This window comes from Capsicum annuum, chromosome 6 (genome assembly GCF_002878395.1).
Source record: "Capsicum annuum cultivar UCD-10X-F1 chromosome 6, UCD10Xv1.1, whole genome shotgun sequence".
Taxonomy (NCBI): Eukaryota; Viridiplantae; Streptophyta; class Magnoliopsida; order Solanales; family Solanaceae; genus Capsicum; species Capsicum annuum.
Window position 1 is genome coordinate 130,147,872 of NC_061116.1, and position 72,089 is coordinate 130,219,960.

The window sequence follows — 72,089 nt, forward strand, 5'->3', positions numbered from 1 at the left end:
TATTTTGATCGACAAAATTCTTCATATAGCTCTGCAAGTTCTAATTTTCCTGTTTTACAACAAGGGAATAGAACTTTGATCAATTCAAAAATTCATGGTGATGTATCATCCTCATCAAAAGCTCTGAATATTGGTTCTTCTGTCCATTTAGAAGACATTCCTGAAAATCATCCATTATACAAACAACTGCAATCTTATTTATCAGATCAACAAAAAACTGCAGATTTTTTTGCGTCCATAGTTCAAGAAAATTCTGAAGATAAGCCTTCATATGAAAAACTGGATGCTAGAGAGCTTATATTATATATTGAAAATTAGCATATTTCCGGGCAAGAAACTTCTGAAGAAGCATGGAGAATACTCAAAAATTACCTTTCTGCCAATGTATATTTTACTGGCAAATCATACAAAACTCGTACTTATTATGAACACATATTAGTGCAAACTTTCAGTGCAACCTTTGATCACAGTCCCATAGGAGAAACTACCCCAGGAGTTCATGGATACTCCAAAATGGTAATTAAAAAACTTATTCCTATTGAAGAATGGGGAATTTCATCAATGACTCAGCGCTCTATGCCAATGGGGCCGATGGGCGAAACCCTTGCCAATTTTACTTACTGGGATTATATTAAAGTCTTTTCTCAAGTCTTATATTATAATAATTATAAGCACAAACACACTTGGTTTATAAAAATTTGTGCTAAAGTATTTGAAAAACCTATCCCAAACTGGTTTATTCAATGGTGGTCTCAGCATGGACCTACGGTCAAAATATTACCTCCAGAATATTCTTCTTTATATTCCTCATGGAAAAAGTCTTCTCCTTTCTTAACCGAATTATATCTTTCAGATCATATTTGTAAAATCGATACTATCGATCAGATATATTTCTATATAGAATTCTCTATCCCTTAGATCCATCGTTGGTACATAGAAATAGGCTATGATACTCAGCAAATTCCTGCCTTATACCGAACATTTTATTGTAATTTTTGGGACAAATTGCTTCGGAAAGATCCAGAGACTAAACTCCCCTATGGTCATGACCAACAGGAGGAAATAGTCAAGAAAATTGCTGAATATGAAAAAACTCCCAAAAAATCAATTTTGGTCGAAGAAAAAAGTCTTAACTATGTTTCCCGAAGAATATCTGCACATGGCGACAATAAAATGCAAATGATCGAAGAATATTTATCAGAGGTCAGGGATAAATTACTGCAAATTGTTGAGCAAAATTCAGACGTATCAATGAATAGTACCGAAATAAATACTGAAGATATTACTGATGCACAACCTCCAAAAATTCTACTAGAAGAAGAAGAACTTGAAAAAGCTGAAGCATTTATCAAGAAATGGAAAGGCAAAGACAACATATGACTGGTGGATACGATATAATTGTAATAAATTCCTCTCTGTAATAGTAAAAACACTGTGCACAGGGACCCATCTATTACTGTGCAAGATTTTTTTTTTTTATTATTATTTATAGGTGCCTCATTCTTGAGAAGAGGCAAGAGTGCAGAACTACTCTCCTTTATTTTTCCCAAACTCTCTCTCTCTCTTTGTAATATATTCAAGAATTAAATAAAGAAGAAGCTACTTGTTTACTATTTCAGTTGAGTTCTCGGCTAATCAGGTACATATCTTTTTACTTATTATAGTTATTCAAATAAAACTTCTACCATAATCTGGCCATGACTATGTCCGGCTGAACAGTATCTTATATCTATGCTGAAGATCTAACTTTGCTGACATGTTAACTATGAAAGCTCCAGACTCTATCAAAATATGAAAGAATCTTTTTAATTTCTTGACTTGGTTCCAAAATGGAGGTACAGTCGAGTTCAATAGACTTATGTTAACCTTGTCTCTGTGACGCCGTCTAGTAAGTTGTGCCTCTCTAGCCCGTATTGATGAAGAAAAGGGCGAATTTCCGCACAATTAGAACTTCTAGACATACCGGTTCAACATAAGGTTATTAAATCTCTGACAGGCCCCATGTTTGGGTAAAAGAATCGTCCATACAGTCATAAAATTACTTAAGATTCTTTTCTATTTCGGTTGGTGCTTTGGTTCGGTCTTCCGACTTTGGCTTAATCCGATATTTTTATATGGTCTGATAGGCTGAGTGGCATACCCCAGCCTAAGAGATCCTGTATTATTATTATTATTATTATTATTATTATTATTATTATTATTATTATTATGATCATCATCATCATCATCCTACACATACATACTGCTACTACTACAGCTTCCACGACTAATCTTAATTATTATTATTATTTTAATATTTTTTTGTCATTTCCTAATATGTAAATAAACTATATTTAAATATATCTTATAACCTTTAAATTTTAAAGAGATAAGTTTGAAATTGTATATGTCTATTTTAACTCTTTAATTATAAGTTTTTATTTTAAAAATAATGAAAATCTTTTTTTTTTTTTAAGATAATGTACTTCTAATTCAAATACTTAATCTTTCAATTCAAATTTTTTATTACATTATCTTTTAACTTTGTCCTAAACTTATCACATGGCTTCTCAATAGCTTGTCACGTGACTTCTTGTCCTACTTTTAGTTTTGCTTTTATCTATAATATATTAAAAGTGTGAAGACCCTTAGAAAATGAAATCGAACTTTTTGCCCTTCATTAAAAGACTTTTCTTTAAATTAAATCGTCTTTTCACTATTTTTCTTAATTTATTATTTAGTTATTTTTATTATATTAATTAGACTCCTAAAATACATGGGACTCCTAAAATATATGGAAGGAGAAATCAATATATTTATTTTCCTCAAATGAAAAAATAATCCTAAAATAGGAGAATCAGAAAAGGACTTTATTAGGAAAATATTCTTATAAATACAAAGATGACGTTTTATTAAACTGGAGAAACAGGTTTATCTATTGGCTTGATTCGGTTGCTTGTCTATAACTTATAAACAATCCATCTAGATTGATGGATTTCTAACCCTCAACTTCTTCAGTGCTTTTGTCTACATAAATCTATCTTGCCACTTATATGGTTAATGTTCATCTAACTTGATTCAGTTGCATGTCTATAACTTATAAACAATCCATCTAGATTGATGGATTTCTAACCCCAACTTCTTCAGTATTTTTATCTACATAAATCTATTTTGCCATCTATGTTCATATGTTCTATATGATTTGTTTATTATTAGTTTATAGATGGTCTTACGATAACAATGAGAAATTAATTAGTTATTAAATATTTCATCATTTGTTTGATGTAAAAACTTCTGATTTTTTATATGCATATATTTTTAATTAGCGTAATACACACATGCAGGCGATATGAAGGTGGTGAGCTATTTAATTGGATCGTTGCACGGGGGCATTATACCGAAAGACAGCAACTGTTGTGACTCATACAATTATTGAAGTCATTCGGGTGAAGATTTTTTTTTTCCTTGATTTTAATGTCGTGTTCTTTCTTAATTATTTAATGATCTACTCTTAACAGTGTTATTTAGATTTGAAATTTCTAATAGTAACGTAGAAAAGTAGAATTGTCATAGCAGCTTAACAAATTTCATTGATATGCTTTAAGATACTTTTGATATAAGAATGTGTTTAATTATTTACAAATATAATGGCTTAGTAGATTTAATGTCGTAGTAATTTCACTAAGCTACAATACCATTGGTATTGAATGATTTATGTTGTTCAATGTAATTAGTAAGGTTGAAGGTGCTTGGAGCAAGTTTAATCAATGGAGATATGATCAACATATATATGCAGTTTAGCTGTAAAGACCCTTCACCTCCAATTACAGTTGGGTTTTCGAGTCATCAATGGAGTGAAGTAAAAGAAATCATTGTTAGTTTGAAAATAGTTTCTTTTGGCTGACCTCTTGTAGAAAACATAATTGGGAGATTCCTGAAATAATGATAGAATATAATAAATGAGTGGTTTTAAGTTGTCTCTTTTGATGTGATAGTGTTTCTAATCTTCTCACCAGGTAAGTTTTTTAATATTCAGATGGTCACTATCTTCAATTGAGGAATTGGCTTGGAAGTGGATTTGGTTCATTTTGATATTGTGAGGTCAAACTTCTTGCCACAAGTAGAAGTGAAAGTCCTTAAGGGTTAAGCTAATAAAAGGATGTAGACCCAACTGAATGTCATGTTATTCCTTTAAACTTTTGTTGTGCAATATTTTAAGAGAGTTAAAGTTTTATAGTTTGGAGTATGAGATTTTGATTTTAAGGAGGTTAGATGGTGTTTGAACGAGAGAACGGAGTTATTTGGATACTGATCAACACTCTTACCTTCAATCCTAATATAATTAAAAAAAAAGGCTACTTTTAGAAGCCAACAGATTTCAGATTTGATTTGTATCTCCAACAATGCTAAACAAACAAATACAATATATGTCCGAATATAAGTAAGCTCATATTAAATTACTATTATTTCGGGTATTAGGAGAATTAATAATTAAAGAGTTTGAAAATATTTTGTAAGGAAACAATATATGGTTAGGATTAGAATTCATTGTGTAATTACTCTTGTACGAAAGAAGAATATTGTATTACCATAGTTAAGGATAGTTTTTTAGGCATTATTAAATAAATTTTACATCATCCTAAAATTATGATTAGAAAAGAATATAATATATGTATTAGAAAACTTGAGTTTCCAATAAGCAATACCTAAATGACTTATAATGATAAAATAAATACATACTATACTTTCGTCTCAAATTCACCGCCCCCCCCCCTCCCCCCCTCAATATAAACCCTTATTGTCTGCAAAGTTAGCCTTTTTTCTTGAGTATTACTTGAGATTAAACTATTTAGAAAGTCCAAACATTTAATTCTTTAAAATCAATTATAATTTTGTACACTCATAACAATTCTTTCTTTATTAAAATAACTAATTATCCATCACAACTTTTAAGTTCATGACGGTTATAGTATGAGTTCAATGATCAATAGGTTTGTTTTAGTCGAAGAGAAATCGATAAAGAGGGAAATCTCCTATACTATAGTTAAAGAATTTGAGTTGTTACCGTCTTGGTGGAGCTATATTTTTTCTATTTTTTGTTTAATATTAATAGTACGACTTTGATATGGCGTGCGATTTTTGACTTAATATTTTTCATTAAAACTAGGCTCAAAATATAAATAACGGTGCAAATGTATTGTATTTGTGCCGATCTCACAAAATAATAGTGATAACGAATTGAATTTCAAAAATAATTTTATTTTCCTGATTTAAAATATGTAAATATGAAATTCCTATATGGACGTTTGATTATAAAGATCTCTAATACATATAATGGAGAACCTCAATTTTCTTTGAGGAATTATTCAATGACAAGTCATACTCCCTTCATTCCACTTTGATTGTCAATTATCATAAACCTGAATTTGCAAAAAACAACAGAAAATCAATTGAAGATTGTAAGAAAAATCAAATAAGCAAGAAGATAATTTCTTGTAGAAGTGGAAGATGAAGATCTTATCAAGTTCTTCTGTATTGTAGAAGAGGAAGATTTCATCAGAAGTCTCACACCTCGTCAACAATTTCATCAAATTGTTCTTTTAATATACCTCTTAGTCAATTAACCTCAAAAAAAAAAAAAAATCTATTTAAAGTCAATTGCAATTCTTTAATTTTTCTTTTTTTTATACATTTTATAGTAATTAACGACACGTATGCTAAACTAGTATATATATAGAGATTAGAATTATGTGTTAATTTATATTTTGAAAAAATTAGCAAATTTTAAATATAGTATTAATTTAGTAGTCCTCCTAGTTGACGAAAGAACAGAGGGACAAATGGCAAGTTTGGTTTGACGTCCGACATTTCAAAACCAGGAAACTGTCAAGAACCTCATTGAAGATTCAGAACTCCAATTAGTAAATTTCCAAAATGACGTCCACCGTTGCTCCAACTCTGTCCAACTCGGATTCCGACTCCTCCCATTGCCACCATCACTCCGACCTGTCTTCGACCATCTTCAAGTCGTACCTTGAACTTTCGGGTGAGCAGCAAAACGAAAAACATGATCTTATAAAAATCCAAGCTTTTCTTACTTCTTCTCGTTCGGGTGCCCTCTCATGCCTCATTTGCCTTGAAAGAATCCGTCCTTCTGATCCCACATGGTCCTGTTCCTCTCTCTGTTTCGCCGTCTTTCATCTCCACTGCATTCAATCGTGGGCCGTACAATCCTCCAATTTGGCTGCCGCCCGTGCCGCCACGCGCGCTGCCACTCCAAATGAAAGCTCCCTTCTATGGCACTGCCCTAAATGCCGCATTGAGTATCCTAAATCCCAGATCCCTAAAACATACTACTGTTTCTGTGGAAAACTTCCAGATCCACCTCATGATCCTTGGGTTTTACCTCATTCTTGCGGTGAAATTTGTGGGAGGCCGTTGAAGTACAATTGTGGACACCATTGCTTATTGTTGTGCCACCCTGGACCGTGTCCCTCTTGTCCTAAATTGGTGAAATCCAAGTGTTTTTGTGGGGCTTTGGAAGATGTCAAACGATGTGGCTTTAAGAATTTCTCGTGCAATGGTATTTGTAAAAACTTGTTGGATTGCAACACTCATAGGTGCAGTGAAATTTGCCATGAGGGTGATTGCCCTCCTTGTAAAGCTAAAGGCATGTTTAAGTGTCAGTGCGGGAAGGTGGAGATGAAAAGAGAGTGTTTTGATAGGGTCTTTAGGTGTGAAAATCCATGTGACAAGTTACTTGGGTGTGGGCGGCATAAGTGTGAGAAAGGTTGTCATGAGGGTGACTGTGGAGATTGTCCACTTCAAGGGAAGAGGACTTGCCCTTGTGGGAAGAGAGTTTATGAAGGGATTGCCTGTGACGTTGCAGTTTTAGTATGTGGAGCAACATGTGGTAAAATGCTGAGCTGTGGATTTCATAGGTGCCCTGAAAGGTGCCACAGAGGTCCCTGCATTGAAACTTGTAGGGTGGTCGTTACCAAATCATGTAGGTGCGGGAGTTTTATGAAACTGGTAAGATTTAATTGTATTTCTTTTGAATAAATTGACTTTAACTTTCATAATTATCTTTCGCTTCAAAGTTTGTCAACATTAAATTGAACTTAGAATAGGTTCCTTGCTACCAAGACATGACATGTGAAAGGAAGTGTCAGAAAATGCGGGACTGTGGAAGACATGCCTGTAAACGCCGCTGCTGTGATGGGGATTGCCCACCTTGTTCTGAGGTCTGTTCATATTTTGATAATTTTGTAAATTATTATTATTCCTAATTTGTACTTAATCTGTCAAGTGACAGATGTGTGACAGGAAGCTTCGTTGTAGGAACCACAAGTGTCCAGCTCCATGCCACAGGTCTGATATATTTCTTTATGTCTTTCTGAGTTGCAATTTACCGACATTAAATGGAAGATAATTTCTATGCTATTCCTCTTAAAGAAAAAATATTATCTTATTGATATACTCACTTATTTGGTAGGTTTCGTACATTAAAGAGTCTCTACCGTTTTGTGAAGCTCTATCCTCATATATACATGTATCAGATATGTGTACTTGCATTGTCACTGTTGCATATTTCTGTATATTAGGAACAAAATTCGTTACAAATTTTAAAATGAGAAGGACGAATACGGTAAATATGAGAAACCATTCACATGTATTTATTGGAGGATAAGCTCTAGCTGTTTTGAAGTTTAGGATACTTGTGTGATGTATCGCCAAAGCTGTGGCCTAGTTGTTAGTGAAGTTGGAGGAGAACCATGGTTTCATGTTCAAATTCCCGTAGAGGTGAAAAATACTAGGTGATTTCTTCCCCAGACCTTTGGTGGACATAGTTAATACAATACCTTTGCTGGTGGAACCCAATGGAATAGTCGAGCTGTGCACAAGTTGGATTAAGGGGTTGAGTATTGGCAGAAAAAATGGTAACAATGTGATGTCTCATATTTTATATGCGGACGACACTCTTTTATTCTGTGAGGCAGAGAAAGAACAATTTCTTTATCGTAGAGGAATCCTATTGAGTTTTGAAGCTGTTTCTGGATTGAAAGTAAATCTGACAAAGAGAAATATATTTAGTATATATGTTGATGATTGTATAGGAGAATTAACAGACATTTTGGGGTGCCAGGTGGAACATTTTCCTATAGTTTACCTTGGATTTCCATCGGGAGTGAGAGGGAATGACCAAAATATTTGGCAAGGTGTTTTGGACAGGTGTGCCAACAAATTGGCTCCCTGGAAGAAGCAACATTTGTCATTTGGAGGAAGACTCACATTGATTCACAGTGTTTTAGCTAGCATGCCTTCCTATCTAATGTTACTATTTGTTATGCCTTATGCAGTTGAAGAAAAGATGGTCTCTATGAGGAATAAATTTTTATGGGAAGGAAGCAGTTGCAACAAAAAATTTCACTTAGTTAGATGGCAAGTGGTCACTAAAAGAAAGAAAGGGGTTTGATTAGGAATTACAAACTTGAGATTGCATAATAAAAGCATGTTGTTTAAGTGGTTTTGGAGATTTAGTAGGGATAAAAGAGTAGTTTGGATTAAAATAATTGAAGCAATTTATGGTAGTAGGCAAGGCTGGAATCCCCCTTCAAATATTTTATATATTAGATGGGGAGTTAGGAATGGGATTTGCAAATTATGGGCCGAATTTAAACAGTTCACCAAGTTGGAGGTTGGGAATGGAGCAAAAATTAGATTTTGGTCTGATTTATGGATTGACGATGAATGCTTGGAACAAAAATTTCCTCTTTTATTCAGTTGTTGCAATAACAAAGATTGAGTTGTAGCTGATTTTTATTCCGACACTGGATGGCAAATGAATTTTTGAAGAAATCTAAATGATTGGGAAATTGAAGATTTTTGTCAATTACTCCTTCAGTTGGATAATTCTCACATTGATTAGAGTAAGGGGATTCTTTAGTATGGATAGATAGTAAAGATGGGTCATTTTCAGTAAAAAAGTGTTACAGTCTTCTAATGAAGCAATCAGGATTCTGGGATACTAGTTGGCCATGGAAAGGGATCTGGAGAACTAAAGATCCTTCAAAGGTAGCTTGTTTTAGTTGGATAGCAGCATGCTCTGCATGCCTAACTCAGGATAATCTACAGAAAAGGGGCTTTACAGTAAGTAATAGATGTTACTTATGTGAAGAAGAGGTGGAGTCACCTTCTTATGCACTGCAAAATAGCCGGACAGTGTTGGGAATTTTTTTTCAGTATATGTGGAATTTGTTGGATCATGCCTCGGAGTGTGAAGGAATTGTTGGAGAGTTGGCAGCAGAGAATGCATAAAGCTTTGAAGCAAATATAGAGAACTATACCTTTGTGCATATTCTGGACTATTTGGTTAGACAGAAACAAGGCTTGTTTTGGAGGGCAAAAAGTTCATATTTCTAGAGTTAAAAGCAAGTGTTTACACAGTTTTTTTTGTTGGTGTAAAAGTAGTTCATATATAGTAGATCAATATATGGACTTTTTGGAGTTGCTAGGGAGATGCTGTAGTTGACTGTATGGATATACCCAACAGTCTTTTGTAACCTTTAATTTTGGTACCTTCTTGGTACTTGTATAAACCTTTACCTTATCAAAATAAAAAGTTGGCCCACCACCATCGTCATTTTAAAAGAAAGATACTTGGGGTGAGTTAATAATTTATCTTGCTACAATGAATTTTGGCACCTATGGTTTGTTGATACTGCTGCCTGCTGAACTGAACACCTCAGGATATTTAGGAAAAGTGAACAGTTCATATATGTAGGTCACTTGTAATTTAAAGTAGTGATACTTTAGTTGTGATCTGCAAACAAAAAACTCCTATGAGCTTAATACTCCAGTTCTGATATTCGGATGACTGTGTGACAGTCCTTGATCTTGTATGCCTGCATCCATATTTGAATAAAACATGACAAATTTCCTTTGGTTACTGCAGAGGCTCTTGTGCACCATGCCCAGTAATGGTCCCAATTTCATGTTTGTGCGGGGAGACACATTTTGAGGTAGGACTTCAGCTACTATGTGTACATTAATAAATTTCTTTAGGGGTCGTTTGGTAGTGTATTGGAAAACTAATGCATGCATTAGTTTAATGTGTATTACTAATACCCTGTTTGGTATATTTTTGCACCCTATGTATAGCTAATGCTTGCACTAGTTATACACTCTATTGTGTATTGAGGTGTGTATTAATAATACCTCAAAATCCATGGTATTAGCAATGCAATGGATCCAATACATGCATTAACATGATTAAAGACACTATTATCCCTCAAAAAAAATTTCACATCCTTTTCAACATATATATGAAGGATATTTTTCTAAAATTTTTTTTTTTATTTTAGAAATTATTTAATTCATGTTATTTTTAATACATCAAACCAAACACTGCATAAGAAAAATACAAGTATAACTAATGCAAGCATAACTAACACAAGCATTACTACTAACACACCATATTTTACATTATTCTTATACACTCTACCAAATGACCCCTTAGGGGTCGTTTGGTAGAGTGTATTGAAATGTTAATGCATGCATTAGTTTAATGTGTATTAGTAGTACCTTGTTTGGTATACCTTTTTATCCTATGTATAACTAATGCAAACATTAGTTATACACTCTATTGTGTATTGAGGTGTGTATTAATAATACCTCAAAATCCATGGCATTAGTAATGCAATGGATCTAATGCATGCATTAACATGCTTAAAGACCCTATCACCCCTCAAAAAAATTTCCGCATCCTTTCCAACATATATATTGAGGGTATTATGTAAAGAATTTTTTTTTTTTTAAGAAATTATGTAATTCATGTTTTTTTGAATACATCGAACCAAACACTGCATAAGAAAAATACAAACATAACTAATGCAAGCATAACAAACACAAGCATTACTAATACACCATATTTTGCATTATTCTTGTACACTCTACCAAACGATCCCTTAGAGTTTTATATTTGTTATAATGGAAGAGATGGTTGTGTCTACTCTATCTCTGTTTCCTGTTCTACCGGTTAACCAAATAGAAGTGAGAGAGTTTTGTCCGTTCCTTAGGAATTTCACTCTGTGTGCTGAACGTTGTTTTATACTGGGTGGCCTCACCAGTATTTTATGATGAGTCAACGACATCATTGAGCTTTTTACTCTGAAATCCTTATGCTTGGAACATCTGAATCATCTAGCTTGGCAGATGAAGAAAGAGCCTACGAATGAACATTTATGATTTATCTATTTATAGGTTGCAACTCATGGTGCTTACTTATATTTTTCTTTACCTACACTTGTTTATATTCCTCTCGCTAGTTGGATAAGTTGTGGTCTCAACTCTCAATCACATATGATATAACATGATGCACCTAGTGACTTATGGTGAACAGGTGCTTATTATTGGATGTTCTACGGCATGCACCAAAAGCAATCACCAATACTTAAAGCATGACAAGTTACCTATGTAGAAATGAGACCTCCATCAGCCTCCTATTCTATCCGCTTTCATCTTGTCAGATGATTTGACAGCGAGGAAGTTATCTTCATGTCCATACTTGCTCCATTAAAACATGTCAACTTGTAAATTCTCTATCTGATGGCACTATCACTCTTCTCATTTTGCTTCTCACTACTGCCAATTTCTGTTTTTTGAATTCTCTTGGAATTCTTTTACAGTAGTTGAACACCCATACTCTTCTTTACCATCCTTCAAAGTTTTAACAGCACAATCTACAAAGCATTTTAGAACTTTATTTTTGCTTTGACTTCTTTCTTGTGCCTAGTGATTCTGAATTTGTCTATTCATATTGGCTGATGGGTGATTACTAGGTCCACGTAGTTTGTAATTCTGGATAAGTAAAAAGTATTTTGATATTTCATGTCATTACGGGTGTGCTCAGTATGGAGGAAAATGTTTTCCATTGAGAATATTTTCCAAGAAAACATATGGTCGCTTACTTATTTTCTTATGTTCGGTACGCAAGTCAAAAATATGATCCTAAAATAATTTGTATACGTCTAGCACAAAACAATGAGAATGCGTAGAAGGTAGGATGATGGGTGGGGGTGGTTGGAGTGGTGGGTTGGGCGTGGTGTGACATTTGGTGGTGGGGTGGATGGTTGTGAGAGTAGGAGGAAATAATACCACTTGTTTTCCCTACTTTTTTCAAGGAAGTCATTGTCCGTATCTTCAAGAAGTTTTAACCAAACGAACATGAGAAAATAAGAAAACATTTTCGGAAAAATGTTTTCCTTTGTACCGAATACAACCTACATGTCAGATATTTTCATTTATTCCTTGAGCGACTGGTCTTTGATCATTTGGATAGATTTCAATGAAATGGTAGACAAATGGTGGAACTCTTACGCGATCCAGAGCAGGCCAGACTCAATACTTCCAAGAAGCTGAAACTCCTCAAGAACGACGTAAAATGGTACCAAGGAGGTCGAAGAACTGGATCATTCTTCAGTAGATGAAGTGCAATGTGATTAGGTAAAGAGCCCCTTCTCAGGAGACCGGAGGAAGTTGCTTGAACGGAGGAGAAATCATGGAGACAAGAGTTTAAATGCTTTTGGATAGAAGATGGCGATGAGAATACTAAGTGTTTTCACAAAATGTCCAATGCTCATAAAAGATATAATAACATTGACAAATTTAAAGTGAATGGTAGTCAATAGAAGATGCAAACCAGATTAAGGAACATTTATTGAGCATCTATGAAAAACTATTTCACTAGAGATGAAGAAAGGGGACCACAATGGAGAGGATACAAGTTGGTGGTGCCGACAGAATTTCAAAGAAACTGAATGCAAACGCCGTCCCGAGGATGATGTTTTAGTTTCTTTAAAGCAATTCCATGGTGACAAAGCTCCTATCCGAGATTGCTTAAACATGCTGTTCTTCCAAAACTTTTGGGCCCACTGTCAGAAATGATTTACTGAAGACACTTGTCACTATTATCATTAAGCTTCCTTTTAGAAAAGTTTCAATCTTAATTTCTTAAATGCTAGGAGTTCCTGTCTAGATCAAATAAAGAAAGATTTAATAGCTAAAACTTTTAGTTAAACCAAAATCCAAAATAATAGGAATGCCTCTGGGAGCCGAATCTAAATCTGAGGAAATTTGGTACTCAATAATTGAGGAGTGTGAAAAGTAAGAGTAATTAAGGAGAGTCAATGCAGAGTACTTAGGAATATTTTGGTTCTGTCTGAGGGCATGTCGGGGCTACACATCAACAGGAGAAAGAGTCATTTTTATCCTATTAACACGGTGCCTAATATGGAACTTTTGACTCTGGTCTTGGGAGGAGATGTAGGTACACTACCAACTTTATATTTAGGGATGTCTCTGGGAGCCAAATCTAAATCTAAGGAAATTTGGGACTAGTAATTGAGAAGTGTGAAAAAAACAGACAGGGTGAAAGCTCAATACTTATCTTTGGGGGGCAAGGTCACTCTCATTAATTCAGTGCTTGATGCACTGCAAGTATATATGATGTCTTTATTCCCCATTCCAGATGGGGTTATCTAGAGGATTGATGATATTAAGAGGGATTTTTTGTGGAGTGGAAACAAGGAGGAAAAGGGGTTCCATTAGTTAAACTGTGCAAGGTGATGCATGCGAAGAAACAAGTTGGGCTAACCATCAAGGATAGTACTCAAATTGAAATGGTTGTGGGGATATTCTCAGGAACCTCAAGTTTACTGGGTGGACATAATAAGAGCTATATATGGTGAGATAACATGTGGATGAAAAAGGAAGTAAATTCCCCTTATGGAGTGAGCTTATGGAGATCCATAAGAACACTTTGGCCTCTAATCAATGCTCACACCTCTCTTAGGATAGTTAATGGTTGCAAAACATCTTTCTGGAAGGATAACTGGCTTGCCAATCCTTGCCTGAAAGATCTCTTTCCAAACATATACGGCCTGGATCTAAGCAACAGAAAACATTAGATGGAGCTTGGTGAAGAAACCTCAGTGCTTGGGAAGTGGATACATTAGTACAGTTGTTCAGAACTCTGGAAGAATTCAAAGGCACAAAGGAAGGTCCTGGTTGGCTTTGGTGGAAAGTAGACAGTAGAGGATGCTTCAGAGTTAGAAAGTAGACAGTAGAGGATGCTTCAGAGTTAGTTTTAACTTATAAGCTATTCAATAGAGACCTTCAACAGATGGACAATGGGCCATGGAAGAACATTTGGGAAGTTAAAATACCCTACTAGGTAGCATGTTTTAACTGGTTGATAGCCTGGGAAGCGGTGCCGAGACATGACATCCTTAGCTAGAGGAAAATCAACTTCTGCTCAAAGTGCTACATGTTTGGTGAAGAAGCTGAGAGAGTCGGCCATTTATTCCTAAACTGTAGGATCACAAACATGCTATGGACGATCTTCATTAGTCTCAGAGGTACTGTTTGGACAATGCCAAGAAAGATTATTGAGGTCTTGCTCAGCGGGGAAGAAGCAGGTACAGGATTGACACACAGATAGTTGGAAGATTGCCTCAACCTGCATTTGGTGGACAATCTGGAAAGAGAAATTCCAGATGTTTCAAAGGCATTAACAATTGAGTTCAGAGGACAAGTTGAACTGCTTTGGACTTTTCTGGTTTTGGACTAACAAGAGATGCATAAAAGATATTGCTTCAATGATAGACACCCTTGTTTTTGGTTACGTTTATGGGGCATGTTTTCTTTTCTTATTTCACTTGTAAATATGTGGTGTTGTATTCATAAATATATACAAATTGTTACCTTCTCAAAAGAAGGGTACGAAGTAATTAAAATTTAATTGCCGATACCTTTCACTTGTAATTACATAAACCTTATTTTTTTAAAAGTGGCATTAACTTTGAAAATATATGTGTAATGATTGGCAAAAAATTGACTACGAACAATTAAAAAAAAAATTTATCACTAATAATAAATATATAATTTTGGAAATTTTATATATATAATAGGTATAATTTTGGGGATTTAATATATTTGGGGCCTAAAGCCACTAAATTAGTGGCTTTATGCTTCAGCCCACCCTGATTCTACCATCACTAATTGCTTGCGTATTCCCATAAGTAGGCGAATTAGATTCTGAGTTTTCTTCCCTTTCTTTTAGCAATCATCATGCTCTTTCATGCCACGACTTAGATGATCAGATGACACGGAGTCTTACAGTCTTAGGAGCATCGAAGTGGACTAAATTAGTCTGGAAGAAAGCATGCAAGGCATTTGGGGTTAATGTGAATGGGTTTGAACATGAAATTATGGATATGAATATTAGGAATAGAATAAAGAAGACAACTTCAACTCAAAACGAAGGAACAAAAATCAAATGAAGGGGTGAAAAACAAAAACGGGACGAGATACATAAAGAAGAAGAGGGGAAGAAGGATAAAAAAGGTAAGGGGAAGGAAATACTACCTTTTTAGGATGAGAGTTATAATAATCAATGGAAAATTAAGGGGTTGAACGACATTCCAAAACGTAGTATTATCAAATATCAACTCACTAATCAATAAATGGAAACAAGACATTGTGCCTGTGTAAAGAAATGAATTTTGGGCCTAACTTAACCCCAAAAGCTAGATCATGAGGAGTGGATTGTCCAAGTCCATATAAGGAGACTACTTGTCTATCCCATAAGAAATGGATCTTGGGCCTAGCTTAACCTCAAAAGTTAGATCATAAGGGGAGAATTGTCCAAGTCCATATAAGGAGACCACTTGTCTATCCCTTTTTCAATGTGGGATTCTTAACACTCCTCTGCACGTCCAGATTTTGTAAACTGGAGCGTGAACAACATAATATGGGGGCCCAACATCGGTGAAGAAAGAATTGGGATGGGTGTGACTCTGATACCATGTAAAGGAATGGATCTTGAGCCTAACTCAACCCAAAAAGCTAGCTAATGAGGGGCGGATTTTCCAAGTCCATATAAGGAGACAAATTGCCTGTCCCTTTTTCGATGTGGGGCTCTTAACACTCCCCGCACACCCATGCCTCGTTAACTGGAGTGTGGACAATATAATATGGGGTCCCAACATCGGTGAACAAAGAATTGGGATGGGTCTGACTCTAACACCTTGAAATGAAATGGATCTTGGGCTTAACTCAACGCCAAAAGCTAGCTCATGAGGGGAGGATTGTCCAAGTCCATACAAGGAGACCAATTGCCCATCCCTTTTTCGATGTGGGACTCTTAAGAACCTACAAGAAACTAATTGAAGTATGGAATTAACAAATCTCAACATAAATTTTGCAGATCTCAAGGCCATTGGTATTAGGGGCAGGGTGAATAATAATTTTGTGAGATATATATAGACAATGGAATTGCATTGAAATACAACAGGGGACACATTCCATTTCAAGTATGTTGGGAACATTACGGAGAAATTCAATTGGGGCTCTGCTGGGGATATGGTCCACACACTAACCCGGAAAAGGAATAATTTTGGCATGAACAGGGGGTTGTCAAAGGAAACTGGGCTGATCAGATGGTGATAGGTGGGACTTTAATGTATGCAGATTTGAAAGTGAAGGACTGAATTGTGTGAGAAGATCCAGGGCAATGAGGGGATTCTCAGGTCTGATCCAAGATCTTCTAGTAGATCTATCACCGGAGGGGACTCATTTCACATGGACAGGGGGGAGAAGAGAAATTGACAGATTTTTGATCTCATCAGAGGGGAATGATACTTTCAGGAAGATAAAGCAGTTAGTTATCTCTAAAGTCTCATCGGATCATATTACTAATATGCTAGAGGATAAGAATTCTAATCCTTCAACAACAACAACAACAACCACATACCCAGTATATTCCCACCAAGTGGGGTTTGGGGAAGGTAAGTGTATGAAAATATGTGACTGAATATAGATGGATTTATCAAGAGGATTAAGGCATGGTGGCAAAATTATGAAGTTAATGGCAATCCTGATTTCATCCTATTGCAAAAGCTAAATCTATTATAAAAAGACCTTACAACCTGAAATGAGGGAAAAATGGGAAAGTTAGGATCAAAGAAGTTAGTATTGGAGGACTTACTATATCACTGCAGCAATCCAAGACAAGTAGACCACAATCCCTTGAAGCAAAACAAAAACCAAAGGAGGTCCAACAGATTGCTAAAACAGAAGTGTCTTTTTGACAATAAGTCAAGGTGCCTATGGCTTAAAGGAGATAGAAATGCTTAACTTTTTTAGAGGATTGCTAACTCAAACAGGAGATCAAGTTGTATTCATAGACTAAAAATGGGAGATGATATAACTGAAGATGAGGATCTCACAAGGAGAGATATTCTAAGTTCCTACTGACAACTGTATACAGAAAATGAGACCTGGAGACCAATGACGTCATTTGAGAATGTTGCATCAATCATAGATGAAGTTAGCAATCCAAAAAAAAATGATGAAATATTGGCTGCACAGACCTTTTGAGGAGGTTGAAATTTTAGGAGCCATCAAATAAGTGTTCCTGACAAAGCTCCAGGTCAGATGCGCAATGATATTTTTTTTCAAAATGCATAAGGTGATATAGCAAAAACATAATGGGAGCTCTTCAGCACTTTCATCAAACAGGTCATATTGTCAGGTCTTGTAATGCTACATTTATAGCTCTTAACGCACAAAGAAATCAGTGGTAGTACTGAGGGACTATAAACCAATTAGTTTGATTGGTAATGTTTATAAAATTGCTTCCAAGACCCTAGCTGAATGACTAAAGGGTGTGATAGGAAAGCTAATCACCAAAATGCGTTTAACAAATCAAGGCAGATTATAAATGTTTCATTGCTTTGGAACTTGAAATTTGGACACTCCGGTCTTTTATTCAACATAGATAAAGCATTTGACCAGCTAAACTGGTCATATCAGATCATAGTTCTCAAAAAGCTTGTCAATAAACACTATTTTCCCTGATAATGCAGTCCATGAACCGGAAGATTTGGCTGAGATAATGAGTTGCAATATGGGGTCATTTCTCAAAACTTACCTAGGTTTCCCTTTGGGTGCAAGACGCAAATCACAAGGAATGGAGTAATTGAGAAGTTCGAGTTAGCGTGCAAAAGAGCCAGGACCAGATCAGGAGAGCATTCTTATGGGAAGACAATAATCGAAGTCATAAATCCCACCTGGTTAAATGGCCAAGCATAATACTTCCAAAGGAAGATGGGGGATTGGGCATAAAAGACTTGGCACTACATAACAAGAGTATGCTACTGGAATGACACCGGGGTTATAACCTGGATAATCCTGGGCTGTGGAAAGCAGTATTTAAAGAAAAAATATGGTGAATTGAGCAAATGGTGCACCAGTGATCGGTATTGATGGCAGGGGACATGAAAGCACATCTCTAAACTTTCTTTGGAATCCCATGTCAACTCTACTCTCAAGTTCGAAAATAAAGCATGCAGATTACTTTGAAAGGACAAATGTTAGGAACAGTGGCATCGAAAGATAAATTTCCAAACATATGTCAACTAATTAAAACTGCAATATTCAACAGAGCTGGCAACACAATACATGGGACTTGCAACTCAGAAGAAACATTCAAGACCGAGGGTTGAATGAGCTAATGGAACTACTTGACAAACTAGCAACTAGTGACGTTAATCCTCAAATGAGAGATAAGTTGCGACGGTGGGACTTAAAAGGCGGACATCCATTGTGAAGAAGGGGTACTCACAACTCTGATCCAACAAGCAGTTGATAGACACTGGGCCATGGACATTCACTATAGTGACTTGTTTCAGCTGGATGGCCTTATATGAAGCTTGCCTAACTCAAGATAACCTTAGTAGAAGGATCATTCAGATAGAGAACAGGTGTTGCATGTTTCAGCTGGAGTCTGAAAGTTTGACACACCTTTTCCGACATGTACAGTAGCAAGAGATATGTAGAGTGTTTTTTTCTAATTTATTACTAGCTCAGGTCATGCCTAACCGTATCAAGGAAGCATATGAAAGCTGGTGTTCATCCAAGGTTGGTATTTCATGAAAAAACGTGGTTAATGATGCATGCTACAATTTTTGGTGCATTTGGAATGAAAGAAATCAGAAATATTTTGATGGGGTCTCAACTCCAATTCATGCACTCACAATTAATTTATTTAGTTCGCTCAATCAGGCAATGTATCTAGCTGTGATCACCTTTTGGATTGTGTTTTCCCTTTAGTGGTAAACTAGTTTTTGTATGAGAGCAGACACTCTCTCTCTCTTTCTTGATGCCTTTTTCATGAAGTCTCTCTTCATTAAAAAAAACTAAAAAATATCCCATAGATGAATTTTGTTCAGTTCAGGATAGTATCTAGTTCCTTTTATCTTTTTGGTGCACCGTAAGATTCCTATGTATATTATATTGAGTATTGTTCGTAGAAACCAATCTCTTTTTGTAGGATTACTATTTTTTGGTGTACTTGTATGGACATGTTTTTTTCCCAAACATTTCATAAAATTTATTACTTTATCAAAAGAAAAGAGAAGTGAAATTGCCTATTATATGAAAGAATGAAAAATTACTTTCTTTGCTGGAATTTATCCCAAAAGAAATATAGTAAAATAATACAAAGAAATGTATATTTTATCCCAAAAGAAATTGCTTACTTATAGTGCATATCTTAAGATGCTTACCGTATCTACTAGTCAAAAAAGAAAACAAAAGAAAGAAGGCCTTAGAGTACCAACTAGAAAATGTTAGTTCAGTATTTATAGGTATGGTTCTAATATCATGAATCCTTTTGTGAAGAATCTTGCTAAATTGTTTCTGCTAATATTGTTCGCTTTTGTCAGGTTCCTTGTGGTGCAGAAGCTGAACAAAAACCTCCAAAATGTCGTAAATCATGTCGTGTGGGTCGTTTATGCAGGCATGCTTCTAATTGCAAGGTTGTATTTGTTGCATGTTCTACATACCATGTAGTGGGTTATAATATGAACATCTTTAGTTGTCCTTATATGAATATTATTAGCAGGGACATCACTTGATGCCTCAATCTTAATCCAACTTGCATGAAATAAAATACTGTTTAACGTGGAGCCTAACATATGCACTAATTTCTCTAGTCACATAGGTGTCACTATGGAGCTTGCCCACCATGCCGTTTACTTTGTGATGAAGGATATCCTTGTGGGCACAAGTGTGAATTGAGGTTTACCTTTATAACATTTCGGGGTATCTACTAACGTATACTGATTCATTCACTGAATCTTTGTTGTTCGTTTATTGTAAGCAGGTGCCATGGCCCTACACCTCCTCCACTTCCAGAGTTCACATTGAAACCAAAGAAAAGGAGACTGAACAATCAAATTGAGCCTACTCCTGGTTCATCATGTCCCCCATGCCCACAACTTGTTTGGAGGTCTTGTTTGGGTAATCATGTTGGAGCAGAAAGAATGGTGGGAATTATATTATCCTCAACTCATCACATATTTACTTGCCAACAAGAATTCATATGAGCTCTTTCTCATTTCAGATGGTCTGCTCAGACAAGGCAATATTTTCCTGTGACAATTTGTGTGGAAATCTTCTTGCTTGTGGAAATCACTACTGCACAAAAGTTTGCCATACCTTGGTTACTAGTACTTCAAAATCAGATAGGAGTAGAAGAGCCGAGACCTGTGAAAAGTGCACTCTTCCTTGCCAACAGGTATAAATAGTTTTTCTGTCCATCTCATTTGTTAGTCTTACGAGGTTTTTCTTTGGGGCCTAATTCAACAATCAATACTTTCCATGACATATATGCTGGCTCTATCATTTTGATGGTGCACTCCTTTATAAGTTGGCACTTTATAGTTTGTAAATTCAGGTATTTACTTTATACTTTTATTGATCCTTATTAAGGAGCAGGAACCTGCTTGTCCTCATCCGTGTCCCCTGCCTTGTCATCCTGGAGCATGTCCCCCTTGCAAAGCACTGATAAAGCGTTCTTGTCACTGTGGTTCCATGGTTCATGTCTTTGAGTGCATATACTACAACAGCCTGTCAGCAAAAGAGCAGCTGACTGTTCGTTCATGTGGAGGACCATGCCATAGGTAGTTCATAAACTTACTTGCTTTTCCTTCTAATCTAGGATATGCAAAAGCTATTATTTCAATGTCTTGATAGGTAGACTATATTTCTTCGTATATGATCAAAAGCAGAAGAGGTATACACCTTGATAGCTATAGAGGTGATTAGGCCTATCAACTTCTTTGCGCAACCCCCTTCCCCTTTAGGCTTGAAAAAAAACTGACTTATGTGCATTTGCAATGCATCTGAAACTCCCTAACTGACCTTGGTGAACCCTTTTTTGTTTGGATGCCAAATGTGCAGAAGATTACGTAATTGTACGCACCTCTGCCCTGAAACATGTCATTCTGGTGAATGTCCATCTCCTGATCAATGTTCCAAGAAGGTAATCGGTTGATGTAGTCTCGCTGCGTGGTTTATTGACATACTATCTTGGTCAGTTATACTTATTAATCCGAATTACCAAGAGCTTATGTTCTTAGCTTCTTGTTTTTTTTCTTTTAAAAAGGGCAGCCCGATGCACTAAAGCTCCCGCTATGCGCAGGGTTCCGGGAAGGGCCCCACCACAAGGGTGTATTGTGCGTAGCCTTACCTTGCATTTCTGCCAGAGGCCGTTTCCAAGGCTTGAACCTGTGGGCCGTGACCTCATGGTCACATGGCAACAACTTTACCAGTTACTCCAAGGCTCCCCTTCAGCATCTTGTTTTAAATCAAACATAATCATTCCGAAAGCCATATTTATTGTTCAAGGAGGAAGTCATACTTCTCCCCCACCAAAGTGAATATCCTTTCGATCTTTTTCACTTATAGTTGCCAAGTAGCAGGAGAGGGCAATTTACTATTTCAGGGAGGTACATACAGTCTTATATGCATTCACTTCTAGACTGTGAGAAATATAGGAGAAAAATATTATTGAATTGTTGTATCTAAATTATTACATTGAGACCCTATTTATAGAAGCTACATTACAATCCTTTTTCAAGTAGGATTTTGTATACTATTCCTATTCATATTGTAACACCCCTTACTATTCCTATTCCTATTCCTATTCCTACTCATATTGTAACACTTCCCTTCAAGCTGGTGCATACAAGTCATATGTAATTAATACGAGGACTAGTGAGTGACTTGGTGAAGATATCTGCAAGTTGATCACTTGACTTCATAAATTCTGTAATATCATCTCCGGAGAATATCTTCTCTGACAAAGTGATAATCGGTCTCTATGTGCTCAGTCCTCATGATACACTGGATTAGATGCAATATGACGGGCTGCTTGATTATCACATGCAAATTTCCTCTTATCGGTTTCTTCAAATTTTAGTTCTCTTAGCAACTGTTTGATCCAAACTAGCTCACAAGTTGCTGCAACCATTGCGCGATATTTTGCTTCTGCACTAGATCGAGCAACCACAGTCTGTTTCTTACTATTCCAGGACACCAAATTACCTCCTACTAAAACGCAATATCTGGATATAGAACGTCTATCAGAAAGTGATCCTGCCCAGTTAGCATCTGTATATCCAATGATATACTCATGACCTCGATCCTTGAAGAGTAGTCCGTTACTTGGAGATGACTTTATATATCGCAGATACGAACAACTATGTCCCAATGATTATCACAGGGGGAAGTCAACAATTGACTTACAATGCTCGCAGGAAAAGAGATGTCAGCTCTAGCAACTGTGATAATTCAATGTTCCAACCAACTGCCTATACCTTCCAGGATCACTGAGTGGCTCCCCTGTCATTAGTAGAAGTGTAGCATTTGGATGCATAGGAGTGTCAATGGGTCTACATCCCATCACTTCTGTCTCCTCAAGAATGTCTTAAGACATACTTGCATTTAGAAATAACAATACCTGATCTGGACTGAGCAACCTCGACACCTAGAAATATTTTAGTCTGCCGAGGTATTTAGTTTGAAAATGCTGAAAGAGATGTTGCTTCAAATTAGTGTTACCATCTTGATCATTGCCGTTGATAATGATATCGTCAACGTAAACGATAAATACACATATTTGGTTCAGAATGGCGATAAAATACTGAACGATCAACTTCACTATGAATCATGCCAAACTCCTGAATTACTGTGCTAAACTTCTCGAACCAAGCTCGATGGGACTGTTTTAATCCATAGAGTGACCTGCGCAATGGACATACAAGGCTACTAGGCTCCCCTGAGCTACAAACTAGGTGGTTGCTCCATATAGACTCCTTCCTCAAGATCACCATACAGAAAAATATTCTTGATGTCCAACTGATAAAGAGGCCAATGACGAACGATTGCCATAGATAGAAAAGACCGGCAAATGCTATTTTAGCCACTGGAGAGAAAGTGTCACTATAGTCAAGCCCAAATATCTGTGTATATCCTTTAGCAACAAGGCGGGACTTAAGCCGATCAATCTGACTATCTGGATCAACTTTGACTGCATAAATCCAACGACAACCAAAAGTAAATTTAGAAACAAGCTCCCAAGTACTACTCGTATATAAAACAGACATCTCATCAATCATAGCCTGTTTCCATTCTGAATGGGAAAGTGCTTCATCTGGGGTGGAATAAACGATGATAACTCAAGAAAGTATAATGTGGGTTAACATTACAAATGGATCTTATACCTTTTTGAAGTGCAACTGATTGGCTAGGATGAGGCAAGTCCGCAGTAGGGGAAGCTTCAGGCTCATGGCATGAATCATTGGGGTGATAAGTCAAAAGTGGTGGCACTGCAGCTGGAGATGTAGAAGTAACTGTAGATTCCTCAAAGGTTGATGTGGGTAAGACTGTAGGTAGGGGTGGCAAAATAGATAAATTATATGGTTATCCGCCCATTTTATCCATGTTAAATGAGTTGGGTATCCAACCCATTTAATAGTGGGTCAAAGATGGGTCAACCTATATTATCCATTCTAAAATATGGATAACCCGTGGGTATCCACTAATTATACTCTCAAGTATAACATGTGTGGAGATGTAGCAATGTTTAAAGTATACTTATTAAGGGTTGTATGGAATGAATAAATTTTTTTTCAAAAACTTTTTTTTACAGAAAATAGAAAATATTTTTCATTTTTTCAATTTTTATTTTCATAACTTTTTAAATTTTTTTTTGAACTTCTTTTTTTTTTAAAATTAAAGTATGACGTGTGGAGATGTAGTAATGTCTACCATATACTTATTAAGGGTGTGTTTGGAATGAAGAGATTTTTTTTCAAAAATATTTTTTTTTTAAAAAATAGAAAATATTTTTCATTTTTAAAATTTTTATTTTCATAACTTTTTTTAAAAAAATTTGAACTTCTTTTTTTTATAAATTGACTTTTTTCATTTAAATTATTTGAACCACCCTTTTCTCTCTCTCTTTTTTTTTTTTTTTTCTATTTTTTTTCTTTTTCCTTTTTCGTTTCTTTCTTTTCGTTTTTTTTTCTCTCTTTTATCGTTAATTTCTATTTCTCTTTTTTCTTATTTTCTCCTTTTTTAATTTTTCTTTTTATATTTTTTCTTTTTCTCCCCTTTTTTTTTTTTTTTTAATTTGTTTTTTTTTCTATTTTTATTTTTGTTTGTTTCTTTTTTTTTCTAATTTGATTTTTTTTCTATTTTTATTTTTGTTTCTTTCTTTCACTTTTTTCCCTCTCTCTTCTATATCTAGCTTCTATTCCTCTTTATTCTTTTTTTTTTGTATTTTTTTCTTTCTTCTTTTTCTTTTTTAATTTTTTTGTACTTTTGAAAAATATTACTTACGTCGAACAAAAAATACCACAATCGCTTATTGTATTTTTATGTGCACCATCATTTATATTTTTATATTCATTGATACAATTGTGTTTGTATTTTATAGTGTGCACTTGTATGAGTATTTTTATTTTATAGTTCACGCTACTATTTATATTTTTATATTTATTGATATAATTGCATTTGTATTTTTATTTTATAGTCATGCTATCATTTATATTTTTTATTTTTATTGATATAATTGTATCAAATATAATACATGTTTATACTACTTGAACTATACAAATACAAATGGTACTTGTTTATATACCAATACAAATGATAAATTTGACATACAAATACTAACGATACATTTGTATAAATGATGCATGCATATTTGTATATTTTAGACTTAAACAAATACAATAAATTCATACACTTGTTTGTGTACAAATACAAATAATAAATTATAAATATTTACATTTAAACTATTCAAATACAAATAATAAATTTATTTGAAGTATATAGTATGATACAAATAAATATAAAATACACCAAAAAAATAAGAGAAAATACAAAAAAATGACAAAAAAGAATAAATGAACAAAGCAAAATGAAAAAGAAAATACAAAAAAAGTTACAAAATGACAAAAAATAAAGAAAAAACAAAAAATGGAAAAGAAAAAATGAGAACAAAAAAGAAAAAATGAAAAAAAAAAGGAAAAGGAAAAAAAAAAAGAAAAATTGCTGGAAAAGTAAAAAAAAAAAGAAAGAGAAAAAGAGAAAGTTAAGGGAGAAGTAAAAGAGAGGTTATGGAGTGTATTTAATTAGCAAGAGAGCCTATGGATTGTAATTAATCAAAACTTAGGCTAAATTAAATAATTAAAAATTTATGTTTGCTAAGTCATGTAGTTTTTCTTGTAATATAAGAATACTTTTGTCTTTACATAATAAGAAGTAACGGATAATATAGATATCCATATTATCCATTGGGTTTATCCATTTTATCCATAATCAAATATGGGTTGGGTTCCATTTTCACATGACCCACTTTTAACCCGCCCATATCCGACTCAACCCACTCGTTTGCCACCCCTAACTGTAGGTATAGACCAGTCTAGCAGTCAGATTGACAAGTTCCTATGATTTTTCATCTTTCCATCTTGTCATACTATCCAGAGTCTCATGAATATGTTTATTCCAAGAGGTAATTTTGTTTGCATCCATGTAATTTGCAAATTCAGCTCAGTTCATGCATCATGCATGTTCATGCATCATGCATCAGTCCTCAAATATATCAAGATGATCAGAAGATGTATAGTAAGGTTGTGATTCAAAGAATGTGACATCGGCGGACATAAGGTAGCAACCCAGATCAGACGAATAACATCAATACCCTTTTTGAACTCGAGAGTAACCTAGAAAGACACATTTGAGAGCACGATTTATCTTTTCCTGGGGCTAAGTTATGAACAAAACACGTGCTCCCAAAAACACGAGGGGGATAAAGTAGAGATGTGACTGAGGAAATAGTATGGAATGGGGAATCTGATTCTGAATCGAAGATGATGGCATTTTATTAATGAGCTAGCAAGATGCGAGGTTTGCATCGCCCCCAAAACGCAGTGGAAGTAAGGAGAGTGCAAGCAGTCTCAGTGAGATGCCTATTTTTTCTTTCTGCTATATCGTTCTGCTGAGGAGTGTATGGACATGATGTCTGGTGAAAAATTCCTTGGTGAGTCATAAACTCCTGAAACTAGGAGGGATAAGTATTCTAAGGCATTATCACTACAGAAAGTACGAATAGAAACACCAAATTGATTTTGTATTTCAGCACAAAAACTTTTGAATATAGAATGATCTTTCATGAGGAAAACCCAAGTGCATCGTGAAAAATCATCAATTAAATTAACAAAGTAACGAGGAAAACCCAAGTGCATCGTGAAAAATCATCAATTAAACTAACAAAGTAATGAAATCCTAAGAGTGAACTGACTCTAGTAGGGCCCCAAATATCAGAATGAACTAATGAGAAAATAGATTCTGAACGACTCAATTCTATGTGAAAATGTAGCACGAGTGTGTTTCCCAAATTGACACGACTCACAATCTTATGTGGATAAATTAGACAAACTAGACACCATCTTCTGTAGCTTGGACAGACTTGGATGTCCCAAACGTTTGTGAATAAGTTCTGAAGGGTTTGTAATAGGGTATGGTGTGAAGGAATTTGAAGAGGTAAGATGGTAAAAGCCTTGTGATTCATGTCCTGTGCCAATCGTTTGTCCTATACTACGGTCGTGCATTTGAAAAAAATAAAAAAGTTATACTACAATGAAAGGCACGTGCCAAACGACTAACAAATGCAAGATTAAAAGGACAACCAGGGACATAAAGAATAGAGTCTAGAGTGACAAAAGAAAGGGGTTTGGCTTGTTCAACTCCTTCTGGTTTTGTTTGAATCCCATTGGCTAAAGTAATAGCATGAAGAGATTTTGAATAAACTGTGAGAAATATAAGAGAAGAATATTATTGAATCGTTTTATCGACATTATTATAATGAGAGCCTATTTATAGACACTATGTTCCAATTCCTTTTCAAGTAGGACACTACATTATAATTCTTTTTCAAGTAGAATTCAATATGCTATTCCTTCTCCTACTCATATTCTAACACTCCCCTCACGCTGGTGCATCCAACTTGACTCTAATACCACTTGTTGGGTTCAAAATCGAGAGGGCAATGCACAAGATTAAAGTTTGCAAACCATAAAGGTGATAATTCAAATGACAAAAAATATACTAAAAAATATATTATTAATATGATTTGGTCAAACAACCTACATATGAAAAACTAATATTGAAAACTATAAAACCTATTGGGAGATAATCTCCCCCTAAACAAAACTATTTAATGATTACATTGTGCATGCTATTGTGATCTTGTATGAGGAGAGGGGTCTTCTATTTATAGAGTTTCAAAACCTTTCTTCCAAGAAGGAGGTTAGCCAAATATGGAGGAGTTTTATATTTTTATTTTAGGAAAAGTAAAAGTAATTATGATATTAGTTTTATTTTCCTTTTATGAAAAGTAAAACTTAAATTTAATAAGAAAATCAAGACAAAACCCTAACAAATCTTTCCTTTTAGGATTGATTTTCTTCACTTATCCTCCTTCTTCATATGCATGAACTTCACATAATCTTCATCATTGTTGCTTGCCATGATTAAAAATAAGATTAAAATATTATGGTTAAAAGTGGGTTAAAAATTAATATTTTATTTTATTTTTAAAGATGTAGGCAACAGGAATGTTGAAATATGCTTAAAACTTCTTCTCCACATGTAGCTAGACAAAATCATCATTATTGTCAAACTGGTTGGAACTTGATTTGAAATCGCTTTAAACTCATCTTTAATCTCGTCTCATCAAATCATTGGACCTTTAAATCGTAGGCTCTGATATCATGAGAGAAATATAGGAGAAAAATATTATTGAATTGTTGTAACTATATTATTACATTGAGGCCCTATTTATAGACACTTTATTCCAATTATTTTCTTAATAGGACATTACATTACAATCCCTTTCCAGTAGGATTCTAGATGTTATTCCTGTTTCTACTCGTATTCTAACATTTTCTCTCAAGCTGGTGCATAAAATACATATGTACCAAACTTGTTATAAATGTAATTAATAAGAGGATCAGTGAGGGACTTGGTGAAGATATCTGTAAGAAAACTGATAAGGATTGCTTTGGATGTCTGGGAGACCTCAACTGAAATGGAACAAACAGAAAAAGTAATCTGAAAAGTAGTAAACATTGCCAGAAAGTCGTGTCACTGTAAAATTGTCGAAAACTGGTGTAAAATATATGGGTCATCTCGAAATCAAGAGATAAGTAGATCTTGAACAAGATAGTCATCGAAGAACTGGTCGAAACATACTCACGCACCAGATTATTAGATTTGATGGCTGAAAAGTGGTCACTATTTGAGAAAAAATTATATGGGTACAGTCAAAATTATGACACCATCTTACTGAGAAAAGAATTATATGGGTAGGTCAGAATGACGACATGATCTTACTGAGAAATAAAAATTATATGGGTAGAGTCGGAATGACGACACAACCCTACTGAAAAAGAGAAATTATAAGGGTAGGATTAGAATATCGACATGACCCTACTGAAAAAGAGAATATATCGGTAGGTTTGGAATGATGGCATGACCCTGCTGAAAAAAAAACTTATATGGGTAAGGTCGGAATGATGGCATGACCCTACTCAAATCAGATCTGAGGAGTCATCATAAAGATGCATGAAACTATGCAAATTAGATCGAATGAGTCACCGGAAAGACGCATAATGCTATGCAACTCAGATATGAGAAAGTCGTTCGAAAAGATGCACGGTACTACGCAAATTAAAATTTGAGTAGTCCGGAGAGATGCACGGTGCTACGCAAATCTGATATGAGAAAGTAGTCACCAGAAAGATGCATGGTGCTACACAAATTAGATATGAGAAAGTAGGGGACTTTTGCGAACATGATCATTGGCTGGACGAGTGACATATATGGGTTATAGCCGCCTGCCGGCAGTGGAAGCTCTTCGATTCTCTATCAAGATTGTAGAGGCTCTGATACCATGTGAAAAATATAAGAGAAGAATATTATTGAATCGTTTTATCCACATTATTACAATGAGAGCTTATTTATAGATACTACATTCCATTCCTTTTCAAGTAGGACACTACATTATAATCCTTTTTCAAGTGGGATTCAATATATTATTCCTTCTCCTACTTATATTCTAATATAAACAATATCAGAAAAAAGTGACTTGTTACCCGAAATATGATCAGAAGCACTTGGGTCCACAACCGATGATCCAAAGGTAGGAGATTGTGCAGTTGATACTATTGGTGGAGATGTATGCTTACTTACTCGATACGGAAGATACTCATGATATTCTTTGTCAGATAAATACACTCGTTGATCACCTGTGGTGTTAGACTGAGCAACATGGGCATTTTTAGGTGGTAGACCATGCAAGGAATAACATATTCCACGAGTATATTCAAGCCTATTACAATAACTACACTTAGGTCGAGAATAACATATATCACGAGTATGTCCAAGCCTTTTACAACAAGTACACTAGGTCGAGATCTTCCAAATCGACCTTCCCCTCGTCGATTCTTCATGGACTGTGACGTTTGATTTTCTGATCTCCTCATTAAGGGTTTAGATTTAAGCATAGGATTAAATTGAGCAAACAAGTTGGGTCACCGTAAAAAATTGAATTTGATTGTCGGAGATTTGCTGGAATCAAGAATTAGTTGAAGGGACAGCCTTAGAATGAAAGGGCGACTTCATTGAAAAAGAAATCTGTCCGGAACACGCGCCGACGCGTGACCTGCAGATCTGAGACTCCCGACAGCGCGTGACGACTCGTGGATCGCCAAAACTGAGATCCGATCTGGGGTTTGCTTGCCTGAGTATTTCGCACCTCGTGGAAGTGTTGATTGTCGCACACAACACTTATAAAACAGACGATGGCTCAAATTAGACTTGACAATTGCCGGAATTTGAAGCACAACTGTCTTAGCTGGAATCAAGAATTAGCTGAAGGGACAACCTTAGAATGAAGGGGCGACTTCATTGAAAAAGAAATCTGCCCGGAACACGCACCGACGCGTGACCTGCAGATCTGAGACTCCCGACAGCGCGTGACGACTCGTGGTTCGCCAAAACTGAGATCCGATCTGGGGTTTGCTCGCCTGAATATTTCGCACCTTGTGGAAGTGTTGATTGTCGCACACAACACTTATAAAACAGACGAGGGCTCAAATTAGACTTGACAATCGCCGGAAATTGAAGCACAACTGTCTTATTGAGTTTTTTCCCAATAAGTTTCTCACCAAATCTGCTCTGATATCATGTGAGAAATATAGGAGAAAATATTATTGAATCGTTGTGTATAAATTATTACATTGAGGCTCTATTTATAGACACTACATTACAATCCTTTTTCAAGTAGGATTTTGTATATTATTCCTATTCCTACTCATATTCTAACATAGACCAAGACCTCTAATGAGCAGATGAAAAAGAGTGAGAGGAAACATCCTTTGACAATTGGGTCAGAAGAGTAGAAGAGTAGCAAATAAGTATAGCTTAGGGTGATCAAAGTGTTATATATACATCCTCACACACACACAGTGATACATACACATGTGAAAGGCCAAATATACCCCTCTACTATCAAAAATAGTTTAAATATACCCCATGTTAATATTTCCGGTCCAAATACACCCCTCCCATTATACACTTTTATACTGATTTACCATTATTTTTAACAGACAAAAACATGGCGAGCATTGAAACCAATAACTCATGCCAATTTAGTATCCAATTTATTTTATAACTCCACACATTTAGTTCATCCCAACCCATTCACTTTACAAACCCACTGAGTCAGCGCTAGACGAAAGATGAAAAGATGTTTCATTCTTCCATCTTGTAGTGCCCACACCCGCTTGTACTAAAGTTTTCTTAAACGTAAATGCTCTAATCCACGCTGAATTTCTGCTAAAGTCGAAGGTAAATACAAAACAATTTGATAGTAACAAAGGTATGAATGGCCAAAAGCATATGCATATGAATATAGCTAAGCACATCACTAGGAGTAGTTATTAAGGTTGCACCACACTTACAATAAGACAAGGTTTATGTATGCGACACTAGAATACATTCTTACACCTAGCAAATAGGAATTAATAAGAGCCGCAAAGCATCGAACCAAAGACAGATGAGATCTTAAATGTCCTGTAATTGAAGTTTCTACTATCATCCATTCTGCCAAAACATATATATTGCTTATTTCCTGGGATTTAAGTTAGATATGCTAGTATAGGATATATTTAAACTATTTTTGATAATAGAGGGGTATATTTGGGCCTTTTCCGGAAAAAAAACAAGAAATGTCTCTTCCTGTTTTATCTGTAAAGGGTGTAATTTCCATGATGCCTCCAAACAAAGAAACATCATTTGTCTTTTCATTTTTCTTTTACTCGCTTTTCTAGCCCAAGATAGGATTTAACTTCAATATTGCCTTCAATATTGCCCATATGTTACATTTTTCACTCCACTACTTTCTTTGCTGTGCTATCCTATCAAAGAATCACATATTTTGGATTCGATGGGCTTCACTTGATGCCATTAAACAATCCATTAACTGGTGTTTACTAGGAAAATCATCTTTATGAAGCTGCATGAAAGCAAGTTGTCTGGATATACCATTGCTTTCCATCAGCTATTTTTTTTATTTGTGTCAATTATGTATTGAAATTAAGGACCACAAAAGGAAGAAAGTTCCATTCTGATTGTCAGTGAAAAAGGAAAAATATTGGTGGATAGAAGAAAAGAAAAGAGAGATTTTCTGTGAGAAATAGTTACTAATATTTCAGAAAGATAAAAAAAGTGACTTGACTTCTGTGAGCTCATCTGAAATACAACTGAACTCCATCCCAGAAATTCAAATGGGAAGTTTTCTCCTAAGCCAGTTAATTCTTTTTATCAGCGTTCTAACCCAGATAACTAGTTAGGGCAAAATGTAAAATTGATTCCTTTTTTCCTGATTGATGGCATATATTTTGAAGGGGAGCCTTGGAGTAACTGGTAAAGTTTCTGCCACGTGACCAGGAGGTCACGGGTTCAAGCCTTGGAAATAGCCTTTGACAGAAATGCAAGGTAAGACTGCGTACAATACACCCTTGTGGTGGGGCCTTTCCCCGGACCCTGCGCATAGCGGAAGCTTTAGTGCACCAGGTTGCCGATGGCATATGGTTTGAGTTCTTAGTCGATGAGCCAGAAAAGTCGACCTTATATCCCAGAAATAGTTTCAGTTATTTTGTTTACCGAGCACTTTTTCCAATCCTTTTTCCATCTCTCTCTCTCTATATACACACACACACACACACTATCCATTATTTTCTGATGACGGATTTCTATCTATCGTAAATTTTTAATGATTCCTTCATTAGGTTACAGTTCGCTGCGGATGCCGAATTTTGAAAAAAGAGTTGCTTTGTAAGGAGGTTCAAATAGCCTATCGAAGTAGTGGTACTGACGCCAAAGATGTACCTAGAAACCAATATGGACTTGGCCTTCTCCCTTGCAATTCAGATTGCAGGAGCAAAGTGAAAGCTTCTGGGACACAGTTGCAACGTCGTAAATCAAAAGCTCCCGAGGTAAACCTTTATAATTTTCTTAAATGCATGTTGCATCTGCTGTACAGTGTATTCTGGAGTTCACGGTGGCGTATGAGATGCAAAATAAAATTTTTCGTTCACCAACATGAGGTTTAGTTTGTTTGCCTTTGTGTTGAATAGTTTATTGACCCAAAATATCCCAATAATTAGTTGAAATTGAACTCAAATTTTCTCTTGCTCAGGAAAAGGAAACAAAAGATAATGCGACGAAGCGAAGACGGAGACGAGGACGGGTGCTCGAAGACAAGAAAACTTCGACACTGCAGGTTTGTCTTAGATTTAGTGATGCATCCGTTCTCCTTTCAAAGATTCAAATGCTTAACTGCTGTTACTTTTAACTTGACAGATTTTTTTTTTTAATTAAAAAAACTTGGCAGAGAATTGTTGCTGGCATCAGGAGATTTCTTCTATTTGTTATCATCATGATAGCTCTGATTGCTTCAGTATATTTGGGTTATAAAGGCCTACTATGGCTGTCCGAACGGATGAATGAGGCCGAAATCCAACGACAAAGAAGATACACACGAACATAGTTTGTCAGAATCAACTTCAGCATACAGAACTGTTACAGTATTGGCTGATTTACTAGACGAGGCATTCTTTGTTCATTTTGGATTTAGTGGGTTTTGACTTACGTTCACATATGTAAACTTGCAGACAGACGTGCCGGAGAGAATCTTGGAGTGCTCTTACATTTTCTTTTTGAGGAAAGTTCACAAATAGCAAAGGGAAAAGACATACAATCACCCTTAAAACTTCTTGACATAACTCACTCGAGGCGAACCCAGGATTTCATGACGATGGGTGCACTACTAGAGGAGTGCATTAGTACAGTGATGTCGTGCTGTGTTTTAATGCTTTTGTCAAAAAAAAGTTAAGTGTTAAATTAGTGTGAAGCCAAACTTATCCAAATAAATATTAGTTAAACGGAAATATGACATAAGTTATTGTGTGGTTAGATGTTTTTAATTCTTGTGTGTACATTTTGGGATTGAGGTTGCAAGTTCGAATATAACTTGAGTGTTTATTGAGCATTTATTTTGAAAAAATAACAACAAAAAGCATCAAATGGGAATCAAACCTGGGACTTCTCTCACTCTCAAAGAGGCACGAGGTTAAGTTAATGGGAATCAAACCTGGGACGCCTCTCACTCGCAAAGAGGCACCAGGTTAAGTTAATTTGGACCAATGAGCCAAAGCAGTAGAAGAAATCACATGGGAAGTAGCTTCAGTAAAAGTACTTTGGAGGATCCCACAAGTAGAAGAAATCACATGGGAAGCCGAATAAGCAATGAAGTCAAAGTACCCTCATTTATTCGAATCCAAAGATAAGGTCAAAGGATGCTGATTTGGGGCATTAACAAGTAAGTATAAATATGTAACTACTATATGGATAACAGAGATTTTAAACTTAGTCTTACATTTATTTAGGCAATCTAGTTATGCTAGCATTCAAGGACGAACGTTTCTAAGGGGGGAGGATGTAACACCCTATATTTTGCATGTACTAGTTCTACTTATATGTCACTTGATATAGACTTACGGGATAGGTAATAGGCTCAAAATTCCCACATATATTGAAGTGTAGTACGATCAAGTTAACCATCGACAAGAGTATTTAAACATAGGCCCATAAGTAAGTATTTGAGTTTAAAGGATGAAGTGACCCACTGTACATAAGTTTTAAGTTTAACTAAAAGTATTTTGATCTTAAAAGGGAATAAAATATTAAGGTGCTTGCTTAGCATATTTAAGCTAGTAGGTGAGTCGCCTTCTTGAGCTATGTGGATCAAGTTACCAATGGACAAGATTTAGGGCCTACATTAATGGGCTAATGTAAGGTTCCAAACTAAGTAAAATAATTGTTAAATAGAATGAGCAGCCCAATACCAAATCTGTCCCAAAAGCCAATACATTAAAGGCCTATTTTAGACTTGAATAAAGTAAGTAGGTGCATCACCTACTTTGACATTTTGACCAACCTAAGAATTAAGTAGGTGCATCACCTATTGAGGATCCCTTGACAAGCTTATTGGGCCAAATACACTACCACCTACTTAAATTAATTTAGGCCTAAATTAAAGAAGAGAAAAAGAGGAGAATGGGCAGCCAATGCCCAATAGTTTTACATCCACAAAGGCCCAATATGATGGGAAAGTAAGTGATCACATATTTGAAAAGTTATGGCTCAAAAATAGACAAGAAAGTTAGCCAAGAGCAGCTCTTTTTAATGAAATTAAAACCAACTTCTTTAGCTCATTTTAACTTAAACAGAAAAACAGCTTTCTAGGTTTTCTCTTTTGTTCTCTTTTAGCTATACAACATCCCTATAATTCCACTAGGGTTCTTGGGATTTATCTTTCTTTGAAGCTAAAGGAATCAATATATTGAACAGGTATACATTAGAGAAAACTACCACAGAAATTAAGGTATGGCTATTATCCATATTTTTCTTTTCCTATATACGCTAGTTGGTAGAAGATTGTATATATATTGTTGTTAAAAACACAAGGTATGGTGAGTTCAATTTGTTATTTCCATATTAAGGGATATTTGGGGCGGTTTTTGATCTATTTTATGTATATAGGTTAGGGGATGCTTGGTTGATGTTGGGGGAAAGGTGTAAATAGTTTTCATTGAAAGGTATAAGAAGGGTATAGTGGTACACCACCGAATTGAATGTCGAGTAAGTTTATTGGCCACACCACTTGATATACTATTTTGAGAGTACAATAAAGACAAAACTATTAAGGGGGATGTTATAAGAAGTTACGTTGCATACGAATGTAATTGTAGAATAACAAGGTTGAAAGAACACCCTTGGATTAGTTAATTGTGGGTTACTACCCGGTTACTGTTTTGGAAAGTTTAAATGGCATGAATGTGTTAATTAGATACTAATACTAGTTTTATGCTATTGTAGATTAGTTATGAAAAAGGAAGGATGTTAAGTAAGAGTTTGATCACTTGTGCAGAAAGGTATGGATGGTTTATCGATCCTATACTCTTTGGCATTAATATAATCCCTTGTTACAAACTAAGCTACCTATGCATTCTTCCTTTCAAATTATACTTAAATGCAGCGTATAATCTCTATGGTAGTTAACAACCGTATTCTAACTTGTTAGGTTTTTAAAACTCCTGAATATGTGTTTGTTACTAGATTTGTCCATTTTCCCTTCTAAATACTTGTATGATATTGGTGTTTTTAGCAATAAGCTTTATAAGTTATTCTCTTAGTTAACGTGACCTATGGTGTTAGTTAAGCTCCCATGTGTTATATTCCTATTACGGTTGTATTCTACCTCATTGCTACTATATCTAGTGCGTATTTGTATACATTTTGTTACTGGTTCGAAGTTCCACTTCTAATTCATGATCACCAAAACAACAACTTTAAAGATGAAAAGAATAATCAAAAAGAATAATCAACAGTGATTCTATATATTCTTGGGTGGTATCCTAGGGGCGGAAGAAACACCTTGCATAGGTCAGTCCCAACATTACGGGTGGTATCCCAGGGGTGAAAGGAAATCCTAGCATGGGTCTATCCCAATTTGTGCACTTGTGAGGACCATAACCCAGGGGTTAAAATGCCTAGCATAGGTCATCCTCTTTTACCACTGATCAGCTGGTCATTTGCATCATGCTTTACAATCTTATAAAGTAAAGAGGAATAAAATTAACTAAAGGATGTAATGTACAGGATCCCATAAGTACAAGGAAATTTGGTATTCTATCCTTATCTTTATAGTTATATAATGATAATTGATTTTGTTGAGTTCTTTTCTTATTTGTAGTAATTTCATGCCGTACATACACAGTAAACTCCTTGTATTGACATCCCTCATAGTGGAATACTATGTTTTATGCCACAGGTATAGGTACTCTAGCTAGTAGGCTACCCCGGTAGGAGCATAGTACATCCAGCGGCTATTGGTGAGCTCCAAGTTGATTCAGAGCTTTTCGAGTTTATTATATGTATTTTGGTATAGTATAATAGTTATGAGAAAGGCGGGGGTTTGTCCCGACCTTAACTAAGTCCATATATCTTTTAGAGGCTTTCCAGACTAATGTAAAGTTAAGTGTGGCAACATTGTGTTCGCCCCAACGACCAAGTTTCGTATATGTAGGTTTGACGTACTTATGTGGTTTATTTTTTATCAATGCATTGTATCCATACTAGTAGGACCTTTGATTGTCATAGTTACATGCATGAAAAGTATAGGGTTACGAGTTGGTTCTCCCAAGTCGCTACGACAACAAGTGACTATCTATCCCAATAGGATTTGGGGCTTGACAAAAGGCTTCCTAATAGGGAATTGTCTCTAAAAAACAAAGGAATAGTTTGGTAACCAAACTGTGGTTATAGTAAGCAATAAATTACTTAGGGAAGTTGTTGGAAAGCTCTAAATAGTGGAAATGAGTGAAAATATATAAAAGAACCTAAAATGCCATTATAATATCCTCTACTGAAATAACTTTCATCCATGAAATTAAAGGATTTTGATGTACCTGAAGCCTTGAATAGGTGAGGATATTAGGTCAATATCTCTCTCTAGATCTCCCAAGTTGCCTCCTTTACTGGTTGGTGCCTCCACTGAACTTTAACTATAGGAATCTCCCTAGTGCGCAACCTCGTTATATCAATGAGCACAAACTCCTTCACAAAGGTCAACCACTCTTTCAACTGGAATGAGTCCCATCTAAGCACATGACATCGATCAAGAATGTATCATCGTAGAATAGAAACATGGAAAACTTAATGGACAGTAGCAAAATCTAGGTTTAAGGCTAACTCATAATCTACCTCACTAACTATGTGATGAATATCGAAGGGCCCAATATATCTGGGATGAGCATGTCTTTCCTTCTTAACCACATCACGCCCTTCATAGAGATACATTGAGAAATACCTAATCACCAACTTCAAATCTTAAGGCACAAAGTCTATGATATGCATAAGCCTTCTACAAACTCTGAGATGCCCTCAAACTATCCCGAATCACCCAAAATCTATCCAGCAACTCCTGAAGCTAGTCCATACCACTAGGTCTAACCTAAAAATTCCAAAACCATCAAATCAGGGAATGAAATCTCCTACCATATAAAGCCTCAAAAGGCACCATCTCAACACTAAAATAGTAACTATTATTAAACATGAACTCTACCAAGGGTAAGTTCTTCTCTCACTGGCTTCCAAAATCCATAACATAGGCTTGGAGAATATCCTTAAGAACTTGAATAGTCTACTCTGATTACCCGTCGGTCTGAGAATAGAAGGTTGTACTTAGATCTACCTAAGTACAAAACTCCTCCACCTGAGTATAAAACTCCTTTTAAAATGATCTCCAAAATCTAGAAGTGAACACTGAACCCCAATCTAAAATGATAGATATAGACACAGCATTCAAATGGACTATCCCACGAGCATAGATACAGGCTGACCACTCGGCACTGAAGGTCATTTGAAAAGGGATAAAATAGGCTAGCTTGGTCAACTGATTCGTAATTACCTAAGTAGCATCGAAACAATGGGAAGTATGAGGAAGACCACTAAAAAAGTCCATGGTAATCTGCTGCCACTTTCACTTAGAAATGGGCAACCTCTAAATCAATCCACCAGGTCTATGATACTTGGCCTTCACCTACTGGCAACATAGGCAATAAGCTACAAATTTTGCCATATCTCTCTTTTTATGCCACTTCACTAATAATGCTACATTAAATACTTATTCATCTTACCTGTACCTGTGTGTATAGAATATTTAGAGATGTGAGGTTCTGAAAGATTGACCGAATCAAACCATCAACCCTTAAAAGACAAGTATAACTATTAAATCTCAAAACACCCTCTAAATCTGTAGTAGACCTCTTGGATTCACCACTCAACACTCAATTATAGATGATGCAATGTCTATTATCTCAAAACTAACGACTCTAAATATGATCTAATAGAGAATAACTTGCCTCAATGCAAGCAAGAATCCTTCTTGGGTATGAAATATTGGGTCACTGAGGTAGAGACTGAAAAGGGCTCTACTAAAATTTTTGTACTAACTCTGAAATCAACTGCTATATAGGGAGTAATAAAAGACAAAGAAGCTCCTAGATCTAGGAAAGCGTAAATATGTACGTGAAAGATTTGTAATGTACCAGTTTCCACGTCAGGAGAATTTTCCTGATCTTGCCGGGACTGGAGAGCATAAAGTCGATTTGGTCATTACCCACTAATAGCACTAGAGGTGACACCCTGTTGATTTGGGTGACCGGACTAAGATGTGGAGTAGTTCTGCTGGCCCTAAGGACCTGGCTGCGGACAGTCTCTAACTTAGTGTCCTGGCTATCCACATCCAAAACAAATACCACTGTTAGCTCTACAAATATCCTGATGTGCTTGCTATGAGTCTGGCAAAGAGGATAGGTGCAGGCATTTCAAACACTACCCTGATACTTAGAGCCTAGCACTCTATCTCTGTTACCATCCCTGAATTTAAGAATTGGAGCAGTAGCTAAACAAGGAGCTGGAACTGCAGACTTAGGACGAAATTGAGAAAGGTTTTCTCCTTCTGATTTGGGCTGAGCAAAGTTGAAACTACCTATCCTTGCTCTCTTATTCTACTTCTTTCTTATCTTAATATTTTGATCTTCTATCTATTGAGCATGGGTCATAAGCCTGGATATATTCATGTTACTATTCAACATCACTGACCAACACTCATTGACTACACTATTATTCACCCCAAAAACAAACTTACTCATCTTAGCCCTACTATCTACAACTATATAAGGAACATATCTGGCTAATTGAGTAAACTTAAGAGAATACTCTTTCACTATCATGTTGCCTTGCCTGAGGTTGATAAATTCTAATACTTTACCTTCTCTTAGCTCTAAGGGAAAGAGTTTATCTAAGAATGCAGTAACAAACTCCTCCCACTTAATTGGCCCAGCATCTACAGGCCTTTCTGACTTTCACTATTTGTACTAAGTGTGAGGAACATCCTGCAATTGATATGCAACTAGCTCTACACTCTCACTAGAAGTAACACCCATGATATCCATAACCTTCTGAACCTAATCGATAAATTCCTAAAGGTCCTCATTAGACTTAGACCCGATAAAGGATTGAGGATTCATTTGGGTGAAGTACTGAATCCTGGCTACAACTGAATTGGCCACAAGGTTGGACGGAACAATAGTTGGTCATTAATTCTGAGCAACAACTGACTGAGCAAGAGTAGGGAATGCAGCTCTGAACTCTGCATGAGAAACATGTTCACCCAAAGAATCTTCTGGCTAAGGGGCTGACTGATTCCCATTTTTTCTTTTAGGAGGCATGCTCTGTAGAAGAAAGAGAGAAATAGATTAGAACAGACTAAGAGATTTACTGTAGATTATACTCACTAGCATGACATGAATACCAAAAGAAGAGAAACTATTTCTAAAATATCTTATAGCCTCCTGCACATAAATTTGGTGCACAACACACCCATGCATAAATATCTACTAGATACGGCTTTCAAAATTCCTAGGACTCTACTAAACTTTAGGCTTTGATACCAAGTTTGTAAAACCCCAAATATGGTACTCGGAATGCTACATGGTGCTCATGGCCCCGAAAGACCACAAGCTAACCCATGACTGATATTTGTTCCTAAACACTACATAATATACTGTATAAAGGTGGAAATAAAGGCTGTAAGGTCATAAAGTTCAAAGCTGTAACATAACTGATAAAACATAACATATGGATAGGATATAAAATACCCAAAATAACTAATATAAACTGTTTGAACATACTGTAGTCTGAAAAGCCTCTAACTTACTGAACTGTCTAAATAAAGAGTTGATGGGACATGTCCACAACTAACTCTAACTAATAAATTAATTAATATGATAATAAATTAATAGTTATGTCTTTGAAGGATGAGGACTCACTGCTAACTCTGAATGTAAAGATTAGAGTGCTACTGATGCTCTGGAGCTCGTGCTTCTGAACCTATGGTATAAAAAACCATAGCACAAATGTGCTAGTACATTTGAATATACTGGTATGCATGTAAGGTAGGGTGAATGCTAAGGGTTCACATACATGAACTATACTAACTGACTGAATAACATGAATGTGTGAATGCATGCATGAATACATAATAATTGTAACTGAGTTTGTGATAACATGATTACTGACTCAAAGTACAAATAACATGAGATACTGATATCTATATAACTAAAATAACTGATACTAAGCAACTGTATCTGACAGCCTAGGTTTTGGTGGAACTAGCTGAGTTTCATATAATTCTAAGTTGACTATATCTGACTGTCCTAAATTTTGTAGAACTATCTGAGTTCTATTACTGAGACTGAATGACTGTATTTGACAGTCCTGATTCTATAATTGAAACTATAGGAAGTAGTCATCTAGCTGATATGCCCCTAATATGCCATTATGGCTGAGTTGGGGTCCAATCTATAACCTCAATTGGAAGGGTGTCAATACCGCGCCACTGGTAAGGACAATCTGTGAGTAACCCTAATATAATAGGCAACTCTAGTAAGAACAGTAGGAAGCCTCATATAACAGGTTAAGCTAACTCATCTACCCTCATATAATAGGCTATGATGTCTCAAGCTACGCTGGCTATGTATTTCTAGAACACAAGGATTGAATCTAAGAATCACACCCTCATATAAGAGGTGGGTTCCTATCCTTGGGTTTGCTCTGTGCTAATTTCTTCTCCTATCTGGATAGACACTGAACATGATTAATTGAACTGACTGGACTGAGTTAACTGAGTTTCATTGACTGACGGAATACTACGGAGATTACTAAATTTTTGAGGTTTCTGAGATTACTGAGTTTATTGAGTTTTCCTCAGTCACATAGCTAACTGAATTTCTATGAACATGACTCAGCTGAGAGTATCTTAAAAACATGACACTAGATCTAGGCACAAAGCTAATTGTCGGGTACAAGTACCCCCAGGACTCGATAGCATGAATCTGAAAAAGCATGACTTTCTTGAATACATGACCAACATCACAATCAATAATACAATAATTTGGAAAATTCATGAAGTACAAGATCTAAAGCACCACAATGGCCACACATATATCCATAACTCATTGTCTAAGACATTTCATCAAAACTATACATGCATAAACTTGTACATAAATGGGGATTTCATATTATCATACTAGTATGACACTTTTCCTTCCCATAGGCATTTAATTAAACACATAGGAATCATGCTTTGGTTATACAATCATCAACACATATAATAATAATGGATACATCAACCAACTTGTAAATTGAAGGGGGTTTATCCTGGGTATTATGCAATTCTTGATATACTAGGGTCAATCATTGGAAGAATGTAATTTAAGACATGAATCAAAACCCCAGAACATTATGAACATAAAATTTTAATTCTATTTAAATCATGAACATTCATAAATACACAAATCTTGTAGTTTGAAAAGAGATTTATGAGCTTCATGGGTGAAAGGAACCCATGAATCAACACATGACATAATTGGTAGATGATTTCTTGAAGATTGATGGAGGAAAACTTGAATCCTTGACTTGAAATTAAACACCTAGGGTTTTTTGTTCTTTGGATTGATCTTTGAGAGCAACCCTAATTTGATATTGTAAAAGAATAATAAACTTATGAGCCTTGGTCTGATATAATTAGGGGGTAAAACAGCTGGAAAAAGACCCAAATACCCTTTAAAATGACTTAAAATTCACTGAACAGGGCCTGTGATGGTTCGTGCGATGGTCCGTCGCTTGCTCGATGGTCCTTCATTTCGACCATCGTACATGGACCAAGAAAAGACTCACTGCCTTATAGCGATGGCTTGGGCGACGTTCCATCACAAGTTCGATGGTCCGTCAACCTGTATGTCGCACCTTAGCTAGAAGGTTGACTTACTGCCTTGGCTGCGATGGTCTAGGCGATAGTCCGTTGCTACATCGACTATTCGTCAACCTGGCCATCGCACTGGGCAATTCAGAAAGCTCTGAGTAAAACGTCCATAACTTTTTACTCCGATACCAAATTTGGATGAAATTGGTATTGTTGGAAAGCTAATTCAATTTTACACTAAAAAATGTGAAAATCTTAAAAATTCTACGTGTAAAAAATTGGATTCATATTTCAAAGTAAGTATCTAACATTCTTGGAAAGATTTCATGTTAGGTAGAAGTACGGGGTATTACAATTGATAACTGATTTTGTTGAGTTCTTGTCTTATTTATAGTCACTTCATGCCATACATGCTTAGTAGACTCCTGGTATAGACATCGTTCGTGGGGGGACACTATATTTCATGCCACAAGTACCAGCACTATAGCTAGTAGGCCACCTAGTAGGACCACAGGACATCTAGTGGCTATTGGCAAGCTCCAAGTTGATTCGGAGTTTTCCGAGTCTGTTATATGTATTTTGGTATTGTCTAATAGTTATGAGCAAGGCGAGGTTTTATCCTGACCTTAACTAATTCCATGTGTTTTTTAGAGGCTTTGCAGACTAATGTAAAGTTAAATGGGGTAGCATTGTATTCTTTTAACGTTTTGGCCCAAATGGCCAAGTCTTATATATGTAGGTTTGGACTTACGTGGTTTATTTTTTATCAATGCATCGTATCCATACTAGTAGGACCTTTGAATGTCATAGTTACATGCATGAAAAGTATAAGGTTATGAGAGGTTCTCCCAGGACTCTACGACTACGGGTGCCTATCCATCCCAATAGGATTTGGGGCATGAAAAAACTGGTATCAGAGCAAGTCATCCAAGGGAGTCTTCTACAAAGCTGTGTCTATGTAGAGTCTTGCTTATGGATGTAGAAGGCTATGAGGCATTTAGAAGTTGTTTCTTTTTCTCCATTCCTTCGTTCATGCTATATAGCCATAATGTAGGCTGATTTGTATTTAACCTTCAATATGTTTTATATCAATATAGTAAAGATGCCAATTATAAGAAGGAGTAAGAGTAAGCAAGTAGATGTGGTTGTCGGATAAAGGACAAGTAAAACACCACCTAGAAATGTTGATTAAAGTGAGGCTCAAGGTGAGTTTCTATCACGAACTTCTTCTACTCCTCCATCTCCAGAAGATCTAAGGAGGAGAGGAGTGCCTCTAGAGTCACCTAATAATTCTACTGAGAAATTTTTGAGAAATACGGTACAATTATTAACACGTATAGTTTCTGGACAAGGTCCAGGACAAGTTAGTCTAACTATAGGTACAAGTGGTGTGGATAGGGCAGCTAGTCTACGAACACATGATTTCCTTAAATTGGACCCTCCTCAATTTGCTAGGTCAGATCCTAATGAAGATCCATAAGACTTTATTGATCATATTCAAAGGGCTTAAGATGTTATGTATGTATCCAGTAAAGAAACACTTGAGTTAGCATCATATTGTTTAAATTGGGTGGCTAATTTGTCGTATGAAGCTTGGAAATAATCAAGGGGTATAGGTGCACCTTCAGCTAGTTGGGAAGAGTTCAAAACAATATTTCATGATCATTATCTTCCATTCGAGATTTGGGAGAACCGTGTAGATAAGTTCTTAAATCTTTGCCAAGGGAACATAAGTGTGAAGGAGTACAGTCTTCAATTAAATTCTTTGGCCAGGTATGCTCCTACTGTAGTAGCTACTATAGAGGATAGAGTTCATCGATATGTCGATAGATTGGACCCATATTTGGTTAGATATTGTACTATTAATTCCTTGAATAAAGACATGGATATAGCGATAATACAAGTTTTTGCATAAAAAATAAAGGATCAAAGCAAAGAAGGACACAAGATTTGGAGAGAGAGCATTTCAAGAAGGCTAGATCTATGGGATATTTTATCCATCTCAAAGTGAATTTAGGCCTCAATTTTTCAATAGATCCCCTAGACTATCACCTTCCTACTCCACAACAAGTGCTGTACCCCGATCCCAAGGGTTTAGGGGAAGTCAATTCGGGCAAACAAGTGAGAGTCAAGGTTTACAAGTAGCAGGGTATTGAGAGCAGGGAAGTACAATCCAATCAAGACCTCCTAGACAAATTTGTAAGAATTATGTAAGGAGTCATTTAGGTGCATGTAGGTTTGTGATAGATGCTTGTTATTGGTGTAGAACAACGGGACACATAATGAGAGATTGCCGAAAAAGAAGCATGGCTGGTATGACACGACCTAATATATCTACGGTTGCATCATTATCCTTGGTTCCTTCTTTTAGTAGGGGTCAGTAGATGCCTACTATTTATGGTAGGGTTTTTAAGGGAGCTAGTTGTAGTGGTGTTTAGAATCGTACATATGCTCTAGCACGTTGGTGAAATTTGGAGCTTCTCCTGAGGTGGTTAAAGGTACATTGTCCATCTTTCACATAAGGTATATGCATTAATTGATATAGGCTCTACATTATCATATGTCACTCCATTAGTTTCTGGAAAGTTTTAGAAAACACCGGAGTTATAAGCTCAGCCATTTGAGGTATCTACACTAATTGGCGACTCTATTATAGCTAAAATAGTTTATCGAAACTATATAGTAACTGTTTCTGATCATGATACATTAATTGACCTTGTGGAGCTAGAATCGTAGATATTTATGTTATAATGGGTATGGATTGGTTGTCTTCTTGTTATTCCATAGTAGATTGCCAAGCCAAGATGGTGCATTTCTATTTTTCAAAGAAAATAGTCCTTGAGTGGAGGTGTAATATTTGGGCACCAAGGGATAATTTTATTTCTTATATTAAGGAAAAAAATATGATGACTAAAGGATACACATGTCATCTAGTTAGGGTGAAAGATATAGAGGCAGAGTTACTGACTCTTCAATCGATCTCATTAGTAAATGAATTTCTTGATGTATTTCCTGAAGAGTGTCTGGGTTTACCTCCAAAAAGAATAGAGTTTGGTATCGTTGTGATCCCAGGTATTCAACCAATTTCTATTCCCCCAGATAGAATGGCCCCAACAAAATTACGTGAATTGAAGGAACAATTAAAATATTTGTTGGAAAAAGATTTCATAAGGCCTAGTATTTATCCTTGGGGTGTACTCGTGTTATTTGTGTGAAATAAAGATGGAACGTTAAGAATTTGTATTGATTACTGACTATTGAATAAGGTGACAATTAAGAACAAGTATCCGCTTCCTAGAATTGATGATTTTTTTTGATTAGTTACAAGGTTCTAAGTGCTTCTCAAAGATCGACTTGAGGTCAGGTTATCACTAATTGAGAGTGAAGGAGAAATATATACCTAACACGACTTTTCAAACGTGATATGGTCATTTTTAGTTTTTAGTTGGGTTATTTGGGCTAACTAATGCACCAGCAGCTTTCATGGATTTGATGAATAGAGTGTTTAATCCATTCTTGGATTTATTTATTATTGTATTTATAGATGACATTCTGGTGTATTTAAGATCGGAAGAATACTATGCTAATCATTTATGACAGGTGTTACAAATCCTTCGCAACCGTAAATTGCATGCGAAGTTCTCCAAATGTGAGTTTTGGTTAAATTCGGTAGCATTATTGGGTCATATTATATCTGATGAAGGAATAAGAGTTGATTTTCTAGAGATAGAGGTAGTGAAGAACTGGCCAAGACCCACATCGCCTATGGGGGTTCGTAATTTCTTATACTTGGCAGGTTATTATAGAAGGTTCGTTGCGGGGTTTTCTTCCATTTATGCACCTCTAACAAAGCTAACACACAAAGAAGCCAAGTTTCAATTGGATGAAACATGTGAAAGAAGTTTTCAAGATATAAAGAATTAGTTGACTTTTACACCTATATTGGTACTTTCGGAAGGTACAGAAGGCTATGCGGTTTATTGTGATGCTTTAGGAGTTGAATTAGGTGTGTTTTGATGCAGCATGGTAAAGTAAAAGCTTACGCCTCAAGACAGTTGCGGTCATATGAGTAGAATTATCCAACACATGATCTTGAGCTAGCAGAAATTATATTTTCTTTAAAAATATGGTGCCACTACTTTTATGGGGTTCATGTTGATATATATACCGACCACAAGAGTCTGTAGTACCTCTTTAACTAGAGGGACCTAAATTTATGGAAGCGAAAATGGATTGAACTGTTAAAAGACTATGATATTGATATCTTATATCATCCAAGGAAAGCAAACGTGGTAGCCGATGCGCTAAGATGTAAGGCGATGGAAAGTAATTATAGGCAGCCCATGGAAAGGCAAGGGATAACTAAATATCTACACTAATTAGCTAGCTTGGGGGTTTGCCTTCTTGAATCTTCAGACAAAGGTGTTATTGTGCAAAATGAAGTAGAATCCTCATTAGTATCTGAAGTAAAAGAGAAGAAATACATAGATCCTATTTTTTACATCTTAAGGAGATTGTACAACAAGGTAAGACAAAGGCATTTGAGATTACAGAAGAGGGAACACTTCGGTGCCAAAACAGATTGTGTGTACCTAATGTAGATGAGCTAAGAAAATGGATTATGATAATGGTGCATCATTCAAGATATTCTATTCATCCTGGTTCAACTAAAATGTATCATGATTTGAAAGAGGTGTATTGGTAGGGTGACATAAACAAAAACATTGTAGAATTTGTAGCTGAATGTCCAAATTATCAACAAATTAAGGTAGAACATCAAAATCTTGGAGGTTATATGCAGCTATTAGAGCTCCCTACTTGGAAGTAGGATATGATCAACATGGATTTCATCACTGGTGTACCTCACTCCTCTCGAAAGTTTGATTCTATATGGGTAATAGTTGATAGACTCACCAAATCAGCATACTTCCTATCGGTTAAGACTACTTACATGACTAAAGAGTATGCAAAATTATATATTAAAGAGTTAGTTTGGCTATATGGAGTCCCAATCTTTATTATATCTTATAGGGGAGCTTAATTTACCACATATTTTTGGAGGTCATTCCAAAAGAGTTTGGGAATGCAAGTGAGTTTAAGCACAACATTTCACCCTCAAATAGATGGCCAGGAAGAACATACAATCCAAACACTAGAGGATATGTTGGAGCTTGTGTATTAGACTTCAAAGGTAGTTAGGATGATAATTTTCCACTTATTATATTTTCATACAACAATAGTTATCACTCGAGTATCTAAATGACACCTTATAAAGCTTTATATGGAAGAAAACATAGATAAAAAATTGGGTGGTTTGAAGAGGGTGAAACTACTTTATTTAGGCCAAATCTTGTTCATCAAGCTATAGAAAAAGTTAAGTTGGTAAAAAAATGGTTAGAAAAACCTCAAAGCAGACATAAATCACATACAAATGTTAGAGGAAGAGGGTTAAAGTTTGCTATAGGAGATTGGGTGTTTTTAATGGTGTTACCAATGAAAGGGGCAATGAGGTTTGGTAAAAAAAGAAAACTAAGTCCCTTCTATATCGGTCCATATAAAATTATTCAAAGATTTGGCCAAGTGGTATATGAGTTAGACCTACCCCATGAGCATTCAATGGTGCATTTGGTGTTTCATGTCTCTATGCTTCGAAAGTACATAGGAGATCCATCTCATAATACTTCTATCCTTACCTTTATAGTTATATAATGATAACTGATTTTGTTGAGTTCTTTTCTTATTTATAGTCATTTCATGCCGTACATACTCAGTACACTCCTTGTATTGACATCCCACATAGTGGTATACTATGTTTCATGCCACAGGTATAGGTACTCCAGCTAGTAGGCTACCCCGGTAGGAGTAGAAAACATCCAGCGGCTATTGGTGAGCTCCAAGTGGATTCAGAGCTTTCCGAGTGTATTATATGTATTTTGGTATAGTATAATAGTTATGAGCAAGGCGGGGGTTTGTCCTGACATTAACTAAGTCCATATGTCTTTTATAGGCTTTGCAGATTAATGTAAAGTTAAGTGTGGTAGCATTGTGTTCGCCCCAACAACCAAGTCTTGTATATGTAGGTTTGGACGTACTTACGTGGTTTATTTTTTATTAATGCATTATATCCATACTAGTAGGATCTTTGAGTGTCATAGTTACATGCATGAAAAGTACAGGGTTATGAGTTGGTTCTCCCAAAGCCGCTACGACAACAGGTGATTGTCCATTCCAATAGGATTTGGGGCGAGACAAAAGGCTTCTGAATAAGGAATTGTCTCTAAAAAACAAAGGAATAATTTGGTAACCAAACTGTGAGTTCTAGCAAGTAATAAATTACTTAGGGTAGCTGTTGGAAAGCTCTAAATAGTGGAAATGAGCAAAAATATAGAAAATAACCTAAAAGGCCATTACAATAGCCTCTACTAAAAGAACTTTCATCCATGAAATTAAAGGATTAGGATGTACCTGAAGCCTTGTATAGGTGAGTATATTGGGTCAACATCTCTCTCGATCTCCCAAGTTGCCTCCTTTACTGGGTGGTGCCTCCATTGAACCATAACTATAGGAATATCTCTAGTGTGCAACCACTTTACATCAATGAGCATGGACTCCTCCACAAAGGTCAACCACTCATTCAATTGGAATGAGTCCCATCTAAGCACATGAGATGGATCAAGAATGTATCATTGTAACATAGAAACATGGAAAACTTAATGGACAGCAGCAAAATATAGGGTTAAGGCTAACTCATAAGCTGCCTCACCAACCTTGCGATGAATATCGAAGGGCCTAATATATCTGGGATGAGCATGTCTTTCCTTCTATATCACATCACGCCCTTCATGGCGATACATTGAGAAATACGTGATCATCAACTTCAAATTTTAAGGCACAAAGTCTATGATCTGCATAAGCCTTCTACAAACTCTAAGATGCCCCTAAACTATCCCGAATCACCATAAATCTATCCATCAACTGCTAAAGCTAGTCCATACCACTAGGTCTAACCTAAAAATTCCAAAACCATCCAATCAGGGAATGAAATCTCCTACCATATAAAGCCTCAAAAGGCACTATCTCAATACTCAAATGGTAACTATTATTATACACGAACTCTACCAAGGGTAAGTTCTTCTCCTACTGGACTCCAAAATCCATAACATTGGCTTGAAGCATATCCTCAAGAACATGAATAGTCTGCTCTGATTACCCATGAGTCTGAGAATAAAAGGTTGTACTATGATCTACCTAAGTACAAAACTCCTCCACCTGAGTACAGAACTCCTCCTAAAATGATCTCTAAAATTTAGAGGTGAACACTGAACCCCAATCTAAAATGATAGATATAGACACAACATTCAAATGGACTATCCAACAAGCATAGATACAGGCTGACCACTCGGCACTAAAGGACATCTAAAAAGGGATAAAATAGGCTAGCCTGGTCAATTGATTCATAATGACCCAAATACCATCGAAGCCATGGGAAGTTTGAGAAAGACCACTAACAAAGATCATGGTAATCTACTGCCACTTCTACTTTGAAATGGGTAACCTCTAAATCAATCCACCAGGTTTATGATACTTGGCCTTCACCTGCTGGCAACATAGGCAATGAGCTACAAAGTCTGCCATATCTCTATTTTCATGCCACTCCTCTAATAATGCTACATCAAATACTTATTCATCTCACCTGTACCTTGGAGTATAGAATATTTGGAGTTGTGAGGCTCTGAAAGATTGACTGAATCAAACTATCAACCCTTAAAAGACAAGTACAACTGTTAAATCTCAAAATACCCTCTAAATCTATAGTATCCCACTTGGATTCACCACTCAACACTTAATTACAGATGATGCAATGTCTATTATCTCCAAACTAACAACTCTGAATCTGCTCAAATAGAGAATACCTCTCCTCAATGCAAGCAAGAATCTTCCTAGGGTCTAAAATATTGGGTCACACCATCAAGTTGTCTAAGGACTAGATGTTTCACACCAAAAACCTCTTAAAAATTAAAATACAAGTCAGGATACCTATACTCACCGCCTCCCGAATCAAGGCATTCGCTACTACATTTACCTTCCTCGGATAATATAAAATAGGGATATCATAGTCCTTAAGCAACTCCATCCATCTATGCTACGTAGAATTTAGCTCTCTCTTGGTCATAAGATATTGAAGGCTATGATGATCCGTAAAATTCTTACAATGCATGCCATAAAGATTATTTCTCTAAATCTAAAGGATAAAAACTACTGTTGCAAACTCCAAATCATGAGTGGGGTAGTTGCATTCATGAACCTTTAGTTGACTCAAAGCATAAGCAATAACACAACCTTGTTGCATCAACACACATCCTATAACAATGCTAGAAGCATCACTATACATGGTGAATCCCTCACCTTTAAAGAAAAAGAGTCAAAATAGGCATTGAAGTAAGAAACTCCTTGAGCCATCCAAAGTTGTACTCACACTCCTCAGACAATCAGAAAGGAACCTCCTTCTGAGTCACTCTGGCCATATATTCTACAATAGTAGTAAAACTCTCAATGAACCCCCTATAGTAACCGGCCAAACCATTAAAGCTATAAACCTCAGTCGGAGATGAAGGTTTGGCCCAATCATGAATGACCTCAATATTCATTAGGTTTACAATAAAACCATACTTAGACAACACATGCTCAATGAATGTCACCGACTTAAGCAAAAATTCACATTTAGAGAATTTGGCAGAAAGCAAATGATCTCTTAAAGTCTTGAGCATAATACTCTAATATTGTTCATGCTCTTTTCTAATTCTTGAATACACGAGGATGTCATCATTGAACACAATTATGAAGGAATCCAAATAAGATTTGAACACTTAGTTCATCAAATCCATAAACGTTGTTAGGTCATTAGTCAACCCAAAAGACATCACTAGGAACTCCTAATTATTGTAACTGGTCCTAAAGGTTGTCTTTGGGATTTCCTCAGCCCAAATCCTCAATTTATGGTAACTGAACCTCAATTAGATTTTAGAGATATTCATTGCTCCATAAATCTTCTCAAATAAATCATCAATGTGAGGCATAGGATATCGATTCTTTATCGTCACTTTATTAAGCTACCTATAATCAATACATATATGTAAGGAGTCATCCTTTTTGATCATGAACAACATAAGAGATCCCCAAGGAGACATACTCGGTCTAATAAATCCTTTACAAAGAAAATCATGTAGTTGAGAATTGGTCTCCTTAATCTCAACAAGAGCCCTACGATAGGGTGACATAGAAATGGGTTGAGTGTTGGGCTTAAGATCAGTAATAAACTCAGTATCATGCACATGAGAAATAAAAGGTAGATTATAGGAAATACGGTATGAAACTCCCATACTATTAGAATAGATTCAAGCGATGGTCTCTCTACTCTAACATCACAAATATAACTGAGATAAGACTCATAACCCCTCAAAATAAGATTCCTACCATGAATAAAAAAATCCATATTGGTTTGCAGCTAACCGCTCCCCATTACATGACTAGGGGTATGATGGGAATGGCTAAGGTAACGAACTTAGCAAAATAATCCATGACCACATAACAGTAGGATAACTAATCTATGCCTAAAATGACATCAAAATTATCCATGTCAAATATAATAAGATCAGCATAAGTGTGAACATATCTAATAGTCATAAAACATGATCTGAAAACCAAATCCACTACTAAAGAATTACCTACGGGAGTTGATATATATAGTGGTACAAATAATGAGTCCTACGATAACTTTAATCGTATTACATAATAAGAAGACACCTAAAAAGTGGATCCTAGATCAAAAAAGAAAAACTCAATTGATGGCACACCAAAATTATACCTGTAATAATAACATATAATAACTTAGCCTTAGATTTAGCAGGTACCTATACAACTGTCCATGTCCGTTACCTGGTTGGGATCCTAACTGATCTCCTGTCATACCTACCTAAGACCTCTACAAAAACCTTGGGGACCACCCTTATGACTATGCATACCACCTCTAGGTAAGGGATGAACTACCCAAATAGGTGGAACACCTTAAACAGAAGGAATCAAACAATGATCGGGGAAATCTTGCATGAAATGACCAAAAAATATACAAAAATAACATGCCCCATGAACTATACCATAACCAAATGATTTGACTGACCTGGAATAACCACCACAACTAGAATAACCAGAAGACAAACCCCTAAAAAGCAAACCACTACCCAGGATAAGATAATTACTTAAAACTAGACTAGCTATAATATCCCATCCCTTTAGATCTTCTATGTATTATACTACTCATCACTTGAATTTTATGCATATTATACGATTTGTATATGGAACTTGTATCGAAGATAGTATATTATAGGTAAATTTCAATTTAAGGTATCACTTAAGCCTTGGGAGTCATAAAATAATCATATGAGTCATACGTTGTAAGTCATAACCAAGTCAGTGTGAGGTAAAGGAAGTTTTGTATAGGTTATGTGAGCGTGATTACTAGTCATATGAAGATGATACGAGTCATAAGTGTCACTCGTATGATGATCAATAAATACTCCCTAGGTCCTGTCCATCTTACAAGTCCCAATTCCTAGTCGTACACTACCAGACAGGTTGTATGATCCACCTATAAAAATTAGTGTGTAAATTCTAAAAAGTTAAGGGGCTTTTTAGTCTTTCCCCTGTTATAACTTCTACCCATGACCTAAAAGCATCAAAGAGGCTTATTTTCCCCCAAATCTAAAACACTTAAAATGATTATTTCCTCCCTCATACTCAAGAACAACAATTAGGGTTTAATAGAGGAAAGAACAATTACAAGGATTCTTCTCTAAGGCTTCTACTACAGGCATGCTGGGTATTCATCAATCAGTTTCTCCCATCCATTGAGCCCAAAAACCCTATTTTAATTTAAAAGTATGAATCTTAACCTATTTTATGAAATTATCCATGAAACTTATGAATTTAATCCATGAACTTCTTAGTAAATTAAATTCAACGCATGTCATTATGTTTTTTCAAGTTATTTAGGTCACTTCATGTTTGAATTACAATTTCCCTCATATTAATTCCCTTGATTTTGTGATAAATCCTTAAGTTATGAGTTAAACCATTTAAATATGATGTTTTGTAATGTTTAACACATTTCCATGCTCAAATTCATGTATCTGTAGCATTTATTGAATTATCGTTTTCTCTAGGTCTTTGAATTATAACTTCACATAACTGTTTTAAGTAATGCTATCGTATTTTGTAATCATTCTCTATTGGTGGGTTATGAAAACCTCATATTTATTTGTTTTTACATAATTTTATTTTAATTAACAAGTTAGTCGAACGATGGTTTCAGTATTATATTCAGAACTTCATGTTCATACGGAGTGCTTATAAGTATAGTATCATGTCATGTTAAATGAATAATATCACCATGGTCATTCAGTTGGGAATAACACTTAGCATTGAGTGAATGCAAAGATAATGACTCCCCAACCAGTAGATGTATGAGTCCTTAGTAACAGTCCCTAAGTTCATGTAACACCCCAAGTTTGGTACCTCAAATTATATATGGTGCTAACAATCTCGAAGGACCACTAGCTAACCAATGACTAATATATGTAACTGAGCACTGGATAATAGTAATATTGTAATAACAATATAACTGAAATAAATATAGAAATCTGGCAAAAAACTTGCCATAAGATTTAAATACTAAACAATACCAAATAAAACAATGTCTGAACAAGGTATGATAATACAAAGACTAAATAACTGTCTAAACATGCTATAGTTTAAAAGCCTCTAAATGTATGAATAACGAGTTGATGGGACATGTCCCCTACTAACTTCATTTATTAAAAGTAACTAAGTACGGAAATACTAAAGTAATTATGTCCTCGAATTATGAGGACTCACCAATGAATCTGACCTCTGATATGTAAGCTGCTAAGCATGATCGGGAACTTGAGCGTCCGAACCTATGGTATAAAACACCACAGCTCAAAAGAAAAGTATGCGTCAGTACGAGTGAATGTACTGGTACGCAAAGTGAGGTAAGGCTAAAGTCAAGGGTTCATATGCATGAACTAAATTGACTGGATAACATGAACATAACTACGTGGGGATACATCTATGAATACATAACTGTAACTAAAATCATAAGAATTCTGAATACTGAGTTTACTGATAACATGGATTACTAATAATTGATATACTTGATAACTGGGTGACTGTATCTGACAACCCTGATTATAATGGAACTAGCTGAGTTCCGTACTGAACTGAGTGACTGTATCTGATAGTACTAAAATCTATAGAGCTATCTGGGTTCTTTACTGAAGACTGAGATTGAGACTGTGAGAGGTAGTCATCCAACCGACATGCCCCAAATAAGATATTATAAATGAGTTGGGGTCCAATTTATAACCCCATTTGAAAGGGTTTCCATACCATGCCACTAGTAAGGACAAGGTCTGAGTGATCCTCATCTGTCAGGTACTCTAACCAGAATGGTGGGACCCTTATATGATAGGTTAAGCCACCTCATCAACCCTCATCTAATAGGTTTTGATGTCTCAACCTATGTTGGGTATGTAGTTCTGGAATGCAAGGACTGCTTCTTAGAATCACACCCTTTTCTGGTAGATGAGTTTCCATCCTTGGGTTTACTCTATGCTAAATCCTACTCCCAACTGAATAGACATTGAACTGAGTATACTGGACTAAACTGGACAGAGTTCACTAAAATTTATTAACTGACAAAATATTACTGAACTCTGTTAACTAACTGAGTTACTAAGGACTGAACTTAATACTACTGATCGGGGCTTGACTGAGGTTATCTTGAAAACTGACATTGGCTCTAGGCACACAGCTAAATTGTTGGGTATTAAATACGCCCAAGAATCGATAGCATAAAAATAAATGAGACATTACACTACTTTAACACATGACCATACTTAACAATTTATAATACTATCATTGAGGGATTTTATGAAGCATTCACAAGTCATATCCTTACACATGAATGGAAATACATGCTAACGTAATATAATTTCACAAATCCTTACTTATGAGCATTCCACCAAATCATTACAAGACATAGCTTTAGCATGGGAGTCATTTTTAACAAGTGGGTACATCATAAGTTTATCATATAGCTTACAAATAGATCATAATGCACAATTCTTATTCACTTAGTCATTTTAACAAACACATGGAAGGCATAACCTTTTTTAGGGCATGAATCAACAACTAATACATCATGGTTATATCAAGAACTTCAAATTTAAGGATTTCAATCCACATACTAACATGAAATCATGCAAATTTAATAAAGATTCAACCTTGGGAATCTTATCACAACTTAAACATGTGTACAACCAAACTCACAACATGGACTTCAAAATTCATAGTTTGAAAAGGGTTTCTTAAGCTCCAAAGGTGAAAGGGACCCTTGGATGAACACTTTACATACCTTAGTTGACAATTTCTTGAAGATTGATGGAAGAAACGTTGAGTTTTTGTATAGAAATTAATCACCTAGGCTTTTTGTTCTTGAGCACTTGTGAAATAATGAATTTAGTTAGCCAAAAGAGGGCTAAATTTTGTCTTATAAGGGATGAAGGTCGTCGGAAATGACCTAATTACCTTTAAGGACACAATCATTTAATTACTGAAACTGGGCACTAACGCATTTGGCGATGCGTCACATAAATAGCATTGACATGATACTCGATGCATCGCTCCATGATTGAATCGTGTATCAGGATATTTTTATGGTAATCTGGTAACAACATTAACCAATGCGATAGGTGACCAGGTGTGCCAAGATCGCATATGTCCACTATTTTAGACTTCAAAACATGGTCTAAACGAGGTATGAAAAATCCTAAACTTGTTTGAAAAGACCTATTGACCTTCCTGATCATGAATTTAAAAATATAGACCATTAAAGGACATTGAGGTCGCGAAATAAGATTGCCAACTTTTGAAGGCTGAAAATAAACTATGTCTGGAAACTTAGCAAGAATTTTCTAAGTCTGGGACCCCTTGACAAGCTTAAAAGACTAAATCAAGCTTAGAAATTTTAAGGGGTCTTACGATATCTCCCCCTTATGAACATTCATCCTAGAATGAAACTGACTGGGATGGGAGAAATGACATGCTGAACATAATTGACTAAAACATGATTACTTGACTGACATTTCTGATTTACTAATATTCATACGAAGTATGCATATCTGATGCATGATTTTATGAATGAGCTAAACATGAATGCATGACTGGGAGTACTGCTAAGATGATCATGCATATATGGTGCATGAATACATAAATAAACTGACTCATGAACATCGATTGAGTATGTAATGGTAAATGATACCAATTTTGAAATGGAAAACTGAGCATAAAACTGAATATTAAATTTATAATTGAAATCTAAACATGAAATAGAATAAGCTTAAGAAAAGACATTACCTTGGGCTAAGTTTGAATTAGCGGAGAAGAGGTGAAGATACTTGGTCTGCATGTCAACGGACAGATTCCACCAAAGAACTTTGGCTAGAGGGCCTTTCTTGTTCTTCAGTCTGCGAATCTGATAGTCAAGGATTTCGACTAGAATTTCCTCATAAGAGAGACTGTTCTAAATATCTATGCCCTCAATAGGGACTACAACTACTGGGTCACCTATGCACTTTCTAAGCAATGAGACATGAAACACTAGATGGACTGAAGCTAGATCTGAAGGCAACTCGAGCTCATAAGTTACTTTGCCAAAGTGACTGAGAATTTTGAAGGGATCGAAATATCGGGGACTGAGCTTTCCCTTCTTGCCACACCTCTTCAGTTCCTTCATAGGAGAGATTTTTAGGTACACATAATCACCAGTATCGAGTTCAAGATCTTTTCTGCTGATATTTGCATATGATTTCTATCAGCTCTGAGCTGTTCTAAGGCTTTCTATGATCAATTGAACTTTCTCTAAGGTATTAAAGACTAAGGCAGGCCCTACCACTACAGGCTCACAAACTTTAAACTAATCGATTGGATATCTATATCTCCTACCATACAAAGTTTTGAATAGAGCCATTTGAATACTGGAATAATAATTGTTGTTGTATGCAAACTCAATCAAAGGCAAGTGGTAATCCCATTTACTCTTAAAGTCAATTGTACACGCTCTCAGAATATCTTCTAAAGTCTGGATGGTCCTTTCTACTTGACTATCAGTCTAAGGATGAAAGACTGTACGTAGATGAACTTGGTACCAAAAACTTTTTAGAACACTTTCTAGAAATAAGAGGTAAAATGGGAACCTCTATCTAAGACAATAGGCAACGTAACACCGTGTAATGTGACCAACTCTCTAACGTAGAGTTTGACGTAATCCTCAGCTAAGTAAGAGGTAAGGACTGGAAGAAAATAATTTGATTTGGTCATTCTATCTAGAATAAACCAGACTGAATCATGCTGATGATGAGTATAAGTTAAACCCATCACAAAGTCCATGTTCACTTCTTCCCACTTCCAAGTAGGAATACTGAACTGCTGTATGGACCCACTAGGCTTCTGATGCTCAATCTTAACTTGCTGACATATTGAGAACTTAGCCACAAACTCTGTAATATCTCTCTTCATTCCACTCCACTAATAGATCTCTCCTAAGTCGCGGTACATCTTAGTGGCCCCTGGATGAATAAAAAAATATACACCATGCACTTCTTTAAGAATTCGATGCCTTAAGTCATGAACACCTGGCATACACAGATGACCTTGACAATGCATAGCACTATCTCCCCGTTAGGAGAAAACCCCTTTACTTTATGATCTTTGACTGGCTCTTTCATCTTAACAAGACTGGGATTCTATCCTGCTATTCCTTAACTTCAGAAACTAGAGATAATTATGAACTATTCTGAACCCACATACTACATTCAGCTGATTCGACTAAGTGGACACCTAGTCTGGCTAACTGATGAATTTCCTGGGCTAACTTCTTCTTACTGTCCTCAACATGAGTAACACTACCCATAGACAGTCCATTGAGAGCATCAGCCACTATATTGTCCTTATCTAGATGATAAAAGATACTCATGTCATAATTTTTCAAGAGCCATAATCACCTTCTCTGACGGAGAATTAGATCTTTCTGTGAGAATAAGTATTAAAGGATTTTGTGATCTTCGAACACATCTACATACACCTTATACAAGTAGTTTCTCCAAATCTTTAAGGAAAAGACTACTGCTGCTAACTCAAAATCATGAGTGGAATAATTCTTCTCATGAGGCTTAAGCTGTCTTGAGGCGTAGGCTATGACCTTACCATGATACATGAGGACACAACCCAAACCTACCCTAGATGCATTATTGTATATGACATACCTATCTGAACCATCTAGAAGAGTCAAAACTGAAGTTAAGGTGAGTCTAGTCTTCAACTCTTGAAAACTCTTTTTACATGAATCTGGCCACTAAAATTTGACTTTCTTCTGAGTCAATCTGGACATAGGGGAGGCAATAGATGAAAATCCCTCAACAAACCATTTGTAATAGCCAGCCAAACCTAAGAAACTCCTGATATCTGATGGAGTGATGGGTATAGGCCAGTTTCTCACTACCTTAATCTTTTGAGGATCAACTCGAATGCCATCATTGGAAAAGATATGACCAAGGAATGCTACTGATCGTAACCAAAATTTTCTGTTATTGAATTTGGAAAATAACTGATGATTTTTGAGAGTTTACAATAATGTTTTGATATGGTCTGCATGATCATTTTCACTGAGGGAATAGACAAGAATGTCATCTATGAATACTATAATGAACATCTCCAAGTACTACTTAAACACATGGTTCATCAAGTCCATGAAAGCTGCTGGGGAATTGGAAGAAAAAATAACATGACTAATAATTCAAAGTGAGCATACCAAGTATGGAAGGCTATTTTTGGAATGTTACATTCTCTGACTCTGATCTAATGATAGCCTGATCTGAGGTCTATCTTAGAGAAGTAACTGGCACCCTGGAGTTGGTCAAATAAGTCATCGATTCTAGGAAGTGGATACTTTTTTATGACTGTGACCTTATTAAGCTGATGGTAGTCTATACACATTCTGAGAGAACCATCTTTCTTTTGCACGAATAGAACTGGTGCACCCCATAGGGACATACTGGGTCTGATGAACCCCTTTTCTAGGAGTTATTTCAATTGTTCTTTTAGTTCTCTGAGTTCTGCTGGTGCCATTTTGTATGGTAAAATAGATATAGGATGAGTATCTGGGAGAAGGTTTATGCCAAAGTCTATTTCCCTTTTGAGAGAAATTTTAGAAAGATCTTCTGGGAACATATCTAAATATTTATTCACTACTGGGACTGATTCTAAACTAAGAGTTTCAGAACTAGATTCCTAAACTCAAACAAGATGATAGACACATCCCTTGGACATTATTTTCCTTGCCCTTAGGAAGGAAACAAGCTCACCCCAAAAGGCTGAAGTATTACCCCTCTACTCTAGGATGGGTTTATTTGAAAACTAAAACTAGACAATTCTATTTTTGTAGTCGACTATGGCATAGTAGTAATGAAGCCAATCCATGCTAAGAATGACATCAAAATTAGTCATCTCTAATTCGACTAAGTCTGCTGAAATGACTTTCTGGAATACCATAACCGGACAGTTCTTGGATACCCACCGGGCTATGATAGTTTTACCAACTAGGGTAGAGATTTAGAAGGGATCTGCTAGAATTTTGAAATTGACTCCAAAATCAACTGATATATAAGGAGTAACAAAAGACAAGAAAGCTCCTGGATCTAGAAAAACATAAACATGTATATGAAAGATATGTAACATACCCATGACCATATTAGGAGAATTCTCCTAGTCCTGTCGGGACTGAAGAGCATAAAGTCTATTTTGGCGTTGCCCACTGGTGGCGCTGAAGGTGGCACCCTACTGATTCGAGCATTCGAAATGAGATGAGGAATGGTTAGGCTGACCCTGAAAACTTGACTGGGGACAATCTCTGACTCTATGGCCTGGCTTCCCACATTTAAAACAAACATCACTACCAGCTCTTAAAATAACCTAATGGTGCTTGCCACAAGTCTGATAAAGAGGATGAGTTTGGGCACTGCTAATACTGCTCTGAGACTTAGATCCTGGCGCCCTATCTTTGTGCCATTCCTGAACTTAGGAACTGGAGCACTAGCTGAGGAAGGAGATGGAACTCAGGACTTTGGGTGGAACTGAGAACGATTTCCACCCTCTAACTTAGGCTGATTGAAATTGACTCTACCTATTCTAGCTTTCTTATTCTGCCTTTCTCTCTCCTTATTCTTTTGCTCCTCTATATACTGAGCATGGATCATTAGCCTGGCTAAGTCAATCTCACTAATCAACGTGGCAGTCTTATACTCGTTTACCATGCTATTATTCACCCCAGACACAAACATACTCATTCGAGATCTACTATCTGCCACCATTTGAGGAACATATCTAGCTAGTTGAGTAAACTTGAGAGAATACTTTTTCACTGTAATGTTGCCCTGCCTGAGGTTGATAATTTCTAACACCTTATATCCTCTCATATCTAGGGGAAAGAATCTATCTAGAAAAGTGGTGGGAAACTTCTCCCAATCAATAGGTCCTACATCTATATCCCTCTCTACTTTCCACTATGTGAACTAAGTGTGAGCCATATCCTGCAATTGATATGCATCTAGCTTAGCACTCTGGGTAGAAGTCACTCCTATAATATTAGTTATCTTCTGCACCTAATAAGGATACTCCTGAGGGTCCTTATATGACTTAGACTCAATAAAGGGAGGATTCATTCGGGTGAAGTCCCAAATTCTAGCTGCAGCAGAATTAGCCATTGGGTTAGTTGGAATGACAGCTAGACATTAGTTCTGGGCAGCAATTGAATGAGCAAGAGTAGTGAATGCAGCTCTGAATTCTGCATGAGAGACATGTTCTCCTAAAGGATTAGACTGATAGAGCTGAGGGGCTGGCTGATCTACTGTTCCTCTTCCCTGAGTCCTCTTTTGAGGCATTTTTTTGTGGATAGAAGAGAAAGAAGGATTAGACTGAGTGTTTAACTAGAGATCATACTCATTCGTATGACATGAAGAAGGGAAACTATTCCTAAAACATCTCGTAGCCTCCTGCACATAAATGTGGCGTGCTACATACCCATGTACAAGACTCTACTAGATGCGACTTTCAAACTACCTAGGATTTTATTAAACCTTATGAGTTAAACCATTTAAATATGATGTTTTCTAATGTTTAATGGATTTCCATGCTCAAATTCATGTATATTTCTCATTCATTGAATTATCATTTGCTCTAGGTCTTTGAATTATAACTTCCCATCTCTGTTTTAAGTAATGCTTTCATATTTTGTAATCATTCAGTGCTAGCGGGTTATGAAAACCTCATATCAATTTGTTTTTACATGATTTTATTTTAATTTACAAGTCCGTCAGATGATGGTTTCAGTATTATATTCAGAACATCAAGTTTATGCTGAGTGCTTATAAGTACAATATCATGTCATATTAAATAATTAATATCACCTGTTTCATTCAATTGGGAGTAACACTTAGCACCGAGTGAATGTAGGGATGACGAATCCCCCACCAGTAGATGTATGAGCCCTTAGTAGTAGTCCCTAAGTTCATGTAATGCCACAAGTCTAGTACCCCATACGCTATACGATGCTAACAATCCTGAAGGACCACTAGCTAACCCATGAATAATATTTGTAACTGAGCACTAGATAATAAAAATATTGAAATAATAATATAACTGAAATAAATGCGAAAATCTGGCGGAAAACTTTCCATAAGGTTCAAATACTAAACAATACTGAATAAAACAACGTCTGAACAAGGTATGATAATACCAAGACTAAAATAACTGTCTGAACCTGCTATAGTCTAAGAGACTCTAAACTGTTTGAATAAGGAGTTGATGGGACATATCCCCATCAAACTCTATCTACTGAAAGTAACTAAGTACTGAAATACTGAAATAATTATGTCCTCAAAATATGAGGACTCACCACTTACTTTGACTGTTGATATCTAAGATTCTAAGAGCAAGCGGGAACCTGAGCATCCAAACCTATGGTATAAAACACCATAGCACAAAGGAAAAGTATGTGTCAGTACGTGTGAATGTACTGGTACACAAAGTGAGATAAGGCTGAATGCAAGGGTTTATATGCATGAACTAAACAAGCTGGATAACATGAACATGACTATGTGAGGATACATGCATAAATACATAAATGTAACTGAAATCATAAAGATTCTGAATACTGTGTTTACTGATAACATGGATTGCTGATAACTGATATACTTGATAACTGGGTCACTATATTTGACAGTCCTGATTCTAATGGAACTAGCTAAGTTCTGTACTGAACAGAGTAACTGTATCTGACATTCCTAAAATCTATAGAACTATTCGAGTTCTTTACTGAAGACTAAGAATGAGACTATGTGAGGTAGCCATCTAACCGACATATCATAAATAAGATATTATAAATGAGTTGGGGTCCAATATATAACCCTAATTAGAAGGGTTTCCATAACTTGCCACTGGTAAGGACAAGCTATGAGTGACCCTTATCTGTCAGGTACTCTAACAACAATGGTAGGATCCTCATCTAATAGGTTAAGTAACCCCATCAACCCTCATCTGATAGGTTTGATGTCTCAAACTATGCTCGCTACGTAGTTTTAGAACGGAAGGACTGCTTCTATGAATCACACCCTCTACTGGCAAGTGAGTTCCTATCCTTGGGTTCTCTCGATGCTGAATCCTACTCCCAACTGAATAGACACTGAACTGAGTATAGTAGACAGAACTAGACTGAGTTCACTGAATTTCGTTGACTGATGGAATAATACTAAACTCTATTAATTGAATGAGTTACTGAGGACTAAACTAAATACTATTGAGTTTTCCTGAGTTCTGAGACTGGCTAAATTCTATTGATCGTCGCTTAACTGAGGTTATCTTAAAAACTGACATTGGGTCTAGGCATACAACTAAATTGTTAGGTATTAAATACCCCAGGACTCGTAGCATTAAAATAAATGAGACATGACACTACTTGAACACAAGACCATCGTCAATAATTCATAATGCTATCATTGATGGATTTCACGAAGCATTCACAAGTCACAAGCTTACACATGAATCGAAATACATGCTAACATAATATAATTTCACAAATCCCTACTTATGAGCATTCCACCAAATCATTACAAGACATAGCTTTAGCATGGGAGTTATTTGAATATATAGGTACATCATAAGTTCATCATATAGCTCACAAATAGGTCATAATGCATAATTCTTATTCATTTAGGCATTTTAACAAACACATGGAAGGCATAACCTTTTCTAGGGCATGAATCAACAACTAATACATCATGGCTATATCAAGAACTTCAAATTTAAGGTTTTCAATCCACATACTAGCATGAAATCATGAGAATTTAATAATGATTCAACCTTGGGAATCATATCACAACATAAACATGTGTACATTCAAACCCACAACATGGAATTCAAAATTCATACTTTGAAAAGGTTTCTTGAGCTCCAAGGGTGGAAGGGATCCTTGGATGAACACTTTACATAACTTGTTTGACAATTTCTTAAAGATTGATGAAAGAAAGCTTGAGTTCTTAAATTGAAATTAATCACCTAGGGTTTCTTGTTCTTTAGAACTTATGAATTAATGAATGTATTTAGCCAAAAGAGTGTTAAATTCGTGTTATGAAGGATGAAGGTTGGGGGGGGGGGGGGAAATGATCTAACTACCCTTAAGGACGCAGTCATTTAATGACTTAAATTGGGCACTAACACGTTTGGTGATGCGACACGTTATTGGCATCAATGCAATACTTGATGCATTGCGCCATGACCGTGCTGTGTCTCAGTACTTTTGATTGGTAGTTTGGTAACAACATTAACCAATGCAATATGCAATGTGGCGAGCCAAGATCGCATAGGTCCACTATTTTAGACTTTCAAACATGGTCTAAACGAGGTCAAAAAAATCTAAAACTTGTTCAAAAACACTGATTGACCTTTATGATCGTGAATTAACAAAAATATAGACCATTAAAGGGCATTAAGATTGCAAAATGAGATTTCCAACTTTCAAAGGCTATTAATAAATTAAGTTTGGAAACTTAGCTAGAATTTTCTAAGTCTGGGACCCCATGACAAGCTTAAATGACTAAATCAAGCTTAGAAATTTTGTGGGATCTTATAGTTCAAGACCTATGATGCCACCATAGATTATGAGGGGACCCCTGTCAGTATAGGCAAGACACCCTCATCCTTCAGGACATCAGTCTTGTGGATCATATTGTCAGTTATGTGTTGGTACCCCTTGCAAGGTATAAATGCCCATCCAAGTAGGGTTACAAGTTAGAACAAAATAGCTATGTTTTTTGCATGTCAGTTATAGCTAGCTCCCACAGTTTAAGTATAGTTTTCAAAATAGATTAGTTCAGGTTTGAATGATTAAGTGTATAGATTTCAAATTTTTAGTTATACAGATTTCAGTTATTCAAATTTTAGATTATTTCATTATATATTTATGCTTGGTCTAGCATTCTCAATTTTACCTATTCATGCACCCATGTTTAGCTTTCTTATATATTTTAATTAACCGTTATTTCACATACTAGTACATTCAAAGTACTGACTATATATTATTTGTTTGTGCTATGTTGTCTTACAACATAAATTTGGATGCTCAGTTTTCTAATCGTACAAAGACAATTCAAAATTATTTTGCAATAGTAGTGGTGAGTCCTTATCTATCAAGGACATGACTTATTTTTATCAATTTTTTAGATAGGTGGACATTCATTCAGTTTCAGTCTATTTGGTTATTTCAGATATGTTGAATTATATTACAGTGATTACGAATTCTTTTTCAAACTCTTGCTTCATTTAGTTTACAGATAAAGCCTCCAAGAAGGAACAATAGTAAGAGAAATAAGGATCAACCCGCACAAACTATTTAGGATAATCCCCTAAATTTCATATATCTCACATTGAGTTCAGGGCTGCTTTCACGGCCTTAGACTATTTTGTAGCTGCTTAGAACTACCAACAGGTTATTTCCATAGCCAATCCATTAGCAAATATAGAAGCACGTAGGATTAAAGATTTCACTCCGAAGAATCCCTCTTTATTTTTTAGTGGTCAGATTTCTGCGGGAAGAGTTTTCAAGAGTTGAAGACTCAACTCACTTCCACCTTATTCTTAACTTTGCAAAATATTTGAATAGATTTGTTATGTATTGTAATGCTTATCGAGTTGATATTAATCATTTATTAATGTTGATAGCTAACGTCATAGCCTGTGCCTCTAGACATCTTAAACATCATGAGAAGAATTATCCAACCCATGATCTTGAGTTGGCAGCTGTTGTCTTCTCCTTAAATATTTGTAGGCATTATCTTTATGGGTTTTATGTTGATGTATTCAGGGATCACAAGAGTTTACAGTATGTGTTTATGCAGAAGGATCTGAATCTTCATCAGAGAAGGTGGATTAAATTATGAAAGGATTATCACATTAGTGTATTATGTCATCTTGGCAAGGCTAATATAGTGGCAGATGCCCTTAGTAGATTTTCTGTGGGTAATGTTTCCTATGTTGGGGATGATAATAAGTAGTTAGTCAGTGAGGTTCATCAGTTTGATAGAAGGTGTTCGGTTGGTTGATTTATCTTAAGATAGCATATGGGTTCAGAATGGTTCGAAATCTTTATTGGTAGTCAAAGTAAAATAAAAACAAGATAGGGATCCTAGTTTGGTCAAGTTAAAAAAGACAGTTAGAGATTAGAAGGTAGAAGTTTTCTCCCTAGAGAAAGATGGTGTGCTTCATTGTCAAGTAGATTATGGGTTCTGCATGTTGATGGTCTGAGATAACAAATATTAGATTAGGCACAAGGTGCACGTTACTCTATCCACCTTGGAGAAACTAAGAGGTATCATGATTTGTAGAAAGTCAATTGTTGGAGTTGTATGAAGAAGGATATTATAGAGTTTTTGGCTTATTGTTCAAATTGTCAGCAGGTTAAGGTTGAGAACAAAAGGCCCAGTGGTACACTTCAGGATTTTAGCATCCCCACTTAGAAGAGGGAGGTGATGAACATGAATTTTTTGATAGGGTTTCCCTGCATACGTCATCAACATATTTGATATGGGTCATTATAGATAGGATGACCAAGTCAGCCTAATTTTTGCCAGTTTATACTTCGTATTCAGCTTTGGATTATGTTAAGACTCTATCTTAAGAAGTTGGTTAAGATGCATGGGATTTCATTGTCTATCATTTCAGATAGAGGTACTCGATTTACCTCTTACTATTGGAAGGGTTTTCAAAAGGGTCTTGGTACCCAAGTTCACCTAAGTACAACTTTTCATCCTCGGACAGATAGCCAGGCAAAGAGAACAATTCAGAATTTAGACGATATATTGAGATCCTATTTTATTGACTTTAAGGGTAGTTGGGATAACTACTTACCTTTTATTGAGTTTGCCTCTAATAATAGTTATGACTCCAGTATTCATATGGCTCCGTTTGAGGCTCTCTAGGGGAGGAGATGAAAATATCCTACTAGTTGATTTGAAGTAGGTGAGGCTGCATTGGTAGGGACAATGAAGAAAGTTCAGTTAATTCTTGAGAGGCTGAAAATAAATCAAGGTCATTAGATATCTTACGTCGATGTTAGGTGATGAGATCTTGAGTTTGATCTTTGTGACCTTGTGTATTTGAAAATTTCACCCAGGAAGGGGTGAAGAGGTTTGGCAAACGGGGGAAATTCAGTCCCTGCTATGTTTGCCTATATAGGATTGTGAACTATTTTGGGAGGTTAGATTAAGAGCTAGAGTTTTCTATAGACTTGACGTTAGTGCATCCAGTGTTTCATGTCTCCTGGTTAAAGAAGTGTATTGGTGATTTAGCTTCAGTTGTGCCTTTAAAGGGTTTGGTTGTGAGAGATAGTTTCTCTTATGAAGAGATTCCAGTTGAGATACTTGACCATCAGATTTATAGGTTGAGGAATAAAGAAGTCCCCTTTGTTAAGGTTCTATGGAGAAATCAGTCTATTGAGGGGGCTACTTGGGAAGCACAAGCAGATGTGCAATCCAAGTACCCATATCTTTTCAGCACGAATTCAGACATAGTTTAAGGTAATGATTTTTACTTAAATCAACTCTTTCCCAATATCTATTTCATATTTGTAACCAATCTCATGTCATTGCATGCATTCACGAAACCAGTTTAGTCCTTGTATCATATCTTAGAATCAGTTGCTTAATCATGTTTTAGTTCATAAACATTCAGTCTACGACCTCAGTTCCCTTAGTATCTTGCCTTAATGAATCTCATTCGAGGACTACTGTTCCCAAGTATAAATATTGTAATACGCCATCCCTAAAAAGTTTTTGTGCATCATATGACACAACCCTTGAGTTGTATGAATATAATACGAGTTGTACATGGAACTCTTATCCAAGATAATGCGTTATGGGTAACCCTCTATTTAAGGTACGACTTAATCCTTGGGAGTAGTAAGATGATCATATGAGTCATACGTGATAAGTCTATCCAAGTCAGTGTGAGGTGAGAGGAGTTTAGTCTAGGTTATGAGAGGGTGATTACTAGTCGTATAAAGATGATAGAGTCCTAAGTGTCACTTGTATGATGACTTGTGAATATCCCCCTAGGTTTTGTAAAGCTTATGAGTCCTGATTCCTATTCGTACCCTACTATACGAGTTATACAATTCACTCGTAATGACTGAAGAGTAAATTTTGAAAAGTTAAGTTGAGGGGATTTTTAATATTTTCCACTTTTATAACATCTACCTATGTAACGCCCCGAATCTGGTACCCCGAACGCTACACAGTGCTAACAATCCATAAGGACCACTAGCTAACCCATGACTGATATTTGTAACTGAGCGCTGAATAACATACTATAAAATATGCAAAATACAAGCTATAAGGCTATAAGGTTCAAAACTAAATCATACAACTGTATTAAGTCTGAAATGAGGTATATCAATACCCAAAATTGAAATAACTGTCTGAACATGCTATAGTCTGCAAAAGCCACTAAAACTATCTGAACTGTAGAGTTGATGGGATATGTCCCCAACTAACTCTAACATCTGAAAACTATACTGAAATGTTGAAACAATAAAATAATCATGTCCTCAAACTATGAGAACTCACAACTAACTCTTACTGCTGAAAACTGAATCTAAATTGCTAAGAGTATTTTGATGGTCGTGCTTCTGAACCTATGGTATAAAACACCACAGTGCAAATGCGTTAGTGCCTTGAATATACTGGTATACAAGTGAGGTGGGCTGAATACAATGGGTTCATATGCATGAATATATTGAGTGAATAACATGAACATGACTGCGTGAGATACATGCATGAATATGTGAAATATACTGAGAACATGATAACACTAAACACTGAGTCTGAATACTAATTTATAGATGTATGAGTCTACTGATTCAGATAACTGAGTCTACTAATACTGAACTATTGAAAATTGAAGGACTAATACTGTACTTTTGATAACTAATAACTGAGTTTACTGATGAATGGTATCTGTAGATATTGTATTACTGAGAACTGAATAACTGTCTCTGATAGTCCTGAATGTTATAGAACTGAACTGAGCTCTATTTTGAGACTGAGACTGAGACTGTGTGATGTAATCATCTAACCGATATGCCCTATATCTGAATAGGTGGGGTCCAACCTATGACCCTAGTTGGAAGGGTGTCAATACCGTGCCACGGGTAAAGACAAGCTGTGAGTTAACCTTCTACTGATAGGGAGCTCTTCCGTCAACCCCTCGCTGGTAGGAGAACTCAAATGAAATTTATTATCCCTGACTTGTAGGGGTACATCTCAACCTACGCTGGCTACGTAGTTCTGGAACACAAGGATTGCTTCTAAGGATCACACCCTCTACTGACTAAACAGGTGAGCCCTCATCCTTGGGTTTACTCGGTGCTGAATCCTACTACCAACTGAATAGACACTGAACTGATCTTCCTAGTTCACACTAGCCATGACTGAGCTATTGCTGGTGGTACAATTTAACTATACAGAATTAAGTTCACTGAGTTTTGTGGACTGATATAATATTACTGAATTCTAGTAACTGACTAGTTCACTGAGTCTAAATTGATTACTACTGAGTTTCGAACTAAATACATAACTGAGATTGAGTACTGAATAGGACTGGACTGACACTGAATTTACTGAGTTTTCCTGAGTCATGTATCCGACTGAGTTCTACTGTGTTCTGAAACTGACTGAGAATATTACTGATTATGGCATGACTGAGATTATCGTGAAACTGAAACTGGCTCTAGGTAAGCAGCTAAATTGCGGGGTATTAAATACCCCCAGGACTCGATAGCATAAAACTGACAAGACATGATACTTCTTGACACTTGACCATAGTCAACAATTCATAGAACAATCATTGGGGATTTTCATGAAGTATTTGATATTCATAATCTTGTACATGTAGAGGATTGCATTCAAATACATCATGGTTTCAAAATTCTAGTCTCATGGGAATTACATCAAACAATTTCGATGTATAACAATAGCATGGGAGTTATTTTGAACATAAGGGTAAAGCATGAATTCATCCTTTAAGCCTTAATGTGTCATAAAGCATAATTCTTGTTCTCTTATGTATTTTATCAAACAGCTTGCATGCATAACTTTAGGATTTGGCATGAACATTAAATCAATACATCATGATAGCATAAATCAGCACAATTTAATAGATTTCTTCCCACATGCTAGCATAGATTCATGAAAACACTTTACAGATTCCAACTTGTGAACCACACAACAACATCAACATGCTCATAATCAACCCACAACATGAACATCATAATTTATGATTTTAAAACAGGATTCTTGAGGTTTATGGATGAAAGGAATCCATCAATGAACACTTAATATACCTTTGATGGAAGTTTCTTTAAGATTAACGGTGGAATCTCTTGGATTAGGACCTTTAATTAAAAACCCTAGACTTGTTCTTGAAGGAGTTTGAGAGAAACAACTATATTTTGTTAAAAACTTAGCCAAATCTCATGTTATAGGCTTATATAGGGGTAGGAAATTGACCCTTTTGCCCTTAAAGAATCGGATATTTAATGACTGAAAATTGGGCATTGATGTGATAGGCAACACAACATGTTTATGGCATCGATGCGATACCAGACGCATCGCGCCATGATCGCGCACAACCTCAGTAGTTTTATTGGCAATCCCAGCAACAATGTTAACTGACGCTATAGGCTATGAGGCGCGCCAAGATCGTATTGGTCTACTATTTTGGGATACCAAACGAGGTCTAAACGAGGTCCAAAAAATCCAAAACTTATACGGGAACACCTATTGACCTCTCTGATCATGAATTAATAAAAATACAACATACCTAGTGTATTCCTACCTAGTGGGGTCTGGGGAGAGTAGAACATATGCAGACCATACCACTACCTCAAGAGAAGTAGAGTGGCTGTTTCTGATAGACCCCCATATTAGGACCAATAACAGTATAACAAATACAAAAATTAAGCCGATACAAACTAGTATGGTACACAAAACAAACTAACACTATAACAAACACAAAAGATAAGTGCCTAATAAACTTGTACGGGATGGAAAAAAGCCAACACCACTAACATAAAAAACTACAACCCCAATACTACGAACCAAAAACTTCAGACCCAAAAGAGCACTCCCTATTTTACTACCGTCGTGCTCCCACTCCTTAACCCTCTACCCTAATTCGCATCTTTCACACCTTCCTATCAAGGGTCATGTCCCCTGTAAGCTGTAATTGCTCCATATCATGCCTAATCACCTCCCTTTAATATTTCTTCAGTCTACCTCTAGCCCGCCTAAAACCACCCATAGCCAGAGTCTCATACCTCCGTACTGGAGCATCAAGGCCCCTCCCTATCATATGCCCAAACCAATGTAGCCTCACTTCTCACAACTTATACTCTACCGAGGTAAATCTCACCTTCTCCTGAATAATATCATTCCTTACCTTATCTTTCCTGGTATGTCCACACATCTATCACAATATTTGCATCTCCGCCACCTTACCC

At 36.0% G+C, this 72,089-nt stretch overlaps 1 protein-coding gene across 13 annotated transcripts; it reads left to right on the forward strand.

Moving 5' to 3' along the window:
* Positions 1-5,791: 5,791 nt before the first annotated feature.
* Positions 5,792-34,009, forward strand: LOC107873289 (NF-X1-type zinc finger protein NFXL2). 13 transcript variants are annotated; one of them, XR_007057175.1, is made up of 13 exons: positions 5,792-7,011; positions 7,110-7,223; positions 7,295-7,350; positions 9,935-10,001; positions 19,767-19,859; positions 20,037-20,122; positions 20,207-20,369; positions 20,447-20,620; positions 20,815-21,005; positions 21,286-21,367; positions 32,755-32,954; positions 33,158-33,241; positions 33,353-33,695. XR_007057175.1 is itself a non-coding variant. In XM_047414881.1 (13 exons), the coding sequence occupies exons 1-13, from the start codon at positions 5,914-5,916 to the stop codon at positions 33,506-33,508; spliced, it is 2,682 nt and encodes an 893-aa protein (XP_047270837.1). In that variant the 5' UTR covers positions 5,792-5,913; the 3' UTR covers positions 33,509-34,009. The 13 variants fall into 13 exon arrangements, 10 of the variants coding, with proteins under 10 accessions (XP_047270837.1, XP_047270845.1, XP_047270840.1 ...); XR_007057177.1 differs by having other exon boundaries at positions 21,289-21,367; XM_047414881.1 differs by having other exon boundaries at positions 32,748-33,065; positions 33,353-34,009.
* Positions 34,010-72,089: the final 38,080 nt, after the last annotated feature.

Bases quoted from the DNA above. Each gene is read 5' to 3' on its own strand.
- LOC107873289 (XM_047414881.1), top strand. From the start codon at position 5,914: ATGACGTCCACCGTTGCTCCAACTCTGTCCAACTCGGATTCCGACTCC. The intron at 20,621-20,814 runs GTATAAATAGTT...ATCCTTATTAAG, and splicing joins GCACTCTTCCTTGCCAACAG to GAGCAGGAACCTGCTTGTCC. The intron at 33,066-33,157 runs GTTTAGTTTGTT...TCTCTTGCTCAG, and splicing joins TTTTCGTTCACCAACATGAG to GAAAAGGAAACAAAAGATAA.